General features: G+C 35.1%; 2 protein-coding genes and 2 long non-coding RNA genes across 5 annotated transcripts; all 4 read right to left on the bottom strand.

Moving 5' to 3' along the window:
* Positions 1-22,347: 22,347 nt before the first annotated feature.
* On the bottom strand, positions 22,348-24,306 carry LOC137397143 (uncharacterized). The gene is made up of 3 exons (XM_068083431.1): positions 24,081-24,306; positions 23,495-23,990; positions 22,348-23,374 (listed from the first exon to the last, which is right to left on the bottom strand). Exons 1-3 carry the CDS (start codon positions 24,304-24,306, stop codon positions 22,348-22,350), a joined length of 1,749 nt encoding a protein of 582 aa, XP_067939532.1.
* A 9,698-nt stretch (positions 24,307-34,004) lies between these two features.
* Positions 34,005-43,619, bottom strand: LOC137397142 (uncharacterized). The gene is made up of 8 exons (XM_068083430.1): positions 43,571-43,619; positions 43,197-43,370; positions 42,562-42,949; positions 42,030-42,291; positions 41,584-41,780; positions 41,112-41,201; positions 40,836-40,994; positions 34,005-34,117 (listed from the first exon to the last, which is right to left on the bottom strand). The coding sequence occupies exons 2-8, from the start codon at positions 43,281-43,283 to the stop codon at positions 34,005-34,007; spliced, it is 1,296 nt and encodes a 431-aa protein (XP_067939531.1). The 5' UTR covers positions 43,284-43,370; positions 43,571-43,619.
* A 17-nt stretch (positions 43,620-43,636) lies between these two features.
* Positions 43,637-45,102, bottom strand: LOC137396587 (uncharacterized). Its single transcript, XR_010978582.1, has 4 exons — positions 45,016-45,102; positions 44,196-44,360; positions 43,837-43,876; positions 43,637-43,728 (listed from the first exon to the last, which is right to left on the bottom strand). It is a non-coding gene; the product is annotated as an uncharacterized lncRNA (long non-coding RNA).
* Positions 45,103-51,076: 5,974 nt separating this feature from the next.
* LOC137396740 (uncharacterized) lies at positions 51,077-55,522 on the bottom strand. 2 transcript variants are annotated; one of them, XR_010978603.1, is made up of 4 exons: positions 55,418-55,522; positions 53,755-53,915; positions 52,721-52,855; positions 51,077-51,308 (listed from the first exon to the last, which is right to left on the bottom strand). It is a non-coding gene; the product is annotated as an uncharacterized lncRNA (long non-coding RNA). The 2 variants fall into 2 exon arrangements; XR_010978602.1 differs by lacking the exon at positions 55,418-55,522 and having other exon boundaries at positions 53,755-54,322.
* Positions 55,523-72,089: the final 16,567 nt, after the last annotated feature.

Below are 72,089 nucleotides of genomic sequence, written 5' to 3'. Positions count from 1 at the left end.
GCTTTCCATCAAATTGTTGTAAAAATACTGCCGTCATGTTCTATAAAACCTGTCAAAATTATCAGAAAAGAAGGACAAGTTTTTCATGCAAACCACCACAATTCCAGTTACAGCCCAGCCAAGAAAATTAACCCTTTTGCTACTGAGCGCGTGTGGCTCGGAAATCTCCAGCATCCTGAGCCAGTTACTAGGGTGATTTGGGCCTTTGACCTGACTGCATAAAAACCGCAGTAGCTTACTGCAAAATTTTTGTAAACAAACAAATCATAAAATTGCAGGAAAGCTGTGAAATCTTTTTACAAGTTGATATCTTTTCTATGTAGATAGCTTGCAAATATTTTGCCCCACAAGTCTTAATTTGTTGAAGCTATGATTTAATTATTTTAATATGCAAACTTCAATTACATTTTTCTAATTGATAAGTGTAATTGGCAATGTGGTAAAAGGACTAACTGTATGAATTTACAGACTGACAATGATTTGCAAAATTAATTAGTCCTCTAAGTGAATTAAAAGTGGAGTTATGAGCTCCGATGCATTGCAGCCGCACCCTCCAAAATGGTAGTTGTGTGACCCCAATGAGTAGTGCAGAACGGATGCCTGATTTGTTCGCCGAAAACGTGTTGACACTTGCATGAAAATTAGCATAAAGCTATTAATAAACATCAATCGGAAAGTTTAGAATTTTTCTACAGGCAGCCATTTCTTTCTCGCAACTCGCCTGTAAAAACTTTAGTCAAAGTTTCGATTTGTTGAAGCTATAACATTATTACCATGAAAGATTAAGAACAGATACATTTTTAGAAACGAAATTGCTTCATGAGAAGTCATTGCATGTATTGATACATTTTCATAAGTGTGACAAAGGAGTTAGCTGTCTATGTGCATTGAAAGTCGAGTTAACAGCTCCGATGTATCGCTGGTGCACATCTTCAATGTGCTCATAAAGCCATGTCAATGACTAGTGCAAAGTTGTCTTGCTTAGCTACGCAAACTCTGCTATAACTTACATGCAATTTGGCGTGAAGCTACAAATGAATATGCACTGTAAAGCTGAGACAGTTTTTTTCAGACTGAAAATTTCTTCCCTAGCTAGTTTGTGAAGACTTTCAAGCTTTGTGTTCTTGAGTTTAAAGCCTTGATCTTTGATAACAACTTGAGTTATAAATATTCTGTTGTGGGTTTTTGCTATCAGATTTTTATGCATCTCTTCAAGCTTTAGATCGATGTAACATTTGCATATAAGCTCATATCAAAGATTCATGTTTGCTGCAGTTTACAGCACAAATTGACTAGCAGTGTTCAAGAAGAATGGAGCTGTGAGCCTATATTCATACATTTGGTGAAGCGGCCAAAGACAAGAAGCATCATTTACTAGGAGCAGAAGCAGCAAATCATGAACTGCTAGATTGAAAAGGATATAACAAATAAACTCTTTCATTAGGCAGTTGTCTGTAAAAGGCAGTGAGAATACGAATGCACAACTGATATTAGATAATAAGATATCACCAAGAGAATGTGCAATAGCTAGCAATAAAAAGCAATAAAGCATTTGAAGAAACCAAAATACAACTTTAAAATGTTGTGGCTGACTCCTCTGCCAGTCTCTCTACCTTGCTCCAGCTCATCACCAATGAATACATTCAAGTTGTTCACATAGCCTGAGACATAATCATGAAAAGTGAACAATCTTATTCAGAATCTAAATCTTTTAGATAGAATATACTGTCTAGAGCGGAACCAGCCATTTCAAACCAGCATGCTTTCATCCATAGATATAAATTTACCAGCAAGCAAAGCGGAAGATAACTGGTCGAATAACATGGCAAATTTACTTCTAAGCTTTAACAAATTATTATTTTCAAAGTCTTCAAAGTTGTAAGTAAAATGCAAAGTAAAAACTAAACACGCTTCTTGAAATCATTTTATAAAAAACCTGCGTAGATAATAAAGGGTTTTGGCTTGGTAGAACATCATAGTAGGCTCTTTGAGAATACACGTATGCAAAACTATATCAATAATTCGCCAAATATCTTTATCATTAACAGTCTCCAAAGCATTGCAATATTTTTGAAAGCATTATCTATTTATTTTGTTAAATAGAACGTTTTCAATTGCCGATGTTGTGAAAAGCTTGAAACAATAAAAAAGTACTTACCTATTAAACAATTCCAACTTATACTTCTGCCAAGCTGTCATCAAAGTGTAATTCTTTTGGTTTTCAGTTCTTCTTGGAATCCATAATTATTCCTGGTTTTAACGCCGGCTGTTCCGTTCTCACTATCGCAATCTGGTTCATTATGTTGATCTTCGTTTTACTTCTATCGTTTGCCTCACATTTTCCGACCTCAAACCCTTTTTTCAATTCAAAATCAGTTGATGTTTTCCTCTAAACAAATCGTTTTCGCAGAGCTCAAACAGTTGCGTGGGTTCATGATAAACAGCTTTTCATGAAGAAAGATCAAATACTTGCCATTGGTACTCTTTGCACATTTGTAATAAAGATTATTAATAGCCTTAAAAAGTAGTACATAACCTAATGAAATTGCGCAAATTTTCAATTGTAGTTTTTGTTGCTACTTTTTAGATAACTAAAATAATTGGAAAACAGCCTATCAAAGACTGAATTATGTCGGAAATTTACGGGATTATTACACTCAGACAATTTTTTTTATCCTGACGTTCTTCAGCTTTGGTACAGAAAAAATTAAAGTTAAGTTTAGTTAACTATTTTTACATGACCAAAAGAGTGGGTTTGGAAAGATCATGAGACGAATTAGGCAGTTTGCGTGTAGTTAACTGTTTGTATAACATAAAGTTCCTGCTACATAAACGCTCCTGTGTCGGAATCTTTTTGTTGTTGAAGCTGTTACTGTAGCAATTTTTTACAACTGTGGATAATTTTTGCAAAATATTAAATTGGTTAAGGTTATTCTGCTAGTTTTGTTTTTGTTTGTCGTCAGCAGATTTATAGGAAAATTTAAATGCTTATGCATTGTTTTACTATGAACATACGATTTTTGTTTCATGTAATATTTTATTACTGTGGATGGTCTTTTAAATTAAAAAGATTTTTGTGCACAATCTTTGCATTTCCTTTGATATTCTCTACACTAAAATGATAAAGTAAAGCATATCTAAAATGAACACTAAAGTGTTTTATAGATGGTTTTATATTAGAGTTGTTTTTATGTTATACTATATGGAGGGAAACTCAAAAAGAGCTCATGAAAGTGTCTGTTGAATAGTTCATGCTCAGCCATTGGCATAGTGTAGCGGATCCAGAACAGATAGTTTGTTCACAGCAGCTGATAGTCACTTGCCGATGAGAAGGAATAGTTGGAATATAAAGCTATTACAAATTGAGACAATCTGGCAATTAAGTAAATGATAGTTAAACCAAGGTATACATTTAGGATGAATTTTTACTTTTCAAAGTCTTTTGCTAAGCAATCTGGAACACCGATTGAGGCTAAACAGAATACTATCATCATACATGGGTCTGTACTGCAAAATTATATAATATAGGTGTCACATATTAGGCACCATTAACTTATTCCTCCAGTTAGAAACATATCTATATCTCGAAACTAGCACCCAATGCTGCAGGCTGCTGCTAGTATAAATAATTACTAGTTATCATAGATGGATACTAGTTATTTGATGCTGCGCAATGCATTTTATAACCATGTGTACTCAACAGATAGTGACTAAATTTGATGATAAAAGTTAGTGACCGCATTGCATGGAAAATATTTTTGAAGCATGTTTGATCATTGTAGGTTACAAAGAACAGATTTTAAAATATATCTCCAAAACAAGCAAGAATTTGACCAGTTTTTGGTAGATGACAAAAAACCCTTGCAATGTCAAAATATTTTTATAACAGCTCTTCTGTCTATAGGTATGTGTCTGCCTTTAATTAAGGTCTCTTTGGTTTGTCTCAAATAAAATATTTGTTGTACCATAAGTTTTTTTTTGGTTTGATGATTGTTTTCTTTTTATCATGTTTACAATTTTAACAAAAAAAACTAGTAACACTACATAACAACCTATTTTATTATTCCTGAAAACCTTCTTGAACTGGAATCTAGATTTTACCATTTTTTATAATTTTTATTATACATTATTTTCTTAATCTTTGGAATTCAAGTGGTTTTGATTCATTGTAGTTTTATTTTATTGTTCAACTCCATTACATCGAAATACAGTAATACTTCAGCAGTCATAAGGTTATAAGTCTGAAAATGATTTTCTTTGCACAGAATAGATTCCACACAAAAATAGCAAATTAAAAACTAAAGCTTACTAATATATGTGTACTAGTATCAAAAATGAATCCTTCCAGTGAATCTTGCTGATCAGGTGACTAACAAGTGTTTCTGAAGTAGCCTAAAGCATGAAAATGTGTAGGTAATAAGGTTTTAGCTCAAAAATTAGTGTTTTTTGCCAAATTTACGTTGTATCAGTTAAGTTTTTTTACTCAATAGATCTGACTAAATAAAACAAGTAACTTAAGCTAGTCTAAATATTTGCTACAAGATAAGCTGATATTATAAATTACATCAGCATTAGAAGAGAATATTGCATAATGATTTTGGGCACAATCATTAGTGTTAAGCAAGCTTTGTAACACTAGTAGCTATGAATAATTGGAATTTGTGATAAGCATGACCACACTTAATTCCTTGTATAGACAGTTCAACGTGTAGTGGTTACCGCATAATTATGTCCGCAAAAAAGTTCCTAGTTCTGATAAGGTAAAAAGTTAATTTTGTTTTTAAATATATTAATCTATATACTTGTACAAATCAAATTACATTTATAATTATAAACATGTAAATGCAAAACTAAACACTTTGTTTGTAAATATTACCAATACTGAATTTTTCGCTTTTATTTATTAGTAATGCGGTCATGCCCTTTTTGTCCAATCAACAATGTGGAATTGTTTGCATAACAATATGATCAGTGTCAGTTTGGTTAGGAAAAAATCCCTGAAAACTTTAGCACGGCTGCAAATTGAAGGCTGAACAACTATGATTGTTAAATAATATCCTTCTGTAGGCTAACATTAATTTTACGAAGTGTTAGCATCATCTTAATTTTTCTGGCTCTCATCACAATTTGTCTCCAGCTATACTCACAATTTCATTCAAATATATAACTATGAGTATTATTCTTTAGAACTTATTAGCCTTGCTATTTACTTGATCTTACAAATACATCTTAGATTTTTCTCATATACGTTCAGTGTTTGCTCGTGATGACTATAATATGTGGTTGGTTATTTCCAGCAAAGAGCAACCTTACAGAAACTGACAATGACGAGACTAAAACAGTTGGATCACTATGTGCCGATTTTAATACTAGGGATGTAGCGGAATGCTTAGATGAATCATTCAAAGTTTTGTTTACAGATGGATTAGTTTATTGGGAAAAATCCTTCTGGTAAATATTTTAACTTTAGTGTACTTTATTGCTTGTACACTTTCTCAGCTGCTCAGTCCAAGCATGAAGTTTGAATCAAAAGATTCAAATTTATAAATGCTTGTTAAAATTTATATCCTTGCCTTGCATATAGCAACTGGAAGTAAACATCTATATTTTGATTTGAAATTATATTTGTGAAACCCACTGTCTGAATTAGCAGGCTTTAGTTATCTATAAATATATTTCACAATGACAGGCGTCATAAACAAGTGAAAAGCCTCATTTTGTAACATTCATTAATTTTTTCAGAGGACATTTCTTCATTAGGACCTCCTGGTAGCTCTACCCTAAACCTGGAACCAAAACAAAACACACCGCAAGCTGTGCACTATGTCAATAAGATCTAAGTATATATTGTTTTTTTTTGTCATTAATACATTATTAACTAAAGAATAATTTATACTAATAAACCTATCAGCTAGAGTAATCTTTTCAAAACAAAACCATAAGAATGTCTAAGTATTCGTTGGAAAGAGTTGCTTTTTAATTGTAAATGGTTTATAATACTAAATCTTGGTTTGTCACTGTGTGTCTGTAAGTCTGTGTCTCTACATGGGTTTCTACATTTTTTGGTCAATTTTTTGCAAATCTTTGCACACAGGGACTCGGTGCCTTTTGATGGGTCGGCAATACCGTTTTGTTTTAAAACCTATTCTGGTTTATGAGAACCAGAACTTTAAACACCTGTCTGCAAGTTAGCAGATTCAAAATTAAAGAAATCAAGAGCCTGGTCAGATATAATGCTATTTTTTTATAAAATAATATTTTAGCCAACTCAACTTTATATCATAATACCAATTATCCTTTTATCTGTTTGCTTGAGTTGATTCTGTAGTATTTCAAGTTAAAAGTTGGGTTTGAATTTCTACCTGTAAGTATTACAAAATACTGACGTCTTTTTTGGGAAACAAAATAATTTTATTTACAAATCACTTTGAGCATCCTCAAGCACTCACGACATTTTATAGTTGCATGGCATTTGCGCAGCATTAAAAAACTTGGTACGTTTTGTGACCGACATCTGAAAATATAATTTTAAAAAAGTCATGCTTGTTTGAGCTTTTTATAACTCTGAAAGAGATTGTATCTTTGTAACATAAAGCAAATAATTAAAACACTCACAGCCCCTAAAGTAATTTACAGAAGATTTAACTTCATTTGCAAAGTACTTACTAAAACAGTTTTACTATGGTTTTGCCTAGCCCTTTGAAACTTGGCTTTTTTTGCGTGTCTGAAAACCTGGTCAATTTCTCCGGCTGTCCAAAGTTGTTCAATTTTTTTAAATATATCCGAATGTGCTCAAAAATCAATGATATCTAGTAAAGAATTAGTAAAAAATTGGCAAACCTCAGTATTTGTCACAAACAGAAAAAAAGTGTTTCACTGCTATTTGGGCTTAAACCACAACAATTCGTACATTTTTAGCACTTGTAAAAATATTTACAGCTGCATCCTAGCTATCAAGCACACATTCACGCTCTCATCAGGCCATAATTTCATGGCTTAATGAGTTGCATCATCGCTCTCAAGCACACATCGCACAAATCAAGGCATCACTTCATGACTCAAAATAAACTGGAAAATACTCGTTAGTACCATATAATTTTTTATTACTCTTTTATTTGTTTGTTTTTTTGCGACATTGTTCCAATAACAGTTTTTATTATAATTGAAAAACTAGGTGACGATACTAGATACTACTTAAAACTGGATGTAAAATATGTCAATATTTTGCAAAAATACTTTTGATTGGTTCGCACAGATACTTAAAAACAGCATTTGTAAACAGAGCCATATGAATGTCGCTATTCAGGCTGTTAGGGTTTCTGACCGAGCTTCGGCCATGTCAGAATACCTGCCGTTAGTGTTGACAGGGTTAAACATAACTTGTTAAAATGTACATGCAATGCATAGCAAGTCGCAAAGAAATGTGCTATTGCCAAGGTAACTATACACAAAGCAGCAAAAATCTTGTTACGCAGCATCAAACTTTAATGATTGCACAAAACTCCGTTTTTACATCATCCTTCCCTACATCCTTCCTTTGCATGTAATAAGATCGATTTATACTATAATAAATTGGTTTACTTACATAATAATAATTTATCAATTTCCCAGGCTTCTTTTGAACATTATTTGAACACTTGCTGTTTGTCAATACAATTTTTATTGCCAAAATTTGGGAATTTTTTTGAGGGCCTACAGAAAATTTTATAATACCATAGCAAGTTTTATATAAAGCCTGATGTTGTGCATTAATATGCCTTTTTTAAAGAGTGTTTTAATAAACTTTTGTTTCAGCTTTTTGAACTAGTTGGAACTATTATCAGCGATCAACCTCATCATATGAAGTTAATGGTAGATAAACTAGCAAACCTCCTCAAGTCCACTGAAATTAACACCGAGGGAGATATTGTCAACAGGAGGATTTTGCAAACTGGTTCATGGGTAAATGTCACAGAGTGATAATTAGAGTATAAACATAATTTATATTAAGATAATCATAACTAGTCAACAATTGGTCGACAATTGGTTTTGAATTATAAAGATAATGTATCTTTGTGAATTCTTCAGGTGGTCACAAAAGTGATATTTTTTGAACAGCTAAACGTAGCTAACTAAATGAGAAGCTAGTTCGTTAACAAAAACAATATAGGTAAAATAAAATATGTAAAGAGTTTCTAAAATGTTAGACTTTAATCATTAGTCTACTGTGAGACCAACAGAGTTGAAAAAGACTATTGCACCAAAATATTCATTAGATAATTTTCTCGCTGCTAGAATTTCTTACTTAAATATGTCAGTTGGTAGGAAACTAAAAGTAAGTTTTGTATATTTTATATTAGGGCGATTATTGAAATAATGAGGTAATAATAAGAAATAAGATTTTCATCAGCAGAGTTATTATTTAATTAAATTGAACATACTACATTATCTCATGTTACACGGCGGTAAATTTTGCTCTCGGTAAGGAGTGACGCAATTACAATAAAAGAGTTCAATAAGGAATCTATCCATAAACATGATGGTAATTTTTTAGGCCGCCCTAAATGGTTACAATTCATCATTACTACCAGTGGTAGATCTTGAAGAAAACTCTACCGCTACCATTGTCACTCAATTGACCAACGGCAGATACGCTGTTAAAACAATCACATCTAAAATATGCCAATGTAAAACTGTCACAAAAAAAAACATTTCAGCATGTGTGTAGATGCAAAAATTGTTTGCTTTATATCTGTATGTTTCCTAAGTGCGACTTCACTGCAAAGTCAGATAACACAGTTTATTGCCACCGTATATTCACACATCTACAAGGAAGGAAAGGTACAGCTCAGAGCCACACTGATCATAAGAAACCCTCAGATTTAACAATAGAAAAATCCTGTTCTTGTGGCACAACCGTTCCAATTACTGATAGGAAAAGCTGGAAATGTAAAAATTGTCAAAATTACCTTTGCATGTACTCTAACTGCTCTAAGGAGGGAAATATGAGGACTATACGATCCCATCAGAGGTATCAGCATAGAAATGAAGAGTTCTCGACTATTAACAAAGAGCTGTATTGCGTTTGCAAACAACTAAAGAACAGAGAATCTGGGAGATTGTATGCGAAATGCCCCAACTCAAACTGTAACTATATATGGTGTTTAATAGATCGATGTGAAAGGATATTTTTAACAATGACAGCTCTGTGCAGGCATCGAAACATAGACCATGCAACAAGTTGTGCTAAACAAATTAATTCATGTGGGAGCTGTGGAAAAGTAGCTAAAAAGAGAGATGGTAAGGGTAAAAGCTTTGCCTGCAGAAATTGTGGTTAATTCTGGTGCCTCATCGGTAACTGTACCAGGGAATTCAACACAAAATATAGTCTAGAGATTCACCAAAAATGTGCTCACAAAGTGTGTAGCTAGTCTGTTTGAGATAGTTTTGTTGCTCGGTAAAACCTATTTAAACCTGATGGTTTTGAAAAAATCTACTTTACAATAGGAATAAAATGTTTATATGAGGCATGAAATTTGGATTTAATTATAAATTAATAAAGTCACAAAGTTCACAATCAACCTCCATAATTTATTGTGATCTGATAAATACTTTTCAAAGTCTATTTTCAAATAAACTAGAAGTTTATTGTAGTAATGAGCTTAATACTATCAGAATTAAAGTTTCTTATCAACTTTGCATCTCAGTCTTAAAAGTTACAGATGCTAAAGACTTGACCCTTTCACTGCCAAAGACGCATGTATGCGTTTATGCGTTTTCTATCGTTGAGTGCCGTAAACACATTTTTGCGCGATTCCCAGCAATTGCATAGTAACATAATTTTATTGATCCTTGACATCATAACCCACGATCTTTAGGACTTTTATGATATTGACAGTGTTTTCTAAAGATTTATCTATAAACTTACCATAAAGTAACAGATAAATTTTAAATTTTTATTTAAGAATTTCCAACCTAAAAACAAACATTTTTCTTAGTGTAAGTTTTAATAAGTACAGAGCAAGCCAGAAACCAGACAATTAATCATTTTGATAATATTATAGCCAATTCAGATTCAGGTTTTCAAGGTTATACATATAATGAAAAAAAAAACAACACTGACTCTGATAGTGAGGAAAGTAATAGTTTGTAAGAGTAAGGAACCTTTAGCTTTATTGCGATCGTAAATTTACATAGCTTTATCATCACACAAAGTATAGATACATTAAATTTTCTGCATAGAAGTGTTGTTTAAATTGTTGGAAAAACAAAACATGTAACAAAAATATTCTAAATAGAATTTGAAACTTAAAAAAATATTTTATATTTATAATGAACCAATATCGGCAAATTTTTGGTAAAATGGCTGGCAGTTGGCCTAAGCTAAATTTCTACAGCCATAAATTTATTAGGGATTCAAAATAATGTTGTGGGCTCCTAGAATCAACTGCTTCACTCAGACTGCATGATCCTGATGATTGGTCTATACAGCTTCATTTAGAGTACTCAGTGTTGTCTGAGCTTGCTGAAGAGAAAGGACAAATTATGCAATGTGCATGTCAACAACTAATTCAACTTGGTTGAAGTTATCATAAGTTTTTGCATTTCTTTTTTGGATTTCATTTAATGGAAAAACCATGGACACATCCATCAAGCAGTTGATCTCAATTTTTAATTTTTGATCAAAAATATTAATTTAGTTTGCTCTATTTCTAACACAATAAATCTACACCGTGTTTGTGAACTATTCAGATGTTTTTTTTTGTGAAGTATCAGTTTTTTTAATAACCAAAAAAGTTATAACATAGCGCTCAACTGAGTTTACAGATAGCTTTGTTAAGGTCATGATTAATTAGTTATTCAGTAATATCAGAACAAATTTTCTCATTATCAAAATAAATTGTTCAATGTTGAACTAAATAGCATGCCCAACAATCATAGCTTTATACAAACAAACCAAACCACTAACTACATAATTTAATTTCATATAAATGTTGTTTATATTCAACCACTAAATCGTTTTGATTTCATAAGTCAAGTAATTCTGTTTGCTTTTGCATCTGTTCTACTCTCTTCAAGACTGTCGTTTTCTCATCAATTTTGATATACTGTAGCTTTATGTCTGTCAAAATTTCTGCACAAATAACTGTTTACTAGTTAATTTTTTACTTATTTGCAGTCCATTCTTTGTGGCTATTTCAGTCTCCCGTGTGCAAGTTATCTTAAAAATTATGTCTCAAAATCTTTGACTCGCATTTATTTATATATTTAATTGAACCAAATAAAAAAGCAGTATAAAATATTATTTAAGAACAAATACAAGCTAGTACCAATGATAGCGGTTATAAATGATGTTTTTTGAAAACATTCATATATGCGGAATTCTGTACCTCAAGCGAAAAACCATAATGCTATTTTGAATTGATTCGAATCCTTATCCCGATATGTTTTAGTTTGGCATAACCTGCACACCTTTCTTTAAATTTACAACTTTCCAGTGCTAAAAATAATTGTACATGCACATATTTTCAATACTCCATGGCAAGTATATCTGGAAGCGGCGATAACACAAAAGTTAGTTTTAAAGTTGTGCAAATGCATGCCAATAAACAAAAGTTAACCTTGGTGATACTTTCCAAATACATAAGTTTTTGAATGCCATGGTATTGAAACTTATGACTAAACACAGACTGCTAAGCAAAGATTTTTTTTTTATTTCCGACAAACGCCCTTAACAACGATAACATTGTTTTAATGCTGACAGTGTTTAGTTTTATAAAACAGTAAAAATGTTTCATTTCTATAAAGAGGCTTAATTTAATTTTAATACAGCCGGTAATTTTATTTTATTTTTTGGCATAACGTGGCTGTCTTGTAATATTTGCAGCTGCAGTAAAGTATGGTCGCACGCCAGACTAGCATTGTTATCTTATGAATAATGATGGAAATACTTATTTCGCTTTCTCTTATGAATTGAACCAAAATTTTTCATTGTAACAAAAAATGTATAAACGGAAGTTACAGGTATTTTTCGAACAAAGTTTAGAATTTTTATCTCATATTGACAGTATTTAATGTACATTGACCAGACTTGGTTACAGGGCCGCTAAAGACCAAAATCGAGTTTAACTATTGGTAGTTTTAACTCGCACATACAGCTGTGCACCCAATACATGTATGATTCTTATTTTTTAGTTTTAAACAAAGCAGTTAAAAAATTAGTCATTTTTATTTGTGCAAACTCTTTAATCTATTGTTATTGCTGACTGCATGAAATATTGAGGCAATTTTCTAGAATGTATTGAATAATGAAAATGGCAAAAACAGTTTTTCTAATAACAGCACCTAAAAATTTTTATTAGCAATATGTTTTTTTATTTTACAGTAGCTGAATTTTTTCAACCCAAATGTTATAGCTGTGTTTAAATATAAAAGAATTAGCAAATATATTTTGAGTGCTGATGACAACTCTTTTTTTATGTGGTATTCCTTAGGAAGTTGTTTAAATTAAAATATTTTTTTATAAATAAATGATAACTAAATCTCAATGAATGTTAAACAATTTACAATTGGGTACACAGTCTTTGCTATTGGTAGAAAACAAGGATGTTCATTTCATGTTTGTGAGGGAACTCTTTTGTTAAATAATATACAACAAAAATTTTCAATTTATTGCATTATTTTCAACTAGTGTTCTTGAGATATTTATTGGTTACTGCCGGCACAGTTGGTACTTAAATGTAACTGAAAACTAGTTAACAGCATACCACTTTAAAAATATGACAGTGGAATGAATTAAAACATACAAAATATTACAGTGTCTTTTTTAAACTTTATCATTTTGAATGATCTTCCGCGTGGGAACCGGTCTGTAAGTATGTCTAAAGTCCGGTCGGTTGTAAGTGGTCCATGTATTTACGGTAATTTAATGTAGCCATACGAATATGTAGTAGCTCAGTATCAGTGTGTTTTAACTGGGCGTAAATGATATGCTAGGCCTCTCTCGAAACTATATCATCTCGTAAAAAAAAGATTCTTGAGAGGAGAAAGTGGTGAAAATAGAATATTAGGAAATGATATTACAAATTGTGTAGCTAAAGGTTTGAAATAAACTAGCCATTTGCAATACTTTGAAGTCAGTTTGGAATGGTAATAGTCTAGATGTAGATTTTATATTATGGGAAGTCTTGATGCAACAGAAAAAGTTGTGTAGATAATAATGATTGAAGATATATGCTCGGCTATGAAGTGAAGAGTCATGAAAATGATAAGAATAGAGAAAAATGGACGATGCGTAGATATAGCAACAAAGAATCATAAATCTCAAAACATGGAAAAAAAAAGTGGAAAACAAAGCCGGAGATTTCTCGGTAAAATTGCAAGCATAGCAATTTACAAATAAAGGCTCACCCTCATTCCAATAGTTTTCTTGTGATCTAGGATGTCATTCACCAACAAGTTGTGGATATGCAGGCATATATATATGAAGGCTAGATATTTTAGTTATGTCAAAAGTTGAATTAACACAAATATGCTAAATATTAGCTACAATAATTGTTAGGACAGTTACAGGGTTAATTTTGATGTTGGGAAACAATTCATCAAGTGAGAACCTCAACGGAAGAATGACAAATGTCACAATTTTCCCAAATTGATATATGGGCGTTTTAAAGTTCAAAAACTTTTCTAGAGAGAGAATCTCAACATTATATCATGGAAACCTTTTAGCTGTTGGTCAATAAAAATGTTACCTGTGAATATCATCAGTAAAAAGTGGTAGCCATAATTTGGTGTGGCACAACATGGCCTAAATTAAAACCCCTACACAAATATTGATCATGTTACTTTGGAAAGCACTGACACCTCTTTACACATTATGTTTTATTAGGTGATACTGTTACAATACTATAATGTTCTGACTTTTGAAACTATATTGCAGTAAAATATGGAGTTTCAAGCCTCTAAATTTTAACCAAACAAAAAACCGATGGTTCTTAAAACGTGCTCTCTAACGAAGACCACTTCATGATCACCATGCTTTGCGACATAAATATTTTTAGCAGTTGAGCATAAAAATTTGGTCAAAACATCACATATGAGTACTTCTCATAGGACAATTTCATTATTTTCCAAGGTAATACAGACTATCCTCTTTTGTTTGGAATGACATGCAAGCGTGGAGGCCAAGAGTATGCTTCTTTAACCATAGCAAACCTCTGGCTTGTTGCATCAAAACTGATCACTCTGATTGGACGAGTGAGGAAAGGGCAAGTCAGGCTTGTAAAGACTTTTTAGGTTATTGGTCCAGGCTAAAGAGTGTTCCTGCGTAAGTTCGATTCCATTGAAAAAAATGGCAATTTTCTGCAATGTCTATGCTCATGCCACCAATCTTGTGGCATCTCAGCAGGGTTTTTTGGTTTTCCAACTCAAACTGCTTATCACACTCCATGTATGAGTAACCTCAAAAAAAGAATACAGTCGAAATATTGCTGAGCCATTGTTTTAGACGTACTAGGTAGTGCATGTACCGGAGTACAATGTAGTTTTTGTTCCGGCCGGCACACCAGTCACAGAACACAGCGAGATTTTGAACATCAGGTGAGCAGGCCTCTACAGAGGGATTAAGCAATGAACAGCCATCATCTGATCCTTTCTTTGCTGCCGTTTTGTCATATACATAGAAACGGGATTTCTCTTAGCCAAGTCCATGGATGTTAATTGATATGCATGTTAACTGGGTTTTCTAGTATGCGTCATTTGTGCTGATGTTTGGGACAAGGAGATTCTTTTAGTAATTCATGCAAATTGCTATAGAGGTGCGGTCTTTTTAGTCCTGCTCATTCGCTTGCCGCTTGCGCCTGTAAAACGGGTTTGCCTTTGTTAGGTTTAGGGTGTTGTCAGCTAGCGCTTGTGAGAGCTGTTTGGCCAGTGACTCAACTCCTGGTTTATCTTTCAGCTGAGTGTCAATCAGAGATTTATTGGCTCGAAACTCAACCTACGTGGAACATGTGTCTGTGCGTGGACATCTGAAGGAAATGTTGTATTTGTTTACAATGCTTTTCTTCCGGTCCTCATAGCTGCACTTTGTGTTTGGGTTATTTTTAACACGTTGAAAAACTTTGTCTGGTTCAGTCCTGCTACAAGATAAAGTCATGCGCCTTTTCTCTGTGCCATATTGAGACAATTGATCTCGAATCGACTAAATGTGTGCGAATGAGCTTAGCCGTTCCTTCTGGAAGCTTGTTTGCAACATTACCATGCTTTACCCGATTAGCAACTGGCAAATTGTCTGAAATTAAAAAATTCATGCTCGCAGAAACTCTTTTCAATAAATAAATCTGTACCAAAAACCCACGTATGTGTTACATGCAGGTAAATGCTACTCAATACACTCATGCAAATTCGCTTTTCATGCTGTATGATCGGTAAACCTGAAATGTTTTTTTTTCCAACCTGTTGCTGTGAGAGCATCATTGATAGTTTGAACTCGTTGATCTGTGATTTCAAACCGAGAAAAGAAAGCTTGGTGTCAAACTTGGACTTCTTTTACAGGGTCATGCCCAGAGACTGTCATACTGTATGTGTAAGAGCTGTTGTGAAACTCTGCCCCTGTGTCATACGATATTTGAGATTGCATTCGTTTGACTTCAGCAATATAAACAAGGCCTGATAAATAGGCCAATTGCTCGTCTTATCATTGTAATCATTTGCAAAGCCTAAAAGATAAAACAAATAATTTATGACAACTGTTCTAAACCAAAGAAATATATTCTTCAATACAATAGTTACTTATCTTAACATTCACTAAAAATGTATTATATTATTGTACAGGTAAATTACTTCTTTTTTCGAGCATTCCAAAATTAAAAAAAAAATCAGGTACTAACAGCTATAGACTATGGGGAGACTACAGCTTTTTTCAAACATCTATTTGACTTCACAATTCTTGCACTGAGTGTTTTACAGGGGAACCAAGTTTTATTATAGGTTTTACTAATGAAAAAACAAAATTAATAAATCTCAATATTTAAGACAGTAAAAACAGTACAGCTCACTTAGTATGGGGTTTTCTCATTCTAGAGTGCTCGTGATCTTGAAGCAGTTCAGCTGCAAACTCAACTGCACTGAAAACAACACCACATAGCTGGATGTTGTTTTAGGCCTAGAGTAGTCATTCTTAGTCTGACCCTTGAGTAGTGCAGATTTACTCTCTACAATCCTCTACCAAACTTTGGCCAAGCGATGTATAGCCACCTTAATTATCTCAGCATTCCCCATATTTTTTACTGCTGCCTAACGCTTGGCTTCTAGCCAAATCATTTCTTCATCAAACATCTTTGGTATCTTCTTTTCCTTTCCGCAATCTCCACTAGCTGTCTCTCATAAACATTTCTGTCTAAAATTATTTTGCTGGATGCCCTCAGCTAAGATTAGTACCCATTCCTCCATTACAGACGCTGGTTTAGCTGATATCTTAGCATCTTTATCCACTCCAGCATGACTGTGTTCCAACATACTCCAAAAACTTGGTTCCCTCTCTAGTGCCTTGAGCTGTCCTCCTCAACTATCAATCCCTTAACCACTGTTTTAGTGCTGGTTTCTAAGATATTTCTGTTACTACTATTAGTTAACTATTTTACTGCCCAATTTTATTGTTTCCTATCGCTGTGCACCCACTACTCTTTCTCTCCTTGGTTTCAAGATCCACAAAGCTCAATCCTAACAGCTTTTCTCAACATCGTTTGCCCAGTCAAACTTTCGCATTTTTTTATTGCAACTGGCTTTGCTCCTTGACATCTTTTGAAATATGACAACTCAACTTAGCAGTAGGTAGCAGCATGGTAGTTGATAAACTTGGCTTAACTAGGTTATCACCTCTAAACTTTTCAACAGACTCAGATTTGCTCTCGCATCACGCTTATGACTGCCAAATTATTTGGTTGCTTTAACTAAGTTAGGCCCAACATTTTTATTCTCAATTAATTTCCATGAACACTTTATCATCCTAAGTCTTGTATTTACTTTTTAAATGAATTACATCATTTTTAACCATGTTCAAATCACTACAATTAAAATTTTTTAAATATGTTTTTGGCTTCTTCAACTGAACGTTTAACGTCCTGCCCTGTTACTATCAGCACATTGGCCCCAGTATCAAACATAAACTCAACATTTTTCCATAAACTTCAAATTACGGCAATATTCTTTGATTTAGTAACTGGTCTTCTCAATATTTTTTAAAGCAAGCAAATCTTACAGTTCTGTCTCTGTTAATATCACTGTACCTGTCAACAGATCTATTTGTTTTCCTCCTCTCATTCTGACTGTCTCTCATACCTGTTCAATATATTCAATATATTTTTCACCTCGTAATGTTTTCTTTTCTTCTACCTTTTTTATTACCATCTCTAGTTCCTTTCTTTTAATAACTGTTGTGCATATTCATCTTTTGCTCATCATACATATTGTCTCTTTCAAACCTGTCTATAGTTTTATCCCTGCATCTACTTCACTTATATCTATCTCATATTTATGTGCTTTTTCTGTATCTACTGTATCTGTATTTTCTGTATCTGTATCCGTATCTTTTTATGTATCTTGACAGCCATATATATTATAGCGGCTGTAAAGGCTACCTCCTAGCTTACATTAGCAGCTCGTAGCTTATACCTTGCTAATCAATGCATATCTTGGCAATATGGAAATGAATTAACTCGTTTTCCACACAAAAATTCATTAGAAGGACAACTCCACAATTTATAGACACCTATGATTGCAATTATACTAACCTTTATCTTGACTACATTATTCACAACTTTCTCCCTATCTACAACTATAACTCTTATTGCTATTGTCGCTATGGTAAGAACAAGCCTAATCTCCCGACCTTGCTACATTCTCAAATCCTCATCCCATACCTACCATCTTACTCATTACTACTATTACCATCATACTTTTTACTATTTCTAGGACTAATTTTAAGATATTTTCTACCCCTGAAATATATATTTCATCACCATCATTAAACAACTGTACATGGCTGTAATACCAAACATCTCTGCTATCATCATCTTAAGTTCACTTATCAAATAACCACATCTAATCTAAAGAACTTGTAGAGTTGAGGCTCTAAATAATCTTTCAAAGTTAATTGCCATGCCACGAGATCCCAATGCCTAATTTTATATGTCCGAATATATTTATATATTCAGGTATATTAAATATATATATATTTATTTATATATGTTTAATATACATCGAATTTTGTTCTTTTCTACACTTATTGATCACTCTGCCCAATGGCTCTAAAAAACTAAACTAACTTTTTTCTTTCAATTACGAACCCTAAACATTTGTTAAACTAATAAAATTTTTGGTTCAAATAAAACAAATTTGTTGCCAATCACATGTAAGCAATAGAAAGAATTTGCTAGAAAATTCCATTTCGATTTATGTTTTAAAACCATAAACCAGATACCTAATTGTCATGGCAATAACAAGTTCACCGTGCAGATCCATGCAAAAGAAGCTTCAAAAGATTAGCGTGAGTGAAAGTCACAGAAGGTTTTGTATCTATCCTGCAGAGTGTTCTGTTGAAAATAATATGTATTTTTAGGTACAAAAATATATGCATAATTGATTCTCAAGGTATCCCATAAATACTTGTATAGCATGCTTTATGGAGTTGTGCATATTTTAACACTGCTAATATGTTACATAACAACACAAAAAAACACCCAAATTTTTCAACACTGGCAGTGGTTGCTCGGAGACCATAATTTTATTGATGAACAACATGCAATTTGACTTATTCAACAGCTACATTCAAATTAGCCTAAATAAATATTGTACTTAGCCTTGCAGATTATTTAAATAAAAAGGGAATGCATTTTTAAATAAGTTATGATATGAATTTTATGGTTTCATCCAACAATTGTGGAAAATAGTTTATATAAAAATGGCACACAAATTGACCCAAGCTCTCCAACAAGACACTAATAACAATCATATGTATGCTGAAACTAGGGAAATCTTAAAGTTGTATATTTGGTACAGGTAATGTTGAATCGTTATAGTGTTATAAAACAAAGCATAACATTTTATATTTATATACATTTATTGTATTGTTTTGTTTATATAATTTTACTCAAAGACAATTAGAGAGGTTGTTTCATAGTACTGTAGACAATTCTGTAACAAAAACCTTCCAAAAACATAAACACCAGATAACATATACTATTTATAGGATGTTTTTGTTTTTGCACTACAAAAATTTCTTGCCAACTTAAGGTGTTTTGTCGGCGACTTTTCAAGTTTAATTTGAAGGGTTACCAGTGTCATTGCACTTGAAAAAGAAAATATATGTGTGTATTGTGTTATTTCTATTAAAAATACAACTTCCAGTACATTGTAGTCGGTCTTGATAGATCGTCAGATGTGTCGGCCAAATAATAGGTAGCTACAAAATTCTTCATTAATACTCAATGACAATCGATTGCCGCAAAAGTTACGCCATCGGTCTACCAATTTAAATGTCATGAGTTGGAGTATCATCAAAATTTATCTTTTATTCTAAACATCAGTTGTATGTACAGCTAGAAAACAAACAGAGAGTACCACTTTTTATAGCGATCATACTTTAGTTTTTTTATTATTATAGACATAACGGTGTTTACAGGTACATTAGTTTCAATTTGTGATAGACTTCAAAGTTAAAAAAATACTAAACAAATTGTATTGAATGAACATTGAAAATTTACGCTCACCATTAAATTATTGTAAAATTACTGCAGTCATGTTCAATGAACCCGGTTAAATTTGTCAGAAAAAGCAAAAGTTTGTCAGTGAAAACTAATACAATTAGCCCAACTAATATAAAGGTAAGCCTAGTCTTTCCCTTTCACATGACCAAATGCATGAGCTTGAGAAGATCACATAATAAATTAGGCAATTAATATGTAATTACCTGTTCGTACAACATAAACTTCCCATCTATCTACTTCTAAACTTTTACTAGCACATTGTAGAAGTGCCTACTGTAGCAATTGTTTCAAAATTATCTGAAAATTTCTGCCTAAAGTTAATTGTGCTTCAGTTAGTCTGCTAGCTTTAGTTTAGTTAGTTGTGAGCAGATTTGGAGGAAGTTTAAATGCTTTTGATTAAAAGTACTCTGGAAAAGTTTTTATGTTCTCTTTTATATTTTAATGCTAATGAAAGTTGTTTTTATTACAAAACTTTTTGTGCCCAATTTTTATAATTTATTTAATATTTTTAACACTAAAAATATAAAGTAAAATATACCTGAAATATACAATAAGGTATTAATGAATAGTCCTAGATCAAAGTTTTGTATGTTTTAATAGCTGAAGCAAAGCTCGAAAGAAGCTTTTGAACTGTTTTGGAATAGTCCATACATAGCAATTGGCATGGTCTAGCAGATCTAGAACATATAGTCTGGTCATATCATATGGTTGACACTTGCTAATGAGAAGGAATTGTTGGAAGTTTGGGTCCTTAAATGTTGAAACAATTCCTGAATAAAAAAATGATATTCAAGCCAAAGTATGGGATAAATTTTTACTTTTTAAAGTATGTTGGTAAGCAACCTGGAACACAGATTTAGCCTAAACCTAAACTTATCATAATACATGTGACTGTATTGACAGATTACATGATATACATGTCACATATTAAGCAGCATTAACTCATTCTTTAAGTTAGATATTTCTCTCTCCTGAAACTAGTCTCTAACGCTGCAGGCTGCTGCTAGTAAAAATAATTACAGATATTAGTTATTTGATGTCACACAATGCATTTAAAACTAACAAATACTCCACAATTTGCAACTAAATGTGATGATGAATGTTGCTGGGCATATTCCATTAACACAGATTTTGAAACATGCTTGCTCGTTTTAGGTTACAAGCAACAAATTTTAAAATATATCTCCAAAACAAGCAAGAATTTGGCAAGTTTTTGGTAGATGAAAAAAACCCTTGCAATGTCAAGAAAATTTTATGACTACTCTTCTGTCTATGGGTATCTGTTTAATTAAGATCTCATCTTTTCCTCTCAAATAAAATATTTTTTGTACAATAATTATTCACTTGTGGTTTGAATGTTCTGTTTTTATCTGTAGCAAAACATGAAAATAAATTTGATTATTCCTGAAAACCTTGAACTGTAATCTAGATCTTACCATAAAGTTAATTTTTATTATACATCATTCTGTTAATCTTTGCAATACAATAGTTTTAATTCATGATAGTTTTCTCTTATTGTTTGACTTCATCATATTAAAATAGGTGACAAGTCTGAAATTGATTATATTTGCACAGATTAGATCCCAACCAGCATAAATAGCAAAGTAAAAACTAAAGCCTATTAGTAGAAGTGTTCTAGTGTCTAAAGATGGATCCTTTGAGTGAATCTTATTAATCAGTTGACCAACAAGCATTGCTGGAGTAGCCTAAAGTGTGGCAATTTGTAGATAATAAAAAGGTTTTAGCACAAAAGTTAGCGTTGGTTGCTAAATTTTCTTTCTATTGATTTTTTTTTACCAAATAATTTTAATAAATAAAACTAGTAGCTTGAGCAAGCATAAATCTTTGCTGCAATATAAGCTGATATTATAATTTACATCAGCATTAGAAAAAAGATTACGTCATGATCTCTAACACAATCATTAACATGAAGCAGGCTTTGCAAGGCTAAAAACCATCAATGGTTGGCAGATGCTATACGTACGACTATGGTTTATCCGATGTATACCCAATTTAATGTGTAGTGGTTACCGTAGTGGTTTGCAAAAAAATGTTCCTAGTTCTGATGAACAACAAAGTGTACTTTGCGTTGAAATATTCTAATATATATAACCGTAAAACCCAACTGACATTCATAATTACAGGCATGTAAATGTGAAATTAAAAAATGTTTCCATGAATCCTATTATTAGTAAAATTTTAAATTTTAATTTTTAGTAATCCCGTCATGCCCTTTTTGTTCAATCAACAATGTGGAGTTGTTTGCATAGACATATAATTGGCTTAATTTTGGTGAAGGAAAAAGTGATTTTGGTGTAATAAGTGCTTTTATCCTTGTATAGTGCACCAACTAACTTGACATCAAGACCGCTTGTATTCGAATGACACAATAATAGGTATAACATAACGAATGACCTAACGAATGGCATAACCACAGGTAAGAAACACAGAGACAGCAATCCATGAGACAGTAATTACTTGTACACAGAATAAGTAATAGTAATACATGCAGTAGCAAGAGTAAATGATATAGGCTTATAAAATAATACATGCACGCATAGGTTACTATATATACATAAACTACACCTCCCCCTGATCTCCAAGATCAACTAAAACCAGCTACATAAAGATCTGGGGGTTTCCTAGCCCTAGCTGGTCTAGTGGCATTGTTAGCTGCAGTTGAATAATTGTTGTGACTGTCTTTAGTTACAGGTGGAGTTTCAACGTTTATTAAACCCTCGATTGACTCGTTAGTATTAGTATTAGCTATGTCTAACCCACAGTCTAAAGTAGCTGGCTGTTTATCAACTCTCCAACAAAATTTTATGTCTCCTATATGGCGAGTCATGTCATCCACTTTAACCGCTGTGTTGGAGACCAAGGAAGTAACCTTACCAGTTTTCCACACTGATGTGCACTTGGTGTTACCTGGTTTTACATACACCTGGTCACCCACTTTGTAAGGGTTTAAACTAATGTCCCGTTTAGCCGTTATTCTAGTAGTTTCTTGTTTCTGAGGATTGTAATTAAACAATCTCCTAAATGGCACAACACCATCGGCATTAGGAGAATTGTTGTACCAATATAGCATGTCATTGACAGTACCACCGGAGCGGGCAAGCATGCGTTTAATAGTACGATGATTGCGTTCTATCATTCCATTGCCAGAAGCTCTATAAGCACAGCTGTAGATATGATTTACACCCCATTTTTCAAGAAGAGGCTTGAACGACCTATAGCAAGGTCCATTATCTGACAATATTTCTACTGGAGACCCGCGCTCACAAAATATGTGGTCTAACTGTTCCATGACAGCATGAGAAGTTTTGTTTCTTAACTTTCTCCAAATTGCAAACCTGCTCGGTCCACAGTCAATAACAGTCAAGTACGGGATTCCCTGGTAGTGTGTTATATCAGTTGCTAAACGATACCAATCATTTTCCATGTTTACTTGACCAGTTTCCCAATGAGCTGGTGAAGGATCGACCCGTTTGCACACATGACAGTGCTTCACTACTTCTTCAATGTCTTTCTTTTTTACAGTAGGCCCCCACCTTTCTGTGGCTAGATACCATGTACGATCAACGCCTAGGTGATGAGCTTCATGTAGATCACGCAGTTTCCCTTCTATACTGTCAGAAGTTGTTAGATTTACAGCACATAATCGTTTCTCCAACCATTTGCGGGGAACTCTAGTCAGTTCATCAGCTTAATTGTCTTCAGACTTTACAAGAGTTATTTGTAAGACCAACTGATACTCACTGATTAGATCATTTAGTAGATTGAGGCGTCGTTTCACCAGCATATCACTGAGGCCGCTCACCTTTGGTCTTTTACAGTCCTGTAATACAGATTTCACCCATCCAAATACTGTGGCAGAGTCTGTCAAAATTGTCACATTTTTGAGATTCCATTTCATAGCCATATCGATTGCTTTGATAGCTCCTTCTAACTCTGCCATATTGATATGGGCCCCATCATTGACACCTCTCAACCAACTTGCATCCTCTACTATCTGATTATCAATCTCGACACATGATTTTATTGCCAAGCTGCTAGCATCGCACCACAGTTTACCACTCTCAGATGCAGGTACTTTCCATTGACCAGTTACAAGGTCATGGCGGTGTATGCTGTTATTAATCTCATCTAATCTTTTCTTGACATTACCGGGTACCTCATCGTCCCACCCGTAAGCGTTAATTTCTCTTTTGAGATAGCTACATGCTACTCGCAACCACCTTGCAACTAGATAGTGACCAATATACTTGCCACAAATTGAGTACAGTTCTCATTTGGTCACAGTGGAATGCACTTCTGGCAGCTCAGAGTCTCTACTCCACTTGAGAGTACCGCTCATGGAAGCCTTTACTCTCAAACCCAGTACTCGTGCGCTTGACAGACTTTCTGGTTCTTTTGACAGTAAGCCGTACTTCTGCAGATGATCCTTCACTTTCAACGCTGACACAACATCTTCATTTACCACAATATCATCTATGTAATGATCTGTGCCTTTGGCTATCTTCTCATCCATTGACAGAACCTTCGCTAAGATACGAGACATTATCATAGGTGCCACATTCAAGCCAAACCCTAACCTTGTCATCACATATAACTGACCATTGAATCGAACAGCTTGAAACCGTTGTAGTGAACTGTCCACATGAAGTTGTAGGTATGCCTTTGTCAGAACTAACATACACACATTGTTCCCTAATGTTCCCACTGCCTCAGTTTTTCTTGACATATAGCTACGTCATTTCCAGAATTGCTGTTCACATGCTTGTTTAACTCCCTGCTATAGTCTATCACTGGTCTCACCTTTCTACCTTTGTTTGACTGAAAGACTGCCATCAGTGGAATTATGCTACTTACGTTGCCATGAATCTTCACATCATGTGGCTCCAGCCAGCCATTAGAGATCCACTGCTCAATCTCACAGCTGTATTGTTTTTTATAGTCGGAGTTTATAGCATACTCAGCGCATTGATTTTTCAACTCTGATTCGCGGCTTTTCCATTTCCATACTACCGTCCACTTAGTTCCATCAAATACAGCTTTGAAGTCAGTATCTTCGATAGTCAAACAGTCTGTCTCAGGCTTTTTCAACTCGGAGTTATCTTCATATAACATAGCAACCACAGGCTGTGATGCACATCCAAATGTTACCCTGTCTCTTGCATGTATTGTCACACCTTTAAAATTGTAGATTTCGTCTGCACCAAGAATCAACCCGCACCCACATACTAACTCAGGTACTACCAAGCAACGTAACTGAATAGTGTCACAATGGTTTATAGCTACATTGATGTCAGCTTCTTCACAGCATTGCGTGCTATTTCCATTTAACATCTTTACTGTCCTTTGTTGCCCTCTTATGCCAAGACCTAATTTACGAACAACACTAACTGAGATTACCGACTGCTCACATCCACTATCAATTAGAGTTTTTATGGACAGTCTATGAAGCCTCACAAATATAATTGGCAGCGTCGTCTCTAGTGTTGGTTGTTGGGAAGAGCATGCGATGCTGAGGCTCCCCCATTCTCATTTTCCTGCTGCTCCTTAGCTGTCCAGTTTATGCTTATATAACTGATGTTATTGCGGTTGTAACCACAAATTGGCTTACTAGAAAAACTTTTCGTTTTTCTTCCTGTAGGACAATGTCTTGAAATATGTCCAAAACCTGAGCAAGCATAGCATTGAACACCCTTTGCTGGTTGATTATGTGTGTCATGTGTAGCAGCACCGCATACATAAGATGACGCACCTGAATTTGAAGAAAGAATTGCTCGAGCTCTAGTTAAAATTTCCCTTAACTCCATCTCCTCTATGGCAGCCGTAGCTTTAAGCTGGCATGCTACTTCGGATGGCAGCCCTGACATAAAGCCACATTTGAGAAGCGGTTCTGGATTAGTCTGTCCCATAGATTCTACAAGCCTTCTCAAATCTGCTAGGTAAACGTCTACTGTTTCGTTATCTTGCAAAGCTCGCTCACGTAGTTGACTGTAGGCACTGTTATATTTACGCTGAATGCTGTCAGTAGTTCTTTCTTCAGCTTAACATAGTCACCCTTCACATCCTCAGACAGCTGCTCATACAACGCAAATGCTGAGCCATTTAAGAATAGCGGTACAAATGTTTTAAGATCCTCGATTTTTTGTAGTTTAGCCACCAGTTCTAGTTTGCTGATCCAAGTGCCGAACTCTCCACTGATATTATTGTCCTCGTAAGATTTGATTAAATCAGATAGTTTTACTGCCATTGTTTCTTATAGCCGAAATAGCTGTAGTAAGTGCTTTTATCTTTGTATAGTGCACCAGCTAACTTGACACCCAGACCGCTTGTATTCGAATGACACAATAATAGGTATAACATAACAAATGACGTAACGAATGGCGTAACCACTAGGTAGGAAACACAGAGACAGCAATCCATGAGACAGTGATTACTTGTACACAGAATAAGTAATAGTATTACATGCAGTAGCAAGAGTAAATGATATACATGTAGGCTTATAAAATAATACATGCACGCATAGGTTACTATATATACATAAACTACAGAAATATTCTAATATATATATAACCGTAAAACCCAACTGACATTCATAATTACAGGCATGTAAATGTGAAATTAAAAAATGTTTCCATGAATCCTATTATTAGTAAAATTTTAAATTTTAATTTTTAGTAATCCCGTCATGCCCTTTTTGTTCAATCAACAATGTGGAGTTGTTTGCATAGACATATAATTGGCTTAATTTTGGTGAAGGAAAAAGTGTGTGAAAACTTTACTAAGGCTGTAAATAGAGAGTTGAACATCTCCGATTGTAAAATAGTATTTGATTGCCGACATATACAACATTTAAGAAACTATTCTCTTAGAGTTTCCAACTCTCATCACTTTTTGTGTTACGCTCTAAGCACAAGGTTGTTCAATTCTTTAACTATGATTTTTATTCTTCAGAACTTATTAGCTTTGCTATCCCATTGACATTACCAATATATCTTATATTTTTCTTATTATATGTTCAGTTTATTTCATGATGACTGAAATATGCGGTTGCATGTTTTTAGCAAAAGAACAACATTACAGAAAGTGACAAAGACAAGGTCAAAACAGTTGGAGCACTATGTGCAGATTTTAATAATGGCTAAGAAGCAGAATGTTTAGATGAATCATACAATGTTTTGTTTACAGATGGAATAGTTTGCTGGGAAAAAATCATTTTAGTAAATACTCTTAATTCTAATGAACTTTGCTGCTTGTATGTTTTATCAGCTCCCTAGTTCAAGCATGAAGTTTAAATCAATAAATTCGGGTTCAGAAATACTCAATAAAGTTCATATAACTGCCTTAGATATTGTAACTAGAAGGAAACGATTATATTTTAAATTAAGAATTTATATGTGAGATCCACTTACTGAATTAGTTGGTGGTAGCTATCCATACATATATATTCTGCATCACTCAGTGCCATAAAAAGTGGTAACAACTTATTTTGTAACACACATTGACTTCTTTAAGGTACAATACTAACTAAACCAATACATAAAGCATTGCATGGTGCCTTTTCTACCAACAAATATAAATAAATCTATTATATTAAGGGTTTCTGGTACAGAAGTAGCAATAAAAGCCATTAGGTCCTCCCGGTAGCTCCACAATCTGTTTGGAACAAAAACCAAAACCATTACCAGCAGTGTACTATGTAAATAAAGTCTTAGTATATATTGTTCTTTATAATTAATTCATTACTATTTAAAAAGTAATTTTTAGACTGATATACATACTAGCTAGACTAATCATTTTATACCAAAAAGTAAAAGTTTGTAAGAATCAGTTAAAATGATTTTTTATTTGTAGATTGTGTAGAATAATATTCTAAATGGGTTTCTACATTTTTGGCCATTATTATGCATATTCCATGTGCACATGCTGAGTCCCCTTTAATAGGTCTGCAATACTGTTTGGTATTAAAACTCTGTCCGGTTCTTGAGAACCAAAGCTTTAAACACCCTGCTGAAGGATGGTTGGTTCAAAACTAAAGAAATCCTTAGCATGATCAGACATATTGCTAGTGTAATTATAAAATAATATATTAGTACCAAATATCCTTTTATCTGTTTGTTTGAGTTGATTCCTTAGTATTCTAAGTATAGAGTTTAATGTCAACTTTAAATTTTTATCTGTATTACAAAATAGATAGTTTGTTATTGGAAAACAAAATATTTTTGTTGACAATCTTTGAGCATATTAACGCAGCCACAACCTTTGCTAGTTGCATGGCATTTGCACAACATTAAAAAAATGGATATGTTTCGTTACCGAAATTTGAAAATTTACTTAAAAAATAATCCACCTTTACTTTTTATACTTTAAAGAAAGCTTGCATCTTTGCAACATCATCGAAATAATCAAAACACTTACAGTGGCCTAAAACATTTAACGGAAGAATGAACTTCTTTTGAGAAAGACCTATTAAAACATATACTCACCAAAACTATTTAGAACAGTTTTACAATTGTTTTCCTCTACCCTTTAAAACTTGACTGTCTTTCTCAATGTGTGTCTGTAAACCCTGGTCATAATCTCCAGCAATCGAAAGATGTTAAACTTTTATTAAATTTATACAAATGTGCTCAAAATACAATGAATTCTAGTAAAGCGTTAGTGAGAAAATCTAGCAACTCACACTATTTTTCACCAAACAGACAAAAAAAGTGTTTCACTGCTCTGTGGGCTAAAACCATAATAAATCGTACATTTTTCAAAAATTTGTAAAATATTCACATTAGCATCATAGCTATTGAGCACGCATTCATCTTCACTTCATGATTTAAAATTAGAAGTAAAATACTGGTTAATACCACAAAAATGTTCACTTTGATTTGATTTGGTTTTTTCGCGATAAAAACTTTTGCAAGAAATAAAAATTTCCAATAAAAATTGTTATTATGTTAAAGAAAGTAGATAAATATACTTGAAAATGATTAAACAACAGAAGGTAAAAACAATAAAAACAGAGGTAAAATTGTGTTAATTCTGTCCAAGATTTAGTTTGATCCGTTTACGCTGTTACTTAGAAACAACATTTGTACACAGAGCCGCATGAATGCCGTTTTTTCCGATGGTTAAGGTTTTTGACCCACCCTGAGCAAGCCAGAATGCCAGCTGTTAAAGTTCAAAGGGTTGAGTACAATTTGTTATAATATACGTACATGTCGCAAAGAAATTTGCTATTATCAAAGTAACTGTACGAGAAACAGCAAAAATCTTGTTACGCAGTTTCAAACTGCAATGATGGCGACAAACTCATTTTTTACATCATCCTTCCCAACCAGGGCGATACATGCTTAAGCATAATAATGGCATCATGCATAATGATGTCATCGATCTTATGACAGTGCTTACTGCAATCTGCATACATGGAAAACAAAAGGTATTGCTGCTGCACGATGGTCTCTTGTGCCCAAACCGACACACACATATTTCTTATATGCCAAGGCATGACAACTCAGTAGCTCAGCTCACTGGCTCTTTTAACTGTGGCTTATTCCGTCACCAATTTGGTTCACCCGTGATAATATAGAGATACCTGTAAGACAGTCTTCCAGCTTTTCGGTAAAATGCCAGTATTTCAACAGCTCCGGCTTTCCATGTAAGCCAGTCCTTGCTTTACTAGCCAACGACAGAAAAGCCTCGAATATTGACTTTTTATCCCACATTGCAATACATAAAATTGTCGATAGCATTCACAAACTACTTTCAGTGAAAATAAACTACCTTGAATTGTTTAAGATTTTTTTTACTAAACAAGATAACCACTTGCTGACTGTTTGGTGCGTCTGAATGTATTTTTTCAATTAGTACATCATATTTGACTTTGTATGTAACAAAATCAATTGATACCTATCAATTGATAAGTTGGTTTAGTTACATAATAAAAATTTATCAATGTCACTTGCCCCTTTTGAACATCATTAAAATAATTGGTGCTAATCAATGTAAAGGTTTGATTGCTTTGATCTGAAGAATGTTTTAAGGGTTCACAGAATGCAAGTTATTTTCTGTAACACTCCTAAAAGTTTTTGTATTAAGCCCCGTGCTGTGTAGTAATATGTATTTCCTCAAAAAGTATGTTATAAATAGCTTTTGTTTCAGCTTTTTGAACTAGCTGAAACTATTATCAGCTATCAACCTCATCATATGAAGATTATGGTAGATAAACTAGCAAACCTCTTCAAGTCCACTGAAATTAACACCGAGGGAGATATTGTCAACAGGAGGATTTTGCAAACTGGTTCATGGGTAATTGTTGGAGAGTGAGAATTGGTATATAGCCATAATTATTTCTTACATAATCATAACTAATCAGCAATTAGTGTTGACTTATAAAAATAATGTATTTTTGTGAATTCTTCGGGTGATGACTACATGGATATTCTTTGACCAGCTAACAATAGCTAACGAAACGAGAAACTAGTTGGTTAATGAAAACAACATAAGGGAAATAAATATGTAACACATTTCTAAAATTTTAGACTTTAAACCTTATTTTACTATAACACCAGCATAATTTAAAATGGCTCTTGTACTAATTTATTCATTAACAAATTAAATTATTGCTACAATTTGTTACTAATATATTTAGATTGATGTGAAGTCTCAACATAGGTTTAGTATAATTTTTTAATCGTCATTACTGAGATAATAAAATACCAAGAACAAATAATATTTCCATCAACAGATTTATTATTTAACTAAATTAAACACACTCAATTATTTTAGGTTACAAAGTATTGAATTTACTTTCAGTAACGAGTGACGCAAATACAATAAAACAGTACAGTAGTGAAACCTTCCATAAAAATGTTGAATTTATTAGGCCGCCCTAAATGGTTACAATTCATCATTTCTACCAGTAGCAGATCTTTAAGAAAACTCTACAGTTACCATCATCATTCAATTGACCGACGGTAGTTACGCTGCTAAAACACTCACATCTAAAAAATGCCGATGTAAAACTGTCACAAAGAAAACATTTCAGTATATATATAGATGCAAAAATTGTGCCTTTTATATCTGTATGTTTCCTAAGTGTGACTTCACTGCAAAGTCAGATGACACAGTTTATGGCCACCGTATATTTAGGCATCTACAAGGAAGCAAAAGTACAGCTCAGCGCCACACTGATCACAGAAAACCATCAGATTTAACGATAGAAAAATCCTGTTCGTGTGGCACAACCATTCCAATTACCAATAAGAAAAGCTGGAAATGTAAAAGTTGTCAAAAGTATATTTGCATGTACTCTAACTGGTTTAAGGAGGGAAATATTGGGACTATACGAGCACATCAAAGTTATCAGCATAAGAATGAGGAGTTATCAGATATTAACAAAGAGATGTTTTGCATTTGCAAACAACTACACTGTAAAAACTGTCAGACTTAGTGCGTGTGAAAAGTGAGTGATTCAGTGCAGTGACTGCTTGAATAATGCATAATATTAGGCATTGGATGAATATTTTTCTGCAGTCCGAAAAACAATGCACTTTGTTAAAATATCCCCTTCTTTAAAACGCACTGTGATGAACTAAATATTGAATTAAATTCTCAGGCAATGCAATGAAATCGCATTCAGTGTGTATTTTGCCATTACCTATCAGTATATTACAATGCGCTTAATGCTTAAACATTGCACTTTGTATATAAAGCTAATGCGTATGATGCGTTTGTGATCCGCTTAACAGCGCCGAGTGAATTAAATTAAGATAAACACAATGAGTGCATAGAGAGCATTGATAATTATGCATTAACTGTTTATAATTTTTATGCGGTGAGGGTGTAGGCTTCAGGCATTTATGCACTGCTTGTGTTAACTAAATAAAAACTTGATAAGCGATTAAAATTTTGAACAGTAATGCGTCAGCTGCATTAAACTTGCAACACAGCCATTGCATTATTAGCAAAAATTTATGCACTGGTTGAATTGTTTACAAAAAAAACTCACTACATGCTTAATAGTTGACAAATAAATAAGATACAGTAAACAGTCAGCGCATTAAATTTCCACATTTATGCAATGGTTGTGTGATTTTGTACTTGAACTCAATAGGCGTGTATAGTTGAGAATATTAATGCATTGACTAGTTTAAGTATCAAGGTAGTCAGCGTCGTTTGTTTTGAAAGCCTATGAGCTGAATGTATTATTTACACTAAACCTCAACAGATTACCAGATGTTCAAATTCTGACCTGTCAATGTAATAGCTCATCTTAATTTACAATGCGATCAATTCATTAGGTCTGCACTAGCTCAGGCCCTAATCACTTTATCTGAATTGGAGTTGTCCCAATTTGAAATGGTCACGTGACCATTTCGAGTGGGGACAATTCTATTGCGGAATCCTACCTTTTTTCAATTGCTGTTTGCTGGTAATATCTGATGAGCATAGGTCTACATCTAAAGGATTACCAAACTTTGTTTTCATAATTACCGGTTTTCAACATGTCAAAGGAAGACCTTGACAAGCAGACACCAAGTGGTTAAACTTTTAATATGGCCATCCTCTGATCTACAGGTCTGTGTTATTATAGTAAGTGATTATATCTCGTGTGTATAATCTCAATGGCTTTAAGAGTTGGTCATTTTGCGAGATGGTCAAGGGCAGGCGACATTTCCAGCTGAATTACATCCAACATGGAGTAGTTTGAGACATGGAAAACAACACCAATATTTGAGGTGAACTCTGCATATGTGATTCCGTTTGCGACAAACCAAACCCTTGAAATTTTTTCCGCAAAAGAAAATTAACTATTTCCCAAAAAAAAACCAAGGTATATTCAACTTTACAAAATAAGACTTGACAATTTCTACAGAAAAGTGATACGGTTGATAGGGATGTGGAGAGCGGTAGACATAATTGGAATATTCCAATTGAATTGGAAGTTAATAAAACGGGTTAGTAATTCCTCCAACTATTATTAGTTTTTTAAGGCGACAAAGTTTTTCATTTCCCTAACTCATAAAGCGAACCGATTGGTTGAATAATAAAACCGATCATGTAATGTTTTGGGGGAGTTGCCCCCTCTCGCCTTTCGAGTTTAACTTCCTCCATCGGGAGTTGTTAACCCTTTGGCAGGTGAGCTCTGTTATCACCACCTACTAGTATTACTACCATTACCCTGTGTATACTTCTTCACTATGAAAATCAATTTGGTATTTTCACCATAGCTCCACCATTCTTGAAAAACTTTTATTTAATTCAAAGATGTGAGCTGTGAGCGAACTACTATAAATAAATGCCCCGACTCACACGCCCCTCACAAGTGTTTTATGTCTGCTACGTTAAACAGTTGGTAATTATAAATTGTCACTGCTATTATTATTTTAGAGCCGCAAATTTTCTGCAACCTAAATATAGTATGCAACTATTGATAATTGAACAAAAATATTGTTCTCCTGCTTTGGCGGAATTGTCCTCTCTCGCTTTTGATACTAGTTTAGCGACAGCATGTTTAATATCATTGGCCACTGCAAACAAAGTTGGCCAACTCCCAAGCAGCTTAGCTTGCCCATCACCATCTGTTAGTATATTATTATTACCATTAACACCCTGCGTATACCCAAACTATTCCCACTTCGCAGAGAATAGTGCATTTTACCCTAACTTCAACTTTCTCGCAAAAAATTATCTTCTTCTATTCAATAATGTGAATTGCAAGAAAATTACATACTCATAGTTTTCAATAGACCGCAAAACAGTAAACCAGCTGGTAATAAGTGTTATAGCATTTTAGAGTTGGAAATTTCACACCACTAACATAGAGTGCAGCTATTGATAATTGGTGGAATTGTCCTCTCTCGCTATTGCTACTAATTTAGCTAGTGTGGATCGTTCATTTTAACTTAATTTCACAATTAAAATCTCATTTTTCATTTTATCGACAATGGCTCGGAAAATATGCAATTGTGATAATCGACAAGTCGGCAGTGCAGTGCAGACCAGGACCATTGTGACTTCACCAGCCCATGTATCTTTTTTTCTTTGAAGCATCGTAAACCCGCTTCAATTCTTTTGAAACAATGTGAACAACAGGCATACTGCTCTGCATTAAGATGTCCTAAGATTTTTGAGCCTATCTACTAGTAGAACTAATGTGAAAGTGCAATTATCTCTCGATTAGTGGCGATCATTAGTGGACCTACGTATTCTGCAAAAAGGATGGCTTGCTCCAAAGGTTTGCCATCTACAGAACTAAGTTTTATAGTTGTGCTCACCTGAGAGTGAAATTTTTTTGGCGTATGAGGAGTTCTTCTTGTAGTCTATTTCTGACATCAACTTGACACAACCGAGAACGCGTCTACTGTCTGAAAATACAAATAATATGTTGATTTAATTGACTTATTTAGCCTATGCTACACTTTCACCACACAAGTCTTATTAACCATCAAACTGCCGGATACATTCTATAAAGTGGGTTAATTCAAAGTGCAGAGTAGATGTAGATATTATATTATAAATACTGCCCTGCTACCGCTACCGACATGCCAAGATAACTTCTGGTATATCTCTATTTCCTTGTTATGATTACCATGCTGATCCGAACACACGGGGTTGGGAATCCAAGCGGTGACCTGTCATATCATGAACAAAATTTCCATAACTGGCGTCAATTGATATATTTACAGGCAACGAAAATGCGGCCTCCTTGCACAGAATTGGAGGTTCAATATTATCTACCCTTGTAAAAAGGGGTAAGATACAAGAATATCTAATAAAAATTAAGTTTTTTTTAAAGTTTTTAATCACAACTAGGATATTGCAATGGGAGTGGTCTGCCTAACCAAAGATATTGTTATTTTTAATTTTAAAATATGTCATGAAAATTCATACCGGTATGCCATTTATTGCATTTATCACTAGCAAAGTAAATGTAAGAATTACCAACAATAATGACCCATGCTCATGATTGGATTGAAGAACATTGACTGCTGTGGAAATGTTTTTTTTTAATTTAAAAATATATATTTGATGTGAGTAAAGATAGCTCAGAGTTTTCATGCAACTCTCATTGAATCGTGAGCGTCATTGAGTACTATGATATTACAATAACGATTGATAAGCCTCAAAGTCAAATCCTAATATAAAGCTAAAATAAAGCTATGTCTTCCCAAACCACAGTTAGAAGCTCAAGTCGTTTCAGTTACATAAAAATATCAATGTAGGCCTAAAGATAATAAATCTATGTTCTTGAGTTAAAAAAAATAGGATTATCTAAGCGCTTACTGTCGGCATCACAGGTTTTCTGTTGGTATCCTTGATCCTCCACTTAGCTTATCTGCCACACATTTCCTGGCGAAATCTGAAAAAATATCACGTCTCATACAATGTGGCTTTAACTAGTATACATATAGTACAGGGTAAATCTCATCGGAACTTCAAGTGAACACTGTGTTTTTTCATGTTCTTCAGAAAGATAGAAAATTTTTAGTCATTATTCGTTTGGAAACAGCAAATAATTCTAAACGGTTGTCGCAGAGCATCTTAGAGAGGGTTATTATATTTGTGCAGTTTGGCGTTGGATTGGATGTTGACAGCTTTTTGCCACTAAGGCTAAATTTATTGCATAGCTTTCTCAACAAAATATTTAAATTATAAAAATCATAAAATTATAATAATAAAGCGGTGCTGTTCACAAACTAAGAGACGCAATGGTATATAGCTTTATCCTTAGTGAAATCAACCTGCATAGAAATTTGTATAATACTGAAAGTATCAAGGAGTTGTCAGCACAACCACATTACTTTCTAGCTTGTAAGATCCAAATGGAGCCAAAACTGACGGTGGCAAGTCAGTCTGGTGAAAACACATTACATATTGCAGCCTTATATCTCTGATGTTGGCATGCGATATTTTTTCTGATACTGTCAGCACCGCAACATTCCCATATTCTCAATGGCAATCAGCTGTCGGCTTACCTACCCAAACTGCAACACTGTTGGTAATGCAAGTCATTTGGAATTAATTAGCCTGGACAAAAATATCGAGTGGTAAATTTAGGAGGTACTCCTAACTGCTTGCTCCAAAAATAGCTAGGTAACTCTGTTTAGAGGGATATAATATGGTTTATAATATAAATAATTAATAACAGAATTGCTATCCCATGAAGAATAACCGGTTAACTGCAACGGGCGTGTAGGCTAACACAAAAGGTTTGTCAAAGTTTTTTGGATCCATCATACCTCCTAGCCTACACTGTGTTGCTTATTCAATAGTACAGACACCTATAATCTTACTGGCCCTGACTATTGGTGTAAAACAAGCTAATACGTTTGTTAAGAAGGGACAAGTCATACCGTTACAAATAGACCCTTTCGCTCTTCGGCTCCATTGACTCTTTAGGGTTCTTGTAAAACTCTGTAGGCTTACGATGTCATAGACAGGTGTTATTTGCCCATTGATCATAAATTTGCTCTCTGATGGTTCACTGAAGAAGTTATAAAACCTGTATTTTTGATGTCTCAAGATTATTTAGCCTTTATTACAGCCGCAGGGGAAAGCAGTTCAGATTAGATTTTTAAAATTACTTAATATTTGGATTTTGGAGTATTACTTTTTAGAAAAATGTTATTTGAATTTCGGTTATATACAGCAGTTGCAGAGATTATTGAAGGCCATTAAATAAAAAGAAAAAATAAGGTGTTTTGGTATAATAAAATAAATTTTAGTGAGACACGATTAGCCAAAAGTGGAGGGTTTTAATGGTCGCCAAGTCTGATTTTTAATTTTCTCTTTGGAATGACGATGTTTAAAGAACACTCCTTCTGACATCAAACTGGCTTTTACCGATGAAAATTTTAATGCTTCTTTGACAATCAACCACTTTCAAAGTGAGTTATTCGCGTCGTCGGGTATTCGAGAACTTCTGAGATTTAACTTTATTTGACGCCAAGGTTGGCTTTATGAACGAAGCTTTCTTAATGGATTTTATATAATGAAATGGTTTGGTGCCGTTTTGCTGAATAACAGTGGTCTGAGGAGATTTCAACTCATAGATCCCACCAAGGCTTATATTAACCAACTCATAATCCTTTTATGGCCAAGCTAGGGTAACAATAGATATAATAACAGTTGAGGGAAATCATAAACTCACAAATGGCTGGGAAACTGTGGGAAACGCACATTGAATGAATGACCTTACAGTGTCAGTAAAGATATTGTCAACGAAATAGGAATGAGCGCCAACCATAGGTGCCAAGTAACCGTGATTTGAAAAAGTGAGGTTTTTAGCTTTTTTGGATTTAAACGACTGAGGTTCATACCCTACACCCTGTAAAACTTTGAATGTGTGTCTAAGGACTTCTCTCATGCCCTCTTTCTGATAGTGTATGACACTCTGTTAATATTATTGAATAAAAAAATAGCTAATCGCGTGTGGAGAGGAAAATTTACCCAAAATATCAGAAATATCCTTCTCAAAAAGGGAGACTTGGCAGCTATGGCGCCAACCAAAGTCCAAAACTGAGTAACCAAAGTTGGGATAGATTATAATCATTAAAACTGCTCCCAACACTTTTCCCGTAATATAAAAAAGCTGCTATGTGGATTACCAATTGGCATAATTTAGAATTAGATGCATGATTAGGACTATTAATTAGTGGTTTAATCCCGCCTCATAATGAGCCTCATATTCTCTTCGATGCAAGATTGTAGAGCAGCTTCCTTGATGAGTCTACGGAGATTCGTTGAGGAAACGAGCAAAGTGATGGGTGCGACAAATTTCATTTTTCGCTTTTCATTCCTCACCATCCACTTTGAGGAAAATTCTAAAGTAATATTTTGTCGAAACAATTATTAATAGCAAAAAGCTGTTTACATAATGCCCCACTTGATTATTGGGAAATATTTTTGTATTTTTCACGGTAGCCTTCATAAAAGCACTGAGACTGGAGTAGGTCTATTAGACTTTGAGCTTTCGGAGAGCCATTTGTGGTTATCAGTAAAATGTGTCTACCAATTGGTAAATTGACTATAATTACATGCGTAATCAGACCTATTAAAAAATAAAATTCAAGTAAAGCATAAATAGGCTACTTAGTTTTTGTGTAACCTGTGAAATTTAAACCTTTGCTCGAACTTCAAGGTGCTGGGTTAGCCTCTCAAACAAAACGGTGCAGCATTGGCATGCACAACTGATGTCACAACTTTCAAAGTTATTTTATTCAATTAAAAATCCTATTCATAAGTCTTCATTCAAAGGATTATTTTAATTGTCCTAAGCTAAGGTAGAGCTCTATACCTCCATCTCTTCTATTATACTAGCCATATTGAGTGGCAACAAAATTTAGAGTGAGTAATAGGATTATCATTATGGCTAACCTGGCACCACATTTAAAGTGAGTTATTTATGAGTTATTTGCGTTGTCGGGTATTCGAGAACTTCTGAGACATAACTTTATTTGAAGCCAAGGTTGGAGTTATTGACGAAGCTTTCTTAAAGGCGAGAGACATGGAAAGTATTTCGGCACGGTTTTGCTGAATAAATGGTCCACAAAACACTTAGCCTGTATTAACCAACTAATAATTTGTTTATGGCCTAGCTAGGTTAACAATAGATATAATAATAACAGTTGAGAGAAATTATAAACTCTCCAATGGCTGTAGTTTAAGTGACATAAACTGTTGGCAGTTGGCTGTAGTGGCATTCCATTGGGTGGTTGGTTGATAATGGAATGCCACTACCACCAAGTGCCAACAGTTTATGTCACTTAAAGTTAAACTACAATGACTTAGCCTGGGTAGGCTCTTCTGTTGAAGAGCCTACCCAGGCTAACAATGACTGGGAAACATATTGAATAGGATTTTGAGTTAGCTAAAAAGCCGCTAGTCTGTAAGGCATTGCTTTGCTGGAAAAGATATTTTCAACCAAATAGTAGTTGATGAATGTCATCCAAAAACGACTTAAATTTAAATAATCAAGATTGGAATACATCAGTGATAAATATAATTATAACCAGTGTTAGAAACAGATTTACTTTTTTGGGGAAACACTGCGAGGCGGAGGGGTACACGTCAAACACTGTGGGAAAATCCACTTCGACACGCGTACAAAAAAGCTCAAATTACAATTTTTACAAGAATTTTTCAGCAAAATAATGAACTGTACATGTATATCAATAAAAATAGATAGAAAACATCACTGTATGATCCAGATCTCTTTGTCGTAAAATGTTTTGTGAAAGATCTAATAGCAACAAAAAGGAACAACACAAATAACTGATTACAAATCAGGGCCAGGGAATGCACCTATGCCGAGTTTATCTCCTTTGAAAATATCTCGGGGTATTGATGTTGCTGTGTATTGCTGTGTATTGCCTCATGCCTAACCCTGCTGATTAAACTATTAACCACTCAGTCATAACCCTTTCTAAAGGTATATATAAAAGACCATAAAATTATGTTAAACCAAAACAGTTCAATCTTGGTCATAGAATTTCCTTCACTCACAGCAGCCGCTGCTGACATTTTCCATTGCGGACATTTTCTACATAGCTTTGACACAATCGCAATATAGCTAGACCATCGGCTATTTCTTAGATACCTTTTAGGCCATGGGTCATAATACAAAAAGTATCATTCAAATATGGACAAGAAGTCGCCCATGAAAATAGGAATCTAAAGCAGGCTGTGCTGTGAATCAACCATCAGGTCGTAATCGACTACTCTATATGATGGGTTGTTATTAGCACAGCAGTACGGATGATGGAAAAGTCACACAGCTAGGGTGTTAGTAGGATAGGCTATAGTATGAAGCAAACTTGATTTGTTGACAGTGAATACAATAAGTTGCACAGAAGGGGTGGGTGGGGGGGGAGAAAAATAAAAATGACTCATTTCGAATCGCTTGGTTGTGAAGTGAGAGTGTGTGATTTCACAATGGGCCAGAATGTTCACTAAGTCGGCATAAATACTTGTGACATGGGTATCCCACAGAAAGGGGTCTTACCCATTATCTACGAAATGACCATGCAAATTTTAGCCACACCACAGCCCAATTTAAAGAACCTTTCTTAAAATCTTCAATCCTCTGCTAATATAAAACAACTGCGGCCCGCTACAGCAGAGTAAGTGTACCGAATTTGATTCAGGATGTTTAGAAAAAAAGAGCGCCAAAAGTTTTGTGAACTCAATAGCAAGCTGAAAAGTAAAGGGCAAAATGTATTTTAGAGGGCATTAGGCAACATTGGCTAAGACCTAAGGGAGAAATATGCCTTGCCCTTGCCTTGCCTACTAAACAAAGAGGGTTCCTTTGTTCTCCCACAATGGGAATTTTGGAACTTATTGTGTTCATTGTTAGAAATTCAAATACCCTGTCCTGTTATGAGGTGCACACACTACATTCAGCCTACTTGCACTGCCCAATCATGTACCCTAGATAGTTACTTTTAAAGATGCCTCAAGATTGTTAAAACAGGGTCTGAAAATATGTAGTGTTTGAGCTGGTCTTTTGTTAGATCTTTTGTGGTCAGTATTTTTCGCTTCAACATGTTTCCTCAAGCATGGTGAGAGCGTCTTTCTTTGACAATAAGTATCAGAATGGGGTAGGCATACAAGTTTTCCGTACGTTGAACTGAACCTTTCAACATAGAAACATGAAAATCTCTGGGAAGTAAAGTGAATGACAAGGTCAATATAATATATTTCAAGCTGAACCAAAACCTAGACAATACTCTCATGCCCACTAGGTAAAATAAAAATATAAAGCTACGACATCTGGCTTTAAAACAGTAGGCCTCCCTACCAGAATCGACGGAAATTAATTACAAAAGATTTTTATAACACTAATCAAAATGTATAAAAACTTAAAAGCATTCAACAAGACAATTTACCACAGCTCAAAGTATTATCCGTCTCTACAGGAATAGGGGCGCTCAAAACCGGATCATACGGTATCAACAAATTCAGGATCAAAAAAATACCTTGGCTGAATATAACAAGCGGGTTGAAATGGCGGCAGTTTATATACATATAATGGATGGTGGTGGGGTAGACTAGATACCAGCCGCCAAACAAAATTTCCGGTACATTGCAATTTGTGAGCGAAGAGCCGAGCTTCAAACAATTCTGCTTTATATTCTTCTAGTAGAAAGGCTGTAATATAGTCATTGTTAGCCACTATTTGCAGAATTACTCCATAGGTATCGCTAGCTAGACGAAAGGCGTCCCCAATGCTATATCTAAAACCTACAAAGCAAGACAGTGTAGAATAATCTTTGTGTTTTGAAGATTTGTTTATAAATAAGTGATTGAATAACAATAACAGTTCAATAGAGCTTACTTACAGCGTATCCCATTACTTACCAGATATTGTGATGGTGTTGCAGCATTGTGTGCAATCTCCCAAACTCTCCTGGATGTGCTCAGGTGGTTCAGGACTGTCTTCAGCGGTGCCTATCAAGAAAAAATTATCTTACTCAAAGCCTGTTCGATAAGTTAGAGCAGAAATTAGCCATAGCATTTAACAACAGCTATCTGTCTCAGGTGACAAAAACCAAGTGGATGATTCCTCAGAACACGTTACTGTAAAGCAGCGATTTCAAAACTCGATGCATGAGAACTATCAGGAAAGCCTATGACTACTGCACATGGTGACCGAAAAGCCAGTACTCCGATAGAGGAGTACTCTGATAACAAAATGACTCCAAAGTCTTCAGACAATACCTCAAAAGAGTACCCCAATTTCTAGAAATGTTCAGTAAACTAACATATTTCCATGCACGCACCAACTCCGTTACTCGAACACTATTGAGATATCAGCCACTGCAATACTTACGTGCGCCCTTGGTTTTGGCATTGTTGTGATGCAATACGCCATGCACATTGGCATCTGCCCAATCATGGCAAAACTCGAGTTGGTGTCTGTTACTTAGACTTAGCGGCACATTCTTAAAGTTTCTCATGCGTAATGATTTGAAGAACGCATGTTTAGCCTCCATCCTTAAGCACCAGGTTCCTCTTGGAAGACCAAATCTGGTAAACAGTTACATAAAGTTACATGAAGTTTAAAGTTTTTATGTGACAACTGATAATTACATAGTAAAATAATGCTTGAGATTGAGACATACTTTTAAAAAAAACATCACTGTAAAGTGGGATGCTGAACCAACCGACATACCGCAGCCAGCGGACCGCTTGCCATTAAATTGGAATGACATGAATCATGCTATATATATTTATACTGGCCTGATAAAATTATAGAGTTTTTGCCTGAGAACTCACTTCACTATGTAGTAGGGGATGTGTACCAAGTAATGCATCTTGGGAGTAATGGTGTGAGCTCCATATACGGTCACCCAGGTTTCTAGGTATAATTTTATTAGCGTTGCGGCGGTTGTAATCTGGTCTTTGTTGAACGAATATGCCAACAGAACGGAGGTAATTTCAACCATCATCAACAGCAGTCTGTATTCTGGAATCTCTTCAATATTGTGGCCAGCCAGTATTAAAGGTAGAAGAAAGCCCAAACAGATAGTTTGAGTTGCTGAAAAAAGAGTTATAGATTAGATCTACAAAAAGCATAAGTTGCGTGAAAAGGAAAAATATATCAAAATTTGAAAAACTATTTTACCTTATTTCTTACACGAAGCAACAAACATAATAGGACTTTAAAAAAATGCTAAAATATTGTAGTGGTTTAGATTGGGAAAGTCGCTCCACAAATCACCAGTTTAGAATTTAGATCATTAGCATTCCTCATTGACTGTCGAAATCAAACAAAAACGTATTCAACTGCAGTAGGCTGAATACGAACCAGATTGACCAATTTTTCCGGTGTCTAGTCCATTGAAGCAAGATCTTTCCAAGCTACTGGGTGCATTTTTCTTGTCGTCTCCTCTGTATGGAAAGTTTTTGATGTGTTCATTCAATGACGATATAGAAATTATTCGGTTTTCCAGTAGCCTAGATACGAACCCCTTTATGGCATAAGGAAGAGTTCCTTCGCACACAATATGCATAATGTCAACAGGAATGCATTGGCAAACATCAAATCCATCGATCTTATCTAATATGGATAGCGAGTTGATTCCGTATCGCTTTGAGTATTCTACACGCTGCCGAGCAGGCATCTCTGGACCGAGAAGGAGACAGTGGCGACGGTGACTCTCTATGTCTCTCAGTCTAAACTCCGTGTGGTTAAACTGTAGCATGTTTAAAAGCAATAGAAAGCAATACAAAGTTTCGCATCACACTGACGAAAAGAACTAGAAATTCAGAAACTTAGCAACCACACACTAGTAGCGACGTGCGACAGCATTAACATAATCCCTGATTCAGCGCACGGAATAGCTTCTATTCAAGATAAAAGTCTTATGATAAGTGCATAACTAAAAAAGTTAACACAACAAGCACACTTCTGCAATAAACTGTATACCATAACACACAAACCTGTTGGATAATCTCTTGTGAGCTACCATAACACGTCCGACATTTCATGGCTGCCCCTCCCACTCCTTCTTTAAACCCTGCTACCATATTGGCTGCTGGAGTGTCGCCAATAAAAAAAAGCAAAGATCCTTTATAGATGTCCTTTCCGTCCCGATTCACAACTTCAATACCATCCTGAATAAAAGACATAGAATCTTTACTGTTTTATCCTTTTCAAACAATGGAATAAAATACATTTTCGATCATAGACTTTTCATAAAGAAACTCTTTCACTAGCCAGAAAAGAGGTCAAATAACTTGAAGTTTAGATTCATTGCCAGACTCTAGCTCCGGTTTTCAAAGCTAACCTATTACTATAAGAATATTATGATTACCTTCTTGAGTACATTAATTTCCTCGGCAAACTTTAGAAGGATAGCTTGGACTCCATATTCTTTAACGTCAGCAGAGTATGCCACAGCAAACAGGTGTATGAATTTCAATTGGGATCTGTGCTGAGGCGGGACATTCAGTAACGTCCAATAGAAAAGAGCTAACCATGAAAAACACAACAGTGTGAGATATGCTGTTTAAAAAAAAACAAATATTGTAAAACCACGAAATTCTGTTCCTGAAAACATGCAGCAAAATTCCACTTTACCTATCTTGTGCTTTTTTCTTTTGGAGCCAATTGGATTCACCTAGAAAAATATGACGATTATCAAAAGAATATGACCTCAAACCAACGCATGTGATAAGGATCAACAAAAATGAAAACTATTGAGTATTTGAAAAGCCATGTACGACGGTCAGTGATGGGACCTGAACATCTGCATGTTGACACAACCGAAACATAAATGGTAAATTTATTTATAGGCCTACGCAGAATTATGCCCAATTCTTCTGTGTTAGATGAGCACTTAAATTTGAGAAGGCAGTAGTCGCCAATAAGTTTTGTGTAGCATAGTTGAAGGGCTTTATGATCCTTAAATCAACACACTTTTATTTGAGCTGACATACCACTTCAATATCATCATAATAGGCTGCTACCATTATCTTTTGCCCGTCAGCAAAAAAGTCAGAATTCTGTGCATAATCAGCATCTATGCAGTCTTTGATTGCCCCATCTGGAGAGAATATTGGAAACTGTACTACATTCCGGATTTCTGGACTATCTAACATTATCTGCAAACAGATGAATGAATACATGAGAACATAGACTAAAGCTTTTTTGCATAATTTTGAAAGCAAAATGTTGGTTGTACTTTTAGCATTTAGTTAGGTTCCATGAGGTGATGATAGTTGGTCGACAATGTTGTGTTTCTAGTCAAAGATGACTCAATTTCCTCATGGAACCCTATTGTGTGATGTTTATATTTGTCTGATAAATTAGAGCAACTCTTCAGGGTGACAAGTGCTTTATTGTTCATTGCTATATTGTTGATGGGAACAGCTAAGGCGCTCTTTGTTTACATAATCATTAGCAAATTAGGTTTACAAATGGTCTGAAATAAAGATATGTTCAGTACAATGGGAACATGGCCAAGCCAATTAGCAAAATAAGTCACTATAAATAAACTCACTAACTGTAGACCAACTATCAACCTAGGGAACCTAACTTGTTACACTAACTTAGCTGTGTCACTGAAAAAAATTTAAAGAGCTAATCCTGAAAAAATTACTTGTCCATAGCCAGTTCACTAACGGTAATTAGCAGGAATCAATTCTTATTGAAATCGCAGAACTATGACAAGCGCAGCACATTTGACAACCTTTTTCATATATTTTCTCTCAGAAGTTATCTTGCATGTTTGCAGTTATTAAGCGCACAAGTATTTACCTGGAGAGTTGATAGTACGGATACATAGTAAAATGGTCTTCTAGCGGTGTTGTTGTAGCGAATTGGAGTCGATTCCTACAAGCCACAACACGACATTTAGGTTAGGATACAATTAATTGGTTGGTGTACACTTTAAGGAAAATTCAAACGAAAGAGGCTTATTTCCAAACAGGCTTTTATCATATCTTTATTTCTCTAAACACCCCAATGGTTCCAAGGCAAGTGATCTAATGTGAATATTGTCAATTGACTGCAATTCAGGGGCGTATTTGACAGGGCACGAGTTACGAGTTTTCGTGAGTGAAAATTTCACTAGTGGGTCAAATAACCAAAACTCATTAGTGAGATCATGTATTATTGCATAACATAACAGTACCTCTTTGTATTGCCTTAACATGATTAAATCTAGTAAAGATCACAAAGGAGATTATGAGATAACATGTTGCTGTCATTGAGCCAATCGACATTAGTTAGTTTTGTTTAAATCTCTAGCGCCATCATAATACACTGACATATAGATATATAGTATATAGGTATTGGGAGCTAAAATAATATAAAATCGTCAAAAGTTAAAAGCGAGTACATATACAACTACAAATCTGTTTTGTATGGTTAAAAACTTGATATAAAATCTAGTTTTTGACCATACGAAATACATTTGTAGTTTTATACGTACTCGCTTTTAACTTTTGACTGTTTTATATTATATATTATGTTCGAATTTTGGTTATTTGTGGACTCAGTAGAATCTTGCAAAACGCTCTGAAATGCTGTAAATGTTCACCATTTTAGAAAAAAATTTTCCGGGTGTGACCCCCGGACCCCCCACTGGAAGGGCGCTCGGGCGCCCCTCCCGGACCCTCTCCGCCAGCGCGCTCCCTCAGCCGCTGCGCGGCCTCAATCATTCAGGATAACTAGTGGGTCAAATATATTTTTTAATATGCCCCAGGACTGCATTGACTTTTTATATTACATATTTGCTATCACTCCGTGACAGGGGCTATATTCAGCAATTTTCAACACACTAGTTTGAAAAGATTGATCAAGAATGAGCCCTTATTCTCACTATTTTGCCATAATTAATATATATTATGGCATAAATATCATGCTAATTTTTAAATTCACTGCATAGATAACCCTTTATTACTATGATTATGATTCACAGTCACAGCATTGTTCTTTTGTTTACATTACAATTATCACACTAGAGATTTCAACACGAAAACTCGTAACTCATGGATGCTAATATACGTCCATGGACTCTGTGACACTAAAGCATTAACTAAAATGAAACACTGAGTGATCGTAATCTTTTAAAAACTCCCAAGAGTTAACGCAAGAAGAATTATAGGCCTATATTATACTCTTTAGTTTAAAAATATTAAGGATTTGATCAGCATCTTTTCCGAATTTGCTTTGTATTCTTAGATTATAGGCAGCAAACAGCTAGATAATTTTTTTGATTCAGTGTGTCAACTAAAATTTGACTTTTTTTAGTACAAACACATTAACCCTCTCACCCCTGATGCCAACTATTTCGGGAGAAGTTGTTCACACTTGGGCCTGAAGCCAACACTTTCGGGACACTTTCTGAGTAACTTTATTGATACTCCTTTTGTGTTTATCGTTTTTTATAGATTTATTTCGAAAGATAACAGTCTGAGGATTGTTTTGATACCAGAAATGTGGTTGGATAAAAGCATTTTACTAGGCAAATCCTGTGATAGATTTCAAACTTCAACTCTTGAGGTCGCCATATTGAATGCGTTTGCCGAAAGACAACGGCTAAATCTTACAATCTAACGTAATAATTAGTTCAGGTGAAGAATTTAGCAGTGACAGTGATCTACAACAACACTATGACCGTTTATTAGTAGCACAAAGTGGGTTTCAATTGCACAACGTCAAAATTACTAAATTGTTTTAACTTTTAAATTTTTCGAAGAAAAAAATTTTATTTGACAAATCTTTTCACAATTTTAGTTGATAAAAACGATACATTATATTAGTTTTGTACTCCAGTTGTTTGCATCTCGTGTTTATTATCATAACTGCAATAAATGTTGTCTTTATAGAATGTAAATATGATATATAGCCTTATATACCAATTGATTGAACAATGGAACGGAAACTACATTATGCCGTAATATTGCGTATAGGCTCATAATTTCAGTTCTATTGGTTAGAACTCCAAATTTTTTTTTGCAACTTGATGATAACACCTTTTCTTGTCATCCTAATATGTTACTGAAGTGTTATCAACCAAAAAGCTGACTGGTAGTAGCAGCCAAACTTTGACTTTTCGATTTCCAAAAAATGTATCGATTTGAATATTATCAATAACATCCTATATAGATTAACCTAATGTGTATATATTAGTATCAAAATGTAGCTAAGAATGTTACCAACAAGTTACAAAAAACTATTTTCATTTATCTTGAACGCAGCTTTATTTATGCTCAATCTAACACACCTCACTTTATTAAATATTGAGTGTGAAAATTTCCAGATAAGAGTGACATCTTCAAAGACGCTAGCTATACCGAAGATAAGGATTGCTACGTGAGTTTTTTTTATAATCGTGAATAGGTCTACTTACTACCGGGCATGTAGCCTACTGTCCTGCAGATTCATTTAGCAATACTTGGCATTGGCGTGCAGCTTTCCACAATTTATTATACAGAAACTTACATCATATCCGTTATCCATCAAGGGTTATTTCGTGTATGTAGAAATTTTCTAAGCATTTGACCCTCTCAGGGAGGGAGAGAGATACCTAATGCTTGTTAAATACCTGTCGGAGTTGTCTACTCTGTCATTTATTTTCATGCATTCACTATGAATGTTAATATGGGCTATTGAGTGATATTTTCATATTTATTATGAGAAGTGTAATAAGTGATCCAGAAAATGTAAGCCCTTCCGTTGATATTTATGCAACTGAAACTGAAATGATTGAGCTTCTAATTGTTGTTTGGGGAGGCATAGCTTCATTTCAGCTTTATATTAGGAATGAAGGGTTAGCTTTATTTTTTTACTATCATAGTAAACGCTATGAGCCAGTGTAATCTAGCGTTGATTTGCATAACCACCATTGCAAGAGTCCAAAGCTGGGTAAACTTTAAATTTGTTTCAAGATGATTGGAAAATATTCTGTCTGATGGACTAGAACTGAGCAACTCTCTCTGGTTTTCATGCTAGCTAATCTATACACATATGATATTTTTATACTCCCTTTTTAGTTTTGTAATCATACTATTTTTTTGCGCATCTATAGTTTATCAGGATCTACATTCTTTGCTTGTAGAAGGTTTTCAAAAGACAGTTATCTTGCAGCGTAAGAAACAAAAGAAGCTACTATGCGAAAAAACAAAAACTCGATCAAGAACCTGCTGCTTCGGTCACCGGGTTCGTATTTTACTTGTTAATTCTCCTCTTTATTGTTGACGTCATAAAAATAATTTAAAATTTACCGTTTGAGATGAATAGTCAATCAGAATCGCAATTTATATTGACGTCTTAGGTTTTGATGATAAGCATTATAATATTGTATGTTTATGTATGTTATAAGCATTATAATATGTTTTTTATGTATGTTATGCTTTTGATCTTTGTTTGAAGTGAATCATTGTAATCTATTATCCGCACATCCCCCTCCCTTTGCAAGGACAAATAGACATCTCAATGTTTCATAAGATTTCTACTCATATAACTCATAAAAATGCGACAAACACTTTGTCTTCTGTAGCCATAATTTTCATCTTTTAATTTCTTACAGGGATATAGTGGTGAGGGCAGAGGCACTAGTGGTTTCTCCGAGCAAGGAAAAGAGGAATTTGCGGGTTCAAAATCTTGACACAATTCCACAGGTAAGGTAGCATAGTTTACTCAATAAGAGTATCAGGGGCTAGCGGTAGATAAAAATTTGTGATCCTCATTGTCTGCGTTGGAGTTACCCCCACTATAAAATAAGATCGAAGTAGCCGCTTATAGTGGGTGCAACTCCAACGCAGACAATGAGGATCACAAATTTGATCTAGGCTAGTGGTACTAATTTATAACCAACATCTTGTGTTGCTTTCAGTAGATCTCTTAGGTGTGTGCAGCTTGCTTTATTGTGTTTTTAAAATATATGAGGGAGTCTTGATTATGCAACAGCCTTTCGAGCGCCTTTTGTTTCATCCGCTAAATGTTTCAAGTAATTTTTGTTGTGGTATTACCATTCTTGTTATACATCATTGTTGCTAATGATCGGGCTCCACTTTGTCGCCGCCAAAATCGCTTCTAAATTAAAGATTTGCTTATATTTCTAATGGCAGCCCAACTAACAATTTTACGTTCCCAGAACGTTCCAGGGATGTTCCGAAAAGTCCCAGAAACGTTACATCGTAACGTTGTCACAAGATTATTTGTAGACACATTTTCAACGTTCCAGCAACGTTGTGGGAAAAACATTGCTGGAACGTAACTCTTAAAACGTTCCATCAATGTTGTGGGAATTACTTTGCTGGAACGTATTTCCCATAATGTCCCTACAACGTTGTGGGAAATACGTTGCTGGGACATATTTCCCACAACGTCCCAGCAACGTTGTGGGAATTACGTTGCTGGAATGTTAGCAAATGATCCCGCATAACATTCCCACAATATTGGGAGAACATTACGTAATATTCCACGAACATTTCTTCCATAATATTGTCTCAAGGCTATTAGCTAACGTCCCAGGAAGGTTACGTATAGAACATTGGTGGGACATTGATGCGTAGGGATTTTCCATCTTTATTATACAATATTCCTAGCCACTGCGCATCGCTTTCCTTGCCGCAGTAATCTCGTTGAGCTAAAACGAAATATAATTATGAGGGCATACAAGTTAAGGGGCACTGGCTTCGCTCTACTAACGAAATGATTTACATACGCGTCGGCTCGCCAGACGACACGTAGCGTTAAACAATCGGTGGATAGACTATCACCATCCATCTGACGCAACATGTACATGTGGCGAACTGGTCAGTTGCGATGTGCTCACACTATTGGGTTTTACTTTGACCCGTTTAACGTTTGGTCGGAGCCAAATGGACCCTAGTCATTTTTGCGATATGTCTAATGAAGTGCGAAAATTGAAATTTGTAGTGACATTTCATTTACATAAATCATTCAAATTTATTATTATTCTTTTTTCATTATTTTGTTTGTTTTTATATATGTAATAAAAAATCTATAACATTTTTAATTTGCTTCATTTTAAATAATTTTTTGTTATGAAAGGGGGACAACTTCCAAAAAATGAATCATGCGTTTTTGTACCATTCTAGCTAGAACGTTAGAGGAAAAGGTTTGCTATCGTTATTATAACGTTATTACAAAACATTGTTATCGAATGTCCCAGCAAAGTTACAGGATTGCTACTTTGAAATGTCTGGGTATAAACATTCACATAATATTGTCTTCTAATATATTCGGAACAGTATGGCATTTCACCATTATGGAACATTCAGCAGATGATCTGGTGCAAAATTCCTGCGACATGGGGAGAATGTTACGGAACATTCCACAAGCATGCCTTTCATGATGTTGCCTCAAAGATATTAGCTAACATCTTAGGAACGTTTTCGTGGAGAACATTAGTGGGGTGTAACTGTGTAGACAATTTCTTACATTTTGATGTTTCACAGAATGTTCCTCTAATGAATTGCGTACAATGTTACTATAATGTACCGCGCATAACCGTCGACAATATTCTTTCCTTAAGCTATACAACATTCCACCAACATTACGTCTCCGAAGCAACCTAAATTTTCTATAATGTGCCATGCTTAACCTTCACACAACATCTCTTCTCAAGGCTGCCGGACATTCAACAAATATTGCACCTTAGATATATACGAAGACTTTTACTAGATTATTCTTAAAATAATCTTTGTGAGCATCTCAATAGTTAGGGCATGGTTCCGAAGCTGTATATTTTGGTACAAACAGTTGCATGATATAATAACAAAAAATAATATGAAACACGATAAAAATACAGCTATAAAATGACTAAACTATATATATTGTCATCATCAAAACATGGCAGAAAAATACCACAACCTTTACACCAGAATAAATTATATATCAATGATACACAGAGACAAACAAGCAAAGCTATGATCATATTTGTGAATAATGCTACAGTCCACCAAATGCATTACCACATTAGACTAAAGTTTTTCCAGCTCGTCCGTCCTTGGATTGTGGTGGCGAAGGCTGTTCTTTCATCCAACAATTCAGATTACAGTACAATCCTTTAAGCCCTGAAATGTGAAGAAGCATTTATATTAGCAGATGAGAACTGCTAAAAAGTACAGAATACAAACAAAGCAAATATGAGTATAAACTAAATATGGCAACAACCTGTTAACAATGTAATTATGAACATCGAGGTTGATCTGCCACATCACAGTGTCACTTGCTAGATACATGAAATAGTACCAGCAATACTTTTCTTTTCACTATTTGTGGGCACTCTATAATAAGGTAATATTGTCCACTCATTCAAGTTTTTGGAATCGCGATTCCTCATAATAGGCACAGGTGGATACAAGAGTGCACAACCACCATATTTTCAAAATCATCCTAATCAGCTTTTTATTTAATGGCTTCATAACTGAGCTTCCTATAAGGCTGCAACTTCATATTGGCATATTATGAAAAATGCACAAGCATATCATATTTAGGGTTGCGCTAATAGTAAGTTTCTTCAGAAGCAACTAATGTCCTAGTCGCATTGTTCTTATGCTGAATTATCATTTTAATAATTTGAAATTTAAAAAAGAGTTGTTGTAGAATAGCAATGCGGTAAATTAATTAGTAAATCTCATGTAGCAAAAAACACGAACTTGGACATATCCATTAAAAAATAATAACAAACTGTAAGCTAACAACTCCGCATTAGTCGAGTTATTCACTTGGAGTAAACCTTTCTGATGAGACGCTATATGTGCAAACAGCTATATACGCAGGTAAATGAGAAGCACTGCTAATGCTATTGCAGATTGTTCCAAAGCTTTAAGAAACGCCGTGCAGATATTTAATGAAAAATTAAACGATAAGATTTTGTAAGTTTTAGTTGATCTAGAAGTATGCGAGCAGCTTGCCTTTTCAATTTCCTTTATAAGCTTGTTTGAATTAGCGCGTACACTCTTTTAAAAATACATAGTCAATCGGTTATTGTTGCCTCTTACATTATTGTCAAATTCTTCAATCATACCTATCTTATATCACAATCAAATAGCTGAAAATCATGTCATAAAAAGAGAAAAAGAAATTACATCGCACTACTAGCTCTAAGTTGACATTTTGGTGAAAGGCAGCACGATTCTCAACCTAACATGCTTATCACAAGTTATACATGATCTAACACAATGCAAACTTTCAAGAGTTGCTTTCTTAATTATGTACACGTGCACACAACTCTTAGATTTCAATATTTTCTCTGCTTAAAATTCTGATGTGCTAGGTAGTTAGTGTTGAAATGTGCTTCCAATCTGCCAAAAAAATCTACGTTTTGTACTACAGCATTTCTAAATTTGAAACTAATTTTTCCAACTTTCAATAACAAAAATCACAGTTAAAGGGAGAGTAACTATAGATCTATCGTGAATTCAAGAGTACAAGTCGAGATCTGAAGTTTGGTTCGAAAATCCTGGTTTTGACATGTACATACCGTGACCTCTTCCATGGCCCAAATCTTTTATTCGCTAATAGTTCAATCGAGATCAGAGGCGGGCAATGCGTAGCTGAAGAAATGGCATTCAAAACACCATCAGTAAGGACGCCTTTTTTGGCGCTGTCGGGAATACTACAATTAACAAAAGCCTGAGAGTAGCATGTTATAGTGAAGATCACAGAGAACAAAAAACAAGCACTTAACCAACGTACTGGTTCACCTCAATACAAGAACAAAACCGCTACCTCGGATAATAGGTATTCAACAGAGTAGCAATGCCGCAAGACAGATTTCTGTCAGAAATCGTGATTCATGTACAAGAAAAAGGTGTGAATGCCCAATAGCGGATGTGTCAAATGGATTACTGAAGTGTGGCCTTGTAGGCAGATACTACAAAAACCAACATCAAATTCAAAACATATCACGTAATTCCAGAAGAGAATCCTAGTGATGACATTTCGAATGGTGAATAATGGGGACCTGGTGTTCCAATCAGCTCACATTGAGTAGGATTACTGGTATTTCACTATTTTATAAATAAATTCCTATATCTGATATCACGTAATTTTGATTTGCAACGGTTTTTTGAAGTTGAATTTTACTAGAAATCGTGCCATGAATTACATTACCGTCGTATTTTTGTGCAGACACCGCAGCAATACTATTTAAATTCATGAAAGAAACGAAGTCACTGTTGGGATTCAAACACAAATGCTCTATGGTAACATCTTCCAGCGCAGCGAGCTGGAAGCTTGTAGGTGTAGCATAAATACACACTGGTCAGTGCGCAAGGCAACATTGCAGTAGAAGGACTGGTCTTATGTACTGAATATTATATGGTATGTTTATCGAATTTGATATGGTTGTCACGACGTTATGGGCTTAGGGCACAAATAAACAAACTTTCCATGTAGCTGAATTAAAGCATATTGATAACATATTAGTAAGCCTACAACATGTATAATAAAAACACAGACATGGAAAATTTGCAATAGTGATGGAAAAATGCAAGAAATATGTCTAGATCTCACCTGTCCCACAGTTATTGATACCGATTCAATTGGTTATGGAGAATTTACTGTTGAGCCGAACCGGTGTATGGTTGGCAAATTGACCATAGTAGTGGTGATTGACTAGATAGCGATTAGACGATTAGTTGCAAGGATAATGGCCAGATCTTGTGAGATTCATTCTAAAAAATCGCAAACAAACTACATTAGAGATCTTGCAAACAACAAATCGATAAACTATCTATATGGTAAGAATCTAATGGTTATGGACTTGGACTGAGATTGAACCGATAACCTTGTAGTTGCAAACCCTAAATCTGGCCACTAAAAACTGCTGGTTGGTCACTACTAATATTGCTCAACATTTTCCAACTGAATAACAAGTTTAGTAGCTCAGTGACTAACAAACATGTCTTTACTCATTTGATATATGCGTATAGATCTTCATCTTTATGAAATTTTGGAGACAAAAATAATGGCAAAGAAAGATTTCTTCAAATTAAGTTTAGGAAATGGCGTTCAAACTTGTATCAGAGTTTGTCACATCAGAGTTGTCTTCTCTATTTTATGGCAGTCAAAAACTATTAATGATTCACTATTACTCCGTTTGTACACAACACACAGTCACTCGCAATGAGATTTATTATCAACAATGCCTCTGAAGTAGGTAATGAAATCAAAAGATAATGCTACTACTCAGTAACATGCTTTACACATTTTTCTACGCATATATGGCTTCAAAGCCATTTCAATTCTATTAGCAAAAGCTCGCTCAACCAGCAAAAGTGTTTTTATCAGTTATTAAGACATTCGATAACGGTAAACAGTCCCAACATCGACAAGTCCGAACCTAGACAAGTCCCAATCTCGACAGAGGTTGGTCCGAATCTAGACAAAGGTTGGTCCGAACATCGACAAAAGCTGATGCAGTTTTACAATAATTTAATCTTCAAGAAATGATAAATGTCTTTTTGCAGTTATATCCTCACGTCAAGAAATAACAATCAAAGCTACTCACTGAAGTTTAGATTTCAAATAAAACATTTTGCTAGCTTAACAGTCAACCATATTTATGATTGTTACTTGTTTTAGCATTCGTTCTATATTTAGGTTGGGCAAAATATTGTTAGGTCTACAAAAGCTGGAGAGTGCTGCATCAAATGGATCACAAGATATTTTTGCACAAATAAATCTTTTACATATAAATCGATCATTTATTATGAAAATAGTAGATGGTAAAATAGTAAAACTGCTGTCGAGATTGGACCAACCGTTGTCGATATTCAAACTCGTCGAGTTTCAAACCAGTCGAGGTTCACACTATAAACCTCGATAACATCGCTGTGATACGTGAAAAAAATAATATTAAAAGTTGTACTTCTCTTAAAGCACAGAGGTACAGTTAAAGAACGAAAGCAATATGTAACCCTTTTAGTGCCATAGGCCTACTATTTTTAATGAATTCCTGTTTACAGAAGCGTGACATTTTAAAGACAAATTATATCCATTCTATGACTCGCAAATGCTTTTCAAGCTGTTTTCCAACGTCAAACGCATCCAAAAACGATAATCCACTGCAGTTTACCACCATGGAGTGCAATTATTTATAAACACAGTCTTTAACACTCGGTTTTATTTACGGAGAAAAACTTGAATTTGTACCAATGCAAAAAACTTTACTCACCTGCAATAACGATCGCAAAGAGCGTCAATATCATTTATTATTATATTGTGAATTTTATTGCAAGTATTGCAGATGAGTTAAGCATCGTTAAATCATTAATTAAACTACAGCAACCGGAAAAATAAATCAGTATGGCGGATATTTCCTCCTCCTAGTTTTGCCGTGTCCGATATTTTCAGGCATAATACGATGTAAATGCATACCTTCGAAATCTTTCGAAGGAGTACGATGCGGATTTTTAGCTTTCCCACGCATCAAACTTCATAAATTTTAAAAAGTTATAACTAAATTCTATGTATATGCCCACAAACAATCTCGGTTGATATTTTGGTTCATTATACAGTAATACAAAAAAGCGTTTAATCTCTTTGTAAAGATTTAATAGACGTAAACTGACAAAACGTCGTAAAACCACGGTTATGGAAGAGCAAGCGAGTCATACTTAACGCCGAATACCTGTTGGAGATTCCGACAAGTTGGTGATTTTTTCTGAAACTACCGATGTGATTACCGCTGCCTATACTCATGATGTTGTGTTAAAACTGCTAAAAGAGTTCTGAATAAATATCGCCGAGTGATTTATTCACTACTAATGGACGTGATTTGACGCTATTTGGTAAGAAATCTCAAATTGTTGATCAGTTACAAAACTGCCTTACACAAAGCCACTGCACACTCGCAGACCTGCGAAAATGGTGCCCGAAGGGTTGAAATCAACTTGATATCGAATAATGAATACCATATTTGTCTTGTGGTGACTGATTTAACTCATGCACTACTATAAGCCCCTCTGTGGGGCTTACAGACAATTTAAATCAGACGTAAGCCCCTCACTGGAGCTTTTTTATATTATGTGGTTTGGTTCTCTTGTTGTAGCTACAAGTGAATGGATTCAAATTTTCTTGGTTCAAATGCTTAGTATGGAGACTATTGTAGTGTGTGCTCATGTGAAACTGACAGTAAAAGATTCTTATAAGTATTATATATATAGCATTTGAATTCATTTCATGTGAAACTTTAACTGCGGATGATTCCCAACATCTATAAGCACAAAAGCTCTGAAACGCGCTCGTAGAGAGCTTACGAATTTCATCGCATCTGACGAAGACTTGCCTTGTTTGGCTGGACCCATTTTGTGAGCAGCTGTTTGAATGGTTTTTGTTGATGCAAATTAATTATGTTCAACCTAAAATGAATTACGTAGTGAATAAGTTGAAGACTCTTTTATGAGAAAGAGATTTTGAGGTGACTTTTTTGTGAGCAGTACATCATGTTTATGTTACAAAACTATTTATTGTACTGACTGAAAAGAAAAACGAAGTTGCAAGTTGTCAGTCAAGACTCAATAATCATTTTTTATTTACAGCATGAAACTTTGTTGAGTCCAAAAATAATCCATCATACAACAAGCAAAGCAACCTTTTCACTTCTAACATTCCTTGCAAAAATCATAATTTTCAGTGATTTGTCTGCTAATATGTTACACAATTCTAAGAAAATTTATCTTTGCCAAAATTATTTAAGCATTGCCAAGTGGAAGTAACTTTATGCGGATCCATGGTCTATTCTAGCAAATACATGTAGACTAATTATTATGACATGACCATGTAGTAACTGTAATTTTTAATTTCTGTAATTTATCTAATTGTGATTTTTACAATTTGATATAAATGAGATAATCTCTCTTCGAGTTAAATTCAACAACAAGATTGCATAAAGGTTTGGAAATTTTTTTGAAGGTGCATCCCCCTTTTTCTTATTTTGTAAAGAGCAAATCTGACAATACAACAATCATTTCAACGGGTATGTGAACTGACTGTTTGATATAGCCGCGTAATTGCCTTTAAGCTGTATAAATCATCTATGTGAGAATTTTCTGCAAGTTGACAGGCTCGGTTACGATGGTTGTTTCTTGTGTCATTACTGACCAATGCCCCAGATGGGCGCAAACTATTTTGTAATTGCAAAAGGAAGATTTGTTTAGTAAATTGACAATGTCATATAAGCAAGCTAATAACAATAACTGAACACTTCATTGTTTTGTTAATTATTTGTAATATCTACTGTGACAAGCAACAACAAAAACTGAGCCAAAGGTTTCAAAAGAACAGTGAATATCACACTGTATTATTTAACACTGTTTACGAAAACCTACAATAGGTGTTCTCGTCATTTCATGAACAAAAAATAAGATTGTTATATATGACCTATTGTTAAAGGTTGACTTGCAACAAAATTCACATTACAGTTATTTGATATCAAAAGATTCACCATGTCTTATTCTGTTGTGTTGTAGGTGCAAATTATATGGGAATGTGATTAAAAGCTTTTAAAAGCTATAAAAACCAACAGTTAATCGCAGCCACATGAGACCGCCGTAGTTTGAATTCTCTTTCCAAAGCGGCTCAAATGGGACGTAGTTGTTACAGGATGGTTTCTGTTTACACTTTCATGCAATTACCTCATTCGTCGAAATATTTTCACAAATATATTTCACACATTCAATAAAACCAGGTCTATTGTTCTTAGGCGTCTATTTTATCGTCATTGTAATGCAGTCACTTTTAGCTCTGATATATTATAACTTACCGTAAAAAGTCGTTAAACTTACTATCCTTAGTTCGAAGGCGTACATATCATTGTCTGATAATCATAACGAGCCTGTTGGTCACATGTGATATTCGAAAATTGCTGCAAAAATTATTTGCGAAGTATTGGGTCACATGATCAGATTACGACTTGACGATTAGATCAAGCCAAAACAAAATTGAAAGTAGCGCGCATCTATATTTGATATGGGGTCTTTGGTAAAACCCGAAGTGTTTGTCATAAACTAGTGCTACGATAAGTTTTATATGGAGCTTTTTATTGGCCTTTCAATTCACATGAGAACATCACGTAACAAGACAATAACCAAACTGTCAGAACTACGTCAGAGAAATAAACAGATTCCAATTTACGGCGGCTTTTCGTTTTTGAGCTTTCAAGAGCTTGTAATCACATTTCCACATATTTGGCACCTACAACACAACAATGTAAGACATGGTGAATCTTTTGATACCAAATAACTGTAATGTGAATTTTGTCGCAAGTCAACCTTTAAGACTAAAACTAAAGCTTTAGAGGCTAAGCTGCTTTTCATCAACAACAAAAACTTCAGCTTTTTAAAATTCACTCTCAGAGTCGTAGAGCTCACATGTGCGCTATACGGCTCTGTTCACGTCTACACATACTGTTGCAACAATAAATCTATCTCTCCTTGGAGCAGACAATTCCACTTCTCCGGTAACTTTTAACTACTAAACAGCTATGGCATTCGTTAAAAAGTATTAGTCAGCCCAGCTTATAGCTCTATGGTGACAGTTTTGTCTTATTAATTGAAACGCACATGCAATAGATTGAAGGGGAGTCTATGGGTGATCGATCCGCATGATGCCACACTATCACAGTATTATCCAAGAATTGTATTTCAATGGGATTATCGCTCAACTGAGCAGTTACCGGTGTATCTTAGACTCGCAGCTTACAAATTTCTTACTCATCAATACTCTTTAAGGGTGGTCATTGGTCACGTGAGAGCCGAAACGAACTAAACGACACAAAACAACGTGACTGTCAGTTGTAAACTGTTCAGCCGAAGACATTTCTGGCTGAAACGAACCATTTCGATCCTGCTCGAAATTTTGTGGTCGAACCCTTGCGTTTATTGGCTGGTTAAAATTCTACCGAGCACTCGTCACATTTCTATTTACGTGCGTGTGAGCAAAGGTAAATAGAAATGGGACGATCTTTTTATTTGGTTTAATAAACAACATCAAACAAATTATGACAAGGCTCTCCCGGACTTGTGATTGTGTTGCATGAATGTAAGATGTTGTGCTTGAGTTTTGCATAAATGTTAAAGAATGGTTGTTGTTTTATTTCCTGTAGAATATAAGTAATGTGTCATACTCATCCTGATGAATATTCGTTGCCTGTTTTATTTATGTAAAACCACAGTACTATGATGAAGACTGTTTTTGTTTGTTATGTACTCAGCATAGAAAAACATTCATATATTAACAAAAAGTATAATTTTGTTGATGGAAGGTTTGGCAAAATTTTTCTATCGAGTGATTTATTCTGAGCAGCTGAACGATCTTCTGATAAGTCTGCTGTGTAATAATAATTAATAATTGTTCCTCAAAGTTTTTTGTTTACAATATAAATATTTAGTTTAAATACATAAAAACTACCAATGAAACAGTGTCCTGTCTCCATGCGTATGGTATCTAGGAGGCGAACTGACTTCGGATGCCATGTGACATGTGGCTTAGCCGACCCAAAGTAAACTAACCTCCAAACCTAAGTCAGTTCGGTCATCGCGTGACCACGGCTTTAGCGTGTCACCTTTGCAACATTACTAAAAGGCTGTGTTTCAAGTAAGCGAATCTATTACTGGTGCACCTTCCATTACATCACGTGGTCCATACATGCATACATAGCTGAGAGGTTCTATAGAGGTCCGAAGGGCTATACAATATTACATAGCTTTTTGCAGAGGTCTCTCCAAAGTCGTTCTGTTATCGAAGATGTCATTGGCAGCTGACCAAAATTAAAGTAAAACAACCATGATAGTTAGTGTAATTAATATAATTATTCAATAAGTTAAAGCAATGGTAAAATAAATGGTGGCAATATGTTACAATGCAATACTGTTAGCAGCGGGTGACATTCAATCTATATATAAATGTGAGCGTTTGTCGGTCGGTCCAGTTGTATACGGATAGTTTTAGTAATAAAAAATTCGCTTCGCAGAGGATTTAAACTTAATGTAATCGCAAGTTTGCAAACACGCATAACTAACCACAAGATTGTGATTTTCGGCCATCTTTTTTTCAGTATCCGTATTGCGATTGTAGGTTACTAACTAAATGTATATGTAATTTTTACTATTAACTAATATTACCATTTGTTTCATTTTTATAAAGTCATTTTAAAATCCATTACCTCTCTTTTAATGTGACGTTTCAATTTCAGATGTCCTGCTACACTCCTATTTTCGGTTTCTTATAAAGCAATCGCTAAATCTACAAGTACCGTGGTGCGCTTCATTGCTATACATTTGTACTGGTATCGTCCATAAAAACTTTTTCAATAGTTTTTCAAAGTAGCTTCTGCTGCAGCAGTAACCTTTGTACACACGTTTCTACATGTATATAATCACTGTTATTAATAATTCAGCCTAGTCATGATTTTTATTTTATTTTTTCAATTAAATAGTGCAAGTGCTCTAGAATATCGAATATCAGAATAGGATGAGGTTAAGCACTTTACAAAGAATCACAGCCATCTTTGGTACTAAAAATGATCAGTGCTTGTCCAATTACTACATGAATTATGATGTTATACTTATTTCTTTGGCAATTAGGCTTATTTGTGCTGTTTGTCCGAGGTTGGAAGGAGCAGAAAAGCCTCTGACCTCTTGTATAGAACGCACTAGAGTTTGCGCAAGCAGAGTGCCTTAATAGTTTAATAACCTAACCAGTATGGACAATCATTTGTGTCGCTTTGGTTGTCCACTAGTTTATTGAATGATTCATAAGCAGTTTGTTTGTGTGTGTGTATGTGTGCTCTGGTCACTCGCCTGTTCCCATACACGTCGCAAAGTACTGGCGACAGCACCGCATGCTATTAGCCGTGAAATGGGAACCTATGCGCCGGGTACAGCCAAGGACCGCCGATAGTTGCAGACGGCCTCGCAATAGTTTAGGGCTGTTCAAATGTCGCAAAAGGCCGCAGGCAAAACCTTCATGTAATGCTCGTACAGGTGAAGGTCACCATTATAGAAACGGCTTGGCGAGCGAACATTTTATGTGATTCCTCGATTATGTTTAGCGATGTAGCTTATATGTGAACATATGCCACCGAGCCTAGTGCCGCAAGCGTTTTGCTGCGCAAGTTACCGCCAGAGTTTCGCAATCGATATGTGAACCAGGCTTTAGTATTAAGCTGCGTTCAGATCAGCCATTGTGCAGAGGCCAAGTTTGATGTGAGAGTGGGTGATTTTGTCCGTTTTTTATTTGCAGGGTCAGATAACTTTAGCTGATATATTTTAGTGAGTCACTCCTTGAATTTTGCTGACTGTTTCCTACAATGTTTTTAGTGAACTTTTTTAGCAAGCTGCCTGATTATTTTGCAGTGCTCATCGCTAATAATGGATAACCATAAGGAGGACGATCTTTTGCTAACATAATGTGCTTCAACTATTATAATAACAGCAGTTTTCCGGGTTGCTGTTACTCATGAGTGAAGCTATGACAATAGCATACACAGGTGTGAAGACAAATATGGTGTTCATATTAAAGCCTGGTTTCCATATGACAGCACAAGGCCGCGACGTCCTGTGTGCGTAGGCCAGCTGTGATACGGAAACTTCAACACACGACGATAGCGCGACGTGCGTACGCTAATCGCAAGGATCCAACAGAATGGGTCCTTGCGATGGGTGCGCACGATTATGTATCCCACAATACACCGCTAGACCTTGCCAACCCATCCCATAATTCAAACGGAGGGCTGTTTTCCGAAGAAATCCGTCTCTCCTACGAAAAAGTAAGGAAATTATCCACTCTGTCCAATGCAAGCGTGGTGCCTACGCGCGATATGGAAACACCGCATTGCGGCCCATGAAATGCATTGTGCACGATCACTGGGCTGCGCACGATCATTGTGCTGTCATATGGAAACCAGGCTTTAATGACACTATGACTCACGGTAAAAAAGATGTCATTGGCTACTCAAATAGAATATCGGCTTTGAAAAAAAATTTTCTCTTTGGACTATATCGGTATCAGGCTTGTTTGCGCTGTTCACTCGATACGATTCTCGGTCAGTAGAAAAATTGGTCAGAGAATTGACCCAAAATCGGCTGCTGTAACCGCAGCTTTAGTCTGTTAGATTTAGCTTTCTGCTTTTAGGAGGAAACTTATGTTATGCAAAAGCTATTATAACGAATATTGTTGGTTGGTCACATCGTGTATCTGCTCTAGTAGGGCAGTGGTGTCAGGTTTAATGCTTATTAGTTTGTTGTAGGGGCTTAATAGAAACTGATGTTTTTTTTTCTTCTCTAGAGGGTATTCTCAGTAGAAGCATATATCTGACTTTCGTTCATTTTTGGCAATTGTTTCCAGTTCTAATTTATTGCAGCTTCAGTGGTAGTGTCTGCCTTTGAATTTTGAGCTAATATAATTGTGCATTGTGGTGCCATTTTGTGAAGCGACCAGCATTTGTAATCTTTAGTTACACACCCCATGAATACCTGTCATTGTGAAACAAAGGAACTCATCATGTTATTCAACTTCTATATTAGTATTTACGCATCCTGTCTTAAAGATGTAGTTGCGTCAAAATTTAAGTTGATCTTAAAAGAAAGCATTTTTTTTTCTCTATCAGTTGATATGTTGTTTGTTGTGTTGCGCGATCGCATTGCCAAGATATTTGAAGATTAAAACCGAAAAAATCTGATCACCGTAAAAACGCTCAGGCCACAAAAACGTGCCCAGCCTCGCCAAAAATGATGTCACGCGTTTGGCAACCTCTCTCTATCTCTCGTATTCACATCGGCTATTTGCGATAAAAGTCTAGTCTTACGCGGCTCTATTGGCATATATCTTATTTTGTATTTGCTCGTGTTGGCTAGAATAAAATTTTAAATCCTGCTACAGATGCATTATTATGAATGTTTAAAAGGCCTCAAATAACGAAAATTGAAAGTTTGTTCTACTCACTTTCTCCAAATGTTGTGTAAACATTTGGGTACCGACTACCAATTCTACCGGTCTACGGTAATTCTGTCTAGTCACTTTATGTAGAACGCGGTCTTTGTATCAGCACAGTTCTGCAGCTACCCATATAAATGATATACAGCCTCCCATAAGCCCCGCCCACATTATGTCGCCTATTACCTATTGCCTACGTACTAGTTTCTTACTAGTTTCTTACTACGAGCAAGCCACTTCTTTGAAAAGAATATAGACATGGATAGAGTTTTAAGGATGAGAAGTCTGCTGCAAACTGGATTTGAACTCACATTCTCCAGTTCTGCGGACACCCATATACCATATCCGATTCACTACAATATTCTGCAAATCATGTTTTGCATTATCTTAAACAATATTATTTTATTATATAATTTTTACAAGCAAAAATATTTTCATCTCGGCATAAAGCTTTTATTAAAAATATTCATCAAGTCGTGGCCACTCACATAGTATTAGCTGATACAATAAGACAAATTCATCTACTGCAACAAACTCAAACAAAACATCATCCAGCACGCATTCAAGTCTTGATTTCTCCTTTATAGCAGTTTCCACACTGACAAAGCTTCTTCGGCTGGTGGGACGACATAAACATTCTGTAATCAGTAAAACAAGTAAATGTAAACAAAGTAGATGCAATAAATATGTCATTCATAGATATGTCATTCTAAAGCGTATCTATTGACAGCTTCCAAATTGGGAGTTAAATAGATTGCGAGTGTAATTTTAAAAACGAATAAACATTTAATAAAGGCACAAGTACGCCAAGCCAACGATTCGAAGCTTTGGTTCTGGAAATTAAAGATTTGCAATGATCAATCGATTTTACCCACTTCCTATGTGTGAAAATAATTTGTAATCATGACTCTCATTTACCAAAGAAAATTCGAAAAAAAATATTATAGCTAGGTAAAACGGCAGATAAGCTATGAAACGATGATTGGAGATAGCAAAGAATTATCATTTTATTAATTAGTATATGTATTTATGACTATAAAAAATATTACATTTACTAAAGTATAGAAGACTAAGTTAATTTACCTCCATTCTGTCTTCTTCTGCAGCAAAACGCTGCTGACGCCTGTCAGCAGCGTGCTCATATTGTGGTGCATAATTTGGGTATATAAATGTATTTTGGTATTAGCTACTTTCACTTATTGTTAGTGTATAAAGCAGATATACAGAAAGCAGAGTGGCTTGAAATAATACTGCAGCAGATCAGCGATATGTAGTTAAATTTATTTTATGGTTGATACATATGCTTTTTATAATAATATTAGCATATGATATTTATTTAGCAGGTTATGAGGTACAGAGCTTAAAACTCAACTGCAATGACTGCACCAGCTTTATAGCCTCCTGTCCAGGTTTACGCATCAGGGGATGATGCGATACTAATCAGTGTAAAAGATAGAGGTGGTATGTTTCCACCTCATCCTGTCATCACAAAGATATGTCTAGGCTCAGAACTGAGCATACGGCAGGGTGTCGACTTACAAGGAATCACTGCAGACATACACAAGCTGGTGGTCACTAAAACTCTTTCATCGGTTTTACAAAGCAATTTGCATCAGGGATTTCCATGCTCGTTCCACTGCACAGCGCAACGTTAGTTAAAATATCACCTCCAGATATTTCAGGATTATAATTCATCAGGAGGCTACAAAGGTAGCAGCTAACAAGGGAATCTCAGATCAAGGCTCAGCCGACTGGTCGTCTTTAGTCATGTGTAGCCTTTCACAGTATGTCTAGAAAAGTGTACCATTTGTCGCTTGTTTTCTACGAGTTTGCTGATGCTGTTTGCATAACACCCAAGACCCAACATTTATATTCATGGCAGACTGCAATCAGCGTACGATGTACCAGTGTGTATGCATTTGAAATCAGTTTGTACACCTAGCTATCTGACATGTTAGCCCATAGCATATGGCAACATTGATAATTTTGCAATATCTTTTGGAATACATGTGCATCAATATACACTTTTACTCGCACTTTTTATATGAAATATTCAACTTTATGTTTATAAATTTGCAGGGTAGGAAATACATAGTGTATAAGCGTTGTATCTAAAATTTGAAACAAATATCTTATGTGCTTTAGTAGTTATATCAAATTACATGAAGCAACAAAAATGTCTCTTGATTCTTTCAGTGTAAACAATGATGACTCACTTGCCTGACCAGCTGCAAGTGAACAAAGCATTGCCCTTCTGTCACAAAGCATGCGGCTATTTATGGGCTTTGCATTGCCCAGTCTCCTATAGCTAATAGGTCTTAAATAGGCTCGTAAATGTCACCTTCAAGAAAGGGTAGTGAGCTTCAGCCAGCGCATTGGCATTTAAAATACACCAAAGGTCAAGCTGAGAATTAAACATGAGTAGCAGTACGCAGACCAACACACACAGGCACACATACATATTGAGCTATCCCTGCTACTTCACTCTGTATGGGGTATAAGTGGTAACATCACTTATGAGTTCAATATAGTGTCAGGGTCAGTCATGTAGTAGGACACTCCCCTGGTCATGAATATAATCTCCAACATATCTATGGCAAAACAGTCTTCAGCCATTTTGCAGCTGTTTAACTATGTGAATACAATTGTGAGAACTTTGCAAATTTTATGCAATTCAAGTTAGTTTATTTTTATCCTGCAAAGTTCTGATCAGACATCAGCTGTAATCAGCAATTTGGATTTAAATGCTCTCTGTTGTGTCCTTATGAGGCTTACAGCGTACCCGTGGTTTTATAGGACTATTTTGACTATGAGGACTAAAAATGGCTTGAGACAGCTGGAACAAACATTTACTGAACCAAAATGAATCGAACAATATTAGAGCATGAGCGTTTAATTAATCTAGCAAAAGGGCTACCCAAATATTGCAGCAGTAATATTAGGTGCTCAAAATTAGCCAGTTCAACCTTCTTAGGAGGGTTTTTGACATACACTATTTTTCCATGATGCGCAGTGCTTCGGAGTTGCGCCCTTTCCGAATCATGGAAACGGCGTCTTCGCACTGAAATCACTGCGCACTGATCAGTGCGAAGTCTGTGCAAATTTGCATCAAGGAAACAGCAACTGCGCAGTGGCTGCACATATCTCCCATGCCATGAAAACGGATTCTTCGAGGGCCATGAAATAGTACAAAAGCTATCCTGCTAATCTTGTTTTTTTCTAATCTGATTTTCTTTCACCTATATTTAATTATGGTCTGCGCTCACAAGGATGAGGTGATTACTTTCCCAGACTTTGTTATCGATGCCAACACCTTTCGAAAAACAGGAGGCACGTCCTAAATAACGTTTGAATAATATATTGCTTAAAAAATTCTTATTAAAAATATATTACTTTGTAAAAATTGTGTTAAGTTTTGTAAAACATTGTGATTGTGTATTGTAAATAAAAGTATAATGATGACAGAAGCAAAAAAAGACCTTTTCTGATGTTCGGTCTCCATGATCAATTCAATTTCTCCATCAGGCGATTCGATTTATACAATGTCTCTTCTCTGGCTAATTTGCTGAAAACCGCTGCGCAGCATGGTAACGTGTCAATCCCTTCGACTTCGGAGGGGGCTGCATCGCAGTACTGCGCACCATGGAAACATAGTTATAGTCATTTTAACATTGCTCTAACAATAGACCGATCTTTAAACAGAGCAGCTCGTTTATTGTGAACGATATTTGCAATAAGGTTTCCTTTTATACATTTGGAAAATTTGCAGGTATTTTATAACCATAAAACAGCTAAAGATTTTTGCTTAGATTTTAAAATAACCTATCTAAAGTTTTTTTTAAATTCTGCAACTGAATAAAGCATTGTTGCAGAAAAACAGTGATATCTTATAGAGATGTTGTTTTCATTGCATGAAGCAAGACTAAAGCTGAATAAGGATACTTCATTAATAATAATTTTGTTTGTTTTAAAGAGCATTGTTAAATATTAAAATGGTTTTCTATTCTGTGCTAAAGTTTTGCATGCAAACAATAAAATAGAAGGAACTTAAATGACAACATAGGTGAAACAAGTACAGGCCTCGATTGAGTAAAATGTTGATGTATTGTACCTAAGTTCACTTGAAATGTAGATAAGAGTAAATTGAATGTAATAAAATCCTGCAAAAGTGCTCTCAACTTCAATGAGGAATTAGTACGAGTGACTGCGCGTTACAATCAGAGAATATGAATAATTAAGCATTTTGCTATGTACACACTGTACTTTGCAATCGAGCGTTTCAATAAACACTTGCTGATGTGGATTTAACACCAGGCTTGACCTCATAGGTCAAGTACTAGCCTAATTAATGACTCAATAAATAGCCAAGCAGTCTTGTCCCCGCTAAGCCCCGCAGCAATGGTTCGGAAGGTTGGCACATTGAGACTGCTGAAATGGAAATAGAAACGACTGAATCGTGAAAATGTTTTTAATGTGATTGTCATCGATATTCTAATGCACATTAATAACACTAGTGCCGTTTCCATAATTGGCAAGAACAATGGATTCAATAATGTTTTGTAGATCGCAAAACTCGCTTAGTTTGCGGATTTATGCCGTTTCTATGACGCAGATAACTTGTGGATTGGCTCAGTTTGCAAATTATGAGCGTCATGGAAACGCAGCTATTGTATGTTAATTCTCTAGCATGTTGAACTCTTCTCTAGTTGAGCTCTAAGAGATGAGCGAATTAATCACATCCTTCAAATAGCACTACAGTAGATGGTCTCACTGTCAAGGACTGTTACAGAGGCTGAGGATGTCTGACTGCTAACATGAGCTCAGTCCGTTGACTATCTTTGCATTGACTATCTATGCCATCTCACCGTGCGGCGCTATCTAACCATAATGTTTTGGAATGTTGCATATATGTTACAGCCATTCTGAAAATAGAAATACACACAAATTTTTATTAATCATTTTGATACTTATGTGGCTACAACATATAATGGCACTGTTTTGAAGCTGTCTTCCATTATATTTGCAGATGTGTCAAAGGTTGGCTTGCAATAAAATTCACATTACAGTTATTTGGTATTAAAAGATTCACCATGTCTTACTCTGTTATGTTGTAGGTGCAAAATATGTGAAAAGGGATTACAAGCTCTTAAAAGCTCAAAAACGAAAAGCCGCCATAGCTTAGAATCTCTTTATTTCGATGACGTAACCACGAAGTTTGGTTATTGTCTTGTCACGAATGTTCTCACGCGAATTGAAAGGCCAATACAAAGCTCAATATAAAACTTATCGTAGTATTAGTTTATGACAAACACTTTGGGTTTTACCAAAGACCGCATATCAAATATAGATGCTCACTACTTTACAGTTTTGCTTCGGCCTGGTCTAATTGGCAAGTCATAATCTGATAATGTGACCCAACACTTCGCAAATAAATTTTGCAGCGCTTTTCGATCATCAAAGGTGACCAACAAGCTCGTCATGATTATCAGACAATGATATGTACTCCTTCGGGATAAGGTTAAAATATTTAATGAACTTTTGCGATAAGTTATAAGATATCAGTGCTAAAAGTGACAGCATTACAATGACGATAAAACTGACGCGTAATAACAATAGACATAGTTTGATTGAATGCGTGAAGTATATTTGTGAAAACATTTTGACGAATAAGATTGCATGAAAGTGTAAACAGAATCCATCTCTCACAACTACATCACGTTTGAGCCGTTTTGGAAAGGGAATCCAAACTACGGCGGTCTCGTGGGGCTGCGATTTTATGTTCGTTTTTGAGCTTTTAAGAGCTTGTAATCACATTTCCACATCTTTTGCACCTACAACACAACAGAGTAAGACATAGTGAATATTTTCATATCAAATAACGGTAATGTGAATTTTGTTGCAAGTCAACCTTTAACAACTAAACACCTGGCCAGACATTTAGTTGTGCTGCCAAAATAGATGACTATGGTATATTTAAACCCACCAGTCTCATGTGCATCGCATCTCCATCATTCGCTCATTGAGCAATGCTATGGCTGTCCCAAAGTAGGTATTATTCATGGAGTAAGCTCTATGACTGCATGAACAGTAATCAATCAAAAGTTTACTATTTTAGTCATGTTTACCAGTTTGCCTCTTCGCTATGACATCACTCAATAGGCTTACAGAGGAAATGTCTTACGGTGTGTTTACGCTGCAGCAACTACTATCAATTTTAGTTGCACATGAAATTGGCTGCAATCACATAGCTGCAACTTCCTACAACTCCACCGATGATTGCACAGTAAAATTTTAGATTTACCAGACTTATTTGTTTTTTGAAACATGTAAACAGTTAGAATTTATATTTTCGAAGCTTGATGCAGTTGCGCGAGTGCATTGGGCGGAGTCAATGACTATCTTTGACATCAAACATCTTTGTAAGCTTTTGCCCTTACAGATGTTGTCACCCGCAGCTAAAGCTTGGAACATCAGCAGAATATATAACAGAATCTTTGTGATAGCTTTTGTCATGTTATGGAGGATTTTGTTCACCCAACCTCAGACAAGCTGACTATTTTACAGCGCTTACTGCTTGCTGTTTGAATTTTTCACCTTTATTGCTCTTCTATATGAATAAACATGTTTCACCAATCATTGCAAATGCTAGTTGACTTTGATCATGTCTCATCGCTTTTCTTCTTTTCACAGTGTATGACTTAGTATGAGGCTTCCTAGTTCATCTACTAGCAAAGTTATGGTAGGGATACTTAACAATCACTTTCAATACGTCTACTTCATTTAAAAGCTACAGAGTGACAAATCTAAACATCTGAGGTATGCATGAGTTGACATTAACTGACTTGCCCTTAATTCGATTATGGAGCAAACTTTGAAGGCATGGTATCAAATGAAACCATATACATGTACCTCTGAAAGGTGTTATGAGGTCACTTAAGTTAAAGTTAAACTAAGCCAAAATAAATTTGGGCCTACAAAAACAACACTTGAGCTAAGGTTAAAATGGTCCGCTGCTTCTGTAAAAAGTAATCACAAAATTAGCCATTATTCTTCTTTGAGGTGGGTTTTCAGATAATATGTCACATATTTCAAACATTCATCTTGTTCATTGCTAATAAGACTAATATGCTCATTGCTAATATGATTAATTTATCTCTGCAAAACAATCCAGTTCATTAGAACATTGTCAAGACATGCACAACGCTTCATTTATTACTAGGTGAATGCCCTGCGTTGCAAGGGTAATAGAACTGCTTATAAACACTACATTACCTACTACATTACAATTACAGTACATTATCTGCAACTGTTTATAAGTTGTTTTATTACCCCTGCAATGCCAGGCATTCAGCTAGTGAGGCTATGAGCCCTGAAGCTAGATGGTAATTATTATCATTGCTATAACAGGACTACACTTAGACACAGATTAATATATATATATATACATATATATATATATATATATATATATTGTAATGGCTTGGCCGGTAGCTGAGCCAGCCTTACTATCCTAACAAGCCGGTGCAGCCTGAACTCTGGGCCTTCCCCTCGTCGGCCTGCCTGACACACCTAGTGGTCTGATCAGGCCACGGCTGGTTGCCCCAATCTCAGGCTCACTTGGAACGCTAACACAGCCTGCTCTCTGAGACCCTAACTAGGCTAGTCTAGGTTCCGGGCTAGCTTACTGTAGGGCCTGATCTCTAATGCTATGGCATTTCTGATCAGGTCCTGTTGTAGCGTAGCCAACCCTTAGCCTTCCTTAGGTATTTCCCAAGCAGTCCTTACTTGAAGCTAGATCAGTTTTGGTAGAATGGTCCTGACTAAGCCACCCAGGCAGGCATAAACGTGATCAGTCGGTGTGAGTGAATTTAGCCTATTTATTATATATAATCATGAATACATGTTGCACAGCGTCGCCCACTTACATAATGATTACATAACACCTAATTACGTTGCGGCAAGCCTGTGAGGCAGGCCTAGATATGCAGTGTTACATAATAGGGTATAATAGAAAAGCACACATAAGGTTGTAATACAGAACATTGATATCTAAAGATAAGAGCATAGTTAATACATTTGTCTAGTCCTCCACAATATATATATATAAAAAATTGTTTCCTCACCCCGGATACCCTGTATGGGTGGTAAATTCTGCTCTAACTCAGGTCTCCTACCAAAGACCTGGGAGTTTGAGCACTCGCCTCAAGATCTTAGCTGTTCCCAATAGCGCACTTTTCTGCAACTCACCTGAGTTGATTGCTGTTGGTATTTGGGCAAGCCACATTTTATGCGCCGGTGTTATTGCGCCCAGTGCCCTAATGACTACTGGGATTACAGTTGTTCTTACATTCCAGCATTTTTCAATTTCTTCTCCAGAAAGGGAGATATTTATATATCTATGTATGTATCTATTTATATATCTATTTATGTATGTATATATATATACATATATATACATATATATATATATATACATACATATATACATATATATATATATATATATAAAGTTTATTAAAAACTACAGGTTAAAATCATTACTACTATTAGTTTCATGCAATCGTGTTGCAATCTTCAGGTAGAATGACTAAAATGTATAATGTACAAGCTATAAAATTACTTAATAAAGCTGAGGGCTTAATACTATTGTGTGATATATATTATAGTATACAGCAAACTATGTAGTCAAATTATGTTATTGAGCTAATTAGATGTTTTCTGGCATGCCGGCATGTGGATATTAGCTCACTTCTAGTGTTAAGGCTGGCTAACTTCGGTTCGAATATGATGAAGTACTTTTCCCATAGACATAACTGGCAAGATTTTGTTGATGTGTTGTAAGATCGCGCTCTTTTGATGATCTTCCAGGTTATATTATAGCGAATGTTTTTGTCTTTTAAGTCCCATATGTA

Source organism: Watersipora subatra, chromosome 5 (assembly GCF_963576615.1).
Source record: "Watersipora subatra chromosome 5, tzWatSuba1.1, whole genome shotgun sequence".
NCBI classification, from domain to species: domain Eukaryota; kingdom Metazoa; phylum Bryozoa; class Gymnolaemata; order Cheilostomatida; family Watersiporidae; genus Watersipora; species Watersipora subatra.
Note: the sequence above shows the minus strand (reverse complement) of the source record. Positions and strands in the feature narration are given on the sequence as shown.

Excerpts from the sequence above, each read along its gene's own strand:
- LOC137397142 (XM_068083430.1), bottom strand. The coding sequence starts at position 43,283 with ATGGTAGCAGGGTTTAAAGAAGGAGTGGGAGGGGCAGCCATGAAATGT. Across the intron at positions 41,781-42,029 it reads ATCCCCTACTACATAGTGAA|ATTTGGTCTTCCAAGAGGAA; the intron begins GTGAGTTCTCAG and ends ACTGTTTACCAG. Across the intron at positions 40,995-41,111 it reads CAACACCATCACAATATCTG|GTTTTAGATATAGCATTGGG; the intron begins GTAAGTAATGGG and ends CTTGCTTTGTAG.
- LOC137397143 (XM_068083431.1), bottom strand. The coding sequence starts at position 24,306 with ATGTCTCGTATCTTAGCGAAGGTTCTGTCAATGGATGAGAAGATAGCC. Across the intron at positions 23,991-24,080 it reads GAGCGGTACTCTCAAGTGGA|TTGCAAGGTGGTTGCGAGTA; the intron begins GTAGAGACTCTG and ends GTCACTATCTAG. Across the intron at positions 23,375-23,494 it reads GATCTAATCAGTGAGTATCA|TATAGAAGGGAAACTGCGTG; the intron begins GTTGGTCTTACA and ends AACTTCTGACAG.